General features: G+C 34.3%; 8 protein-coding genes and 2 pseudogenes across 10 annotated transcripts; 5 read left to right on the plus strand and 5 right to left on the minus strand.

The window, feature by feature from the left end:
• Positions 1-11,869: 11,869 nt before the first annotated feature.
• On the minus strand, positions 11,870-12,632 carry LOC112100407 (annotated as a pseudogene).
• Positions 12,633-21,285: 8,653 nt separating this feature from the next.
• LOC112100135 lies at positions 21,286-25,886 on the plus strand (annotated as a pseudogene).
• A 976-nt stretch (positions 25,887-26,862) lies between these two features.
• Positions 26,863-29,020, plus strand: LOC18033232 (endoglucanase 8). Of its 2 annotated transcripts, none has more exons than XM_024189199.1 (7): positions 26,863-27,066; positions 27,147-27,554; positions 27,651-27,743; positions 27,848-28,058; positions 28,131-28,241; positions 28,342-28,505; positions 28,691-29,020. In XM_024189199.1, the coding sequence occupies exons 1-7, from the start codon at positions 26,863-26,865 to the stop codon at positions 29,018-29,020; spliced, it is 1,521 nt and encodes a 506-aa protein (XP_024044967.1). The 2 variants fall into 2 exon arrangements, with proteins under 2 accessions (XP_024044967.1, XP_006421702.2); XM_006421639.2 differs by having other exon boundaries at positions 26,884-27,066; positions 27,848-28,045; positions 28,136-28,241.
• A 6,801-nt stretch (positions 29,021-35,821) lies between these two features.
• LOC18033174 lies at positions 35,822-39,511 on the plus strand. 2 transcript variants are annotated; one of them, XM_006421640.2, is made up of 7 exons: positions 35,822-36,401; positions 36,487-36,754; positions 36,832-36,887; positions 37,049-37,172; positions 37,259-37,365; positions 39,025-39,094; positions 39,195-39,511. In XM_006421640.2, exons 2-7 carry the CDS (start codon positions 36,670-36,672, stop codon positions 39,272-39,274), a joined length of 522 nt encoding a protein of 173 aa, XP_006421703.1. In that variant the 5' UTR covers positions 35,822-36,401; positions 36,487-36,669; the 3' UTR covers positions 39,275-39,511. The 2 variants fall into 2 exon arrangements, with proteins under 2 accessions (XP_006421703.1, XP_006421704.1); XM_006421641.2 differs by having other exon boundaries at positions 36,490-36,754.
• LOC112100136 (heat stress transcription factor B-2b-like) lies at positions 36,079-36,498 on the minus strand. The gene has a single exon (XM_024188498.1). The coding sequence runs from the start codon at positions 36,496-36,498 to the stop codon at positions 36,079-36,081; it is 420 nt and encodes a 139-aa protein (XP_024044266.1).
• A 688-nt stretch (positions 39,512-40,199) lies between the features above and the next one.
• Positions 40,200-41,102, minus strand: LOC18033175 (21 kDa protein). The gene has a single exon (XM_006421643.2). The coding sequence runs from the start codon at positions 41,031-41,033 to the stop codon at positions 40,431-40,433; it is 603 nt and encodes a 200-aa protein (XP_006421706.1). The 5' UTR covers positions 41,034-41,102; the 3' UTR covers positions 40,200-40,430.
• A 3,789-nt stretch (positions 41,103-44,891) lies between these two features.
• LOC18032723 (21 kDa protein) lies at positions 44,892-45,758 on the minus strand. Its single transcript, XM_006421644.2, has one exon. The coding sequence runs from the start codon at positions 45,674-45,676 to the stop codon at positions 45,086-45,088; it is 591 nt and encodes a 196-aa protein (XP_006421707.1). The 5' UTR covers positions 45,677-45,758; the 3' UTR covers positions 44,892-45,085.
• Positions 45,759-48,515: 2,757 nt separating this feature from the next.
• Positions 48,516-49,148, plus strand: LOC18031909 (21 kDa protein). Its single transcript, XM_006421645.2, has one exon. It carries the CDS (start codon positions 48,519-48,521, stop codon positions 49,146-49,148), a length of 630 nt encoding a protein of 209 aa, XP_006421708.1. The 5' UTR covers positions 48,516-48,518.
• Positions 49,149-52,236: 3,088 nt separating this feature from the next.
• LOC18032640 (pectinesterase inhibitor 4) lies at positions 52,237-53,035 on the plus strand. The gene has a single exon (XM_006421646.2). The coding sequence runs from the start codon at positions 52,330-52,332 to the stop codon at positions 52,954-52,956; it is 627 nt and encodes a 208-aa protein (XP_006421709.1). The 5' UTR covers positions 52,237-52,329; the 3' UTR covers positions 52,957-53,035.
• Positions 53,036-59,084: 6,049 nt separating this feature from the next.
• On the minus strand, positions 59,085-60,070 carry LOC18033020 (21 kDa protein). The gene has a single exon (XM_006421647.2). The coding sequence runs from the start codon at positions 59,845-59,847 to the stop codon at positions 59,266-59,268; it is 582 nt and encodes a 193-aa protein (XP_006421710.1). The 5' UTR covers positions 59,848-60,070; the 3' UTR covers positions 59,085-59,265.
• Positions 60,071-62,211: the final 2,141 nt, after the last annotated feature.

Consider the following 62,211-nt stretch of genomic DNA (forward strand, 5'->3'; position numbering starts at 1 on the left):
AAAAACATAATTAACATAATACCTCTAGAGCTTTCTATGTTCTTTGTAAATGTAGAATTCTGGATGGATTGAATTTAAGAAAAAAAGAAAAATCAGAAATGTAAAAGAAAATGAATTCAAGGCCAAAAAAAAAAAAAATTTCCTGAAAACAACTCTGTTTTCAACTTTAAATTACCTTAGGCACCAGGGTCCTCTCTTCCAACCGGCTTATCAGGGGCCAAGCACGGTAATCGTCGTTGATCTCTTGACAGGTATTCGCATATCTTGAGTCCATAAAATTCTCTTCGGGCATCAGAGATGGACATACTACTAGAAGATATAGCATATAATCCGACAGGCACTTGCTAATTTTACATATCGGATGAAGTTTATCAGCATCTCCATGGCAATGTTCGTCGAGATCATCATAGTAACACAGATCCGTTGCAATATGCCAAGCAAGGAGGCTATAGTCGTAACGTTCTGAAGCTATTAACCACGTCTCAGGATCAAGACCGTACCTTTTTTTAAGCACATAATCACCTTTCCCAGTCATTATACTTAGACCTTCTGGAGTCGAGCAAAATGGTTCAGGTTTTGTATAACTGGCAACTTTCTCTTTCAGCTCTCTGCAGATCAGTTCCTCCAACTCATCACTGACGTCTGCCCAAGTCACGTACCATTGATTCTCCAAATTAACTAAAGTTTTGATGGTCGCAAGTAACTTGCCAGATTTGGCCGTTATCGTCTCGTCTTTGACGCAATAGCTCATTAAGTTAAGCTGTCCCATCGATCTGCTCCACCTCTTGTGATTGCCCAAGAGTGGATGAGAATAAAAGGTAGCACCAAAAATATCAGTGAGATTATTTCTGTCAGAACTATCAGTGTATCGTCTCCTTTCCAGTGTGAACTTTGTCCAATCAGAGAAGAGATGGAGGATGAATCCGTACAGGTCCGTGAAAATAGCACCAATTAGCAGTAAGTGATGATGATGTCAACGAATGGGTATGCTGGAATATCAATGAAGATTGAGAAGAGCACTAATGCTGTAACAGAGGATAAGAAGCTAAAGCAGCGCGCCGAGATTCCGAATACAGAAAAAATAAATTTTGCCTTGGTGTAGAGCAAATCGTACATGAACCCCAACTCAAATGCTACTAAATTGACGCAATCTTTCTCTGACATTCTTTCGAAGATTTGGCGGCTTGCCCATTCTTCCTGATCGTCCAAAATTCGGCTGGAAAATAGACGTGCACAATTTTGAAGTACATAGCAAACAACATCAAGAGGATTTGGGAAACCAAGAGGATTTGGGGAGTTAAATTGTGCAGTAAAAATATTCAGGAGGGTTGTATGGTCCTTAATAGGAGGGAAAAGATCTTTCAGGGAGAATTTTTTGAAATTCGCTTTGCATGAGGAATAAGATCTTTCACGGAGAATTTTTGAAATTCAATATCCTCTTATAACTTTATGAAATGAGAGTTATCATTACATTTATAATTTTAAATTAGTATCACTTAGCGAGTAAATAATGATTTTTATCCCATTTTTAGTTACATTTTGCAATAAGTATCTATTTAAGCTTAACTTTAGTAATTTAATGTGTTTGAGACCATTTTATGCTCTGATTAAGTGTACTATTGTAGGTGATTCAAAAAACGCTTGCTTTGTTGATGGATGGTGGAGAAGAAGGACTGCATTACTAAAGCAACAGACCTGCAAAAAACAACAAAAGGCTTATCTACACATGAACAAAAACAAGTCTGAACGAGAGAGAATGCTGTAGCACTTGCTACAGCAATCCAAGACCAAGCACAGAAAAAATTGTCTAGGTTGTTTCATGTGCTATTTGATAGAAAAAATGTGTCTTCATGCCTTTTGGTTGCCCTAATTCTAAGATATAAAAGGGCACATTTTTAAGGAAATAAATAATCCATTGCCGTCACATGCTCAAAAGAAAAAAAAAGAAAATGAGATTTCAGAGTTGCAACAAAGGGTATCTCGTGGAGAAGGAGAGAAACTTAATGACTAAAGCGTGACACTTGGGTCCTTATGTATCTCGACTTTATTCTTGTATTTTGCTTGTTGTATTTGCTCTTTTATTATGTATTTCATGGCAAACACTTATTTACTGTGTTAAAGTTCATCATGAGCTAAACTTTAATGTAGTTGGGTTTTGAATGAGCTTAATGGTTATTTAACATTTATATATACGTTGCTTAGAATCTGCTGTAGTATTTAATCTTGATTTTACATATTGTAAATCTCTATTTCGGCTGACCACTCATTTAGTGGATATTAGCTAAGACAAAGCATTAAAAAGACTTGACTTAGTGGAACAAATTAATACAATACATGACTTTAGATTGGACTTCCTAAGTTGAGTTAATTTTAATTTGAATATGGCCATGCTTAATCTAAAATTAGTGAATAATTAGATATAAAGATTCAACTTGTAGTGCAAATAGTGTTTGAAGCATATAATGCTATGTTTAATGTTAGTTTAACAAGTGGTCACTGTTAGATTGCATATAGACATAAGATATTTAAATGTGATAGTTAAGGATGCATTAGAGATTCTGCTTAGCGTTGTAGTAAATACTGTAGCAACTATGCCTCAAGTGTAAGATGGCCAATAACCATTAAGTGGGTTTAGAACCCAACTACCCCTTCTACTCATCAAGATTCGTGAGTCTTATTGAGATTAAAGGCTTAATAGTCTTAACATCGTCTAATCATAATATTTTTTTCTAAAGGATGATAAAATCTATATCCTAAACTGTTATCCGCTGCCTAATAAATTTGCATTCATAAGTTTGATTTTCAAGCTTATTTCTTTAAGGTTTAGGTTTAAAGATATAAACTTCGAAGCCCCAAATCCTTAGGTTAGAAAAATCAGGTGTCCTACTAGTCCAATATTCATAAGAAACTAATTCTTTGGACTTTGTGGTGACTCTATTTAAAATATATGTTGCAATTTAGATTAGAACTCAATCCAATCTTGACCCCAAGAACAATGCTACACACTGATATCTTGATCAAGAATGATTAACTAGCTAATTTGAGAACAAAACAATCTAAAAACAGAGGTTAAACAATAAAATAACACAAAGAAGATTTATAGAGGTTTAGCCTTTAAGGCCTACATCCTCTTGAGAAACAGGGCCATGATTCTTTCCATTAATGCAAGAACAAGGTACAAGCTTTCCCAAGAGATTACAAAGAATTGAAAAATCACTAAATTACGATGATTAGAGCCTTTTATACAAGGATGGAAGCACCTAGAAACTCAACCCTGAAGCCAGCCTTGCTTCACACTATATGTTGCAATTTAGATTACAAAGAATTTTCTGGGTTTTGTTGCAACAAACCCAAAAAATTCCTGCTTATTTTAACTTATTATAATAGGTTTTCCACGTGCTGAACATGTGCTAACATTAAGTGGTTTAACCGACATGAGAAGCTTGCCATTTTGAAGCAGTAAGTTGTTAAGTGGTCACGTGCAAAACACGTTTTTCACTTAACAAACTTTATCTGACATGGGATTACTGTCATACATCCAATATGAGCTTCCATCCGCCATGTCGTCTCCAGCAAGTACTTGTAACCGACATTGTTGTTTTTATTTTGTATATTGAATTATGGTTCACTCTTAACAAAACACATTGATATACTAAGAGCCTCTCCCCAAAAATTAATAGTTAATAAGAATGAGACATTATAGAGTTTGTCTTTTACATTAATGTCCTATTTCTTCTTTTAATAATGTTATTTTGTTGAGGTGTATAAGACATTGTATTTAGATGTTTTATGCCATGTTCTTTATAAAAATTCAAAAAAGATTTAAAATATATGCCCTACCTTGATCACTATTTCAAGATTTAATCTTTTGCCCAAAAGAGTAATCATTAATGAAACTACGAAAGTAAAAAAAATTCCATTCCTCTATGTGTTTTTACTCTTAAAAATCCACAAATGTCTATGTGAATTACTTTTAATGATTCAGATGAATGCCAATGTTTAGAAATCATTTTCTGGACAACTTTACTTGTACGCAAGGTTGACATATTTTAAAGTTTATATCTTGCATGTTAGGTATTGTACATTTTTTATGCATTCTTTTTATTTTATCTTTATTAATATGTCATAGAGGCCAAATATAGAATCAATTTTACTAAGCTTGGACTAAAGCATTGAAAAATAATTAATTATTTTATTACCATCATAAATTGCAATACAATACATGCCATCTATTTTATCACCTCTTACATAAACTCGACGATTTCTTCCAACAATCAACTTTTCATACTTGAACCTAACCTCAAATCCTTTTTTATCCAACTCAGATACGGACATAAAATTATGCCTTTCACTTGGTGCATACAATACATCATTTATTACAATATTAGACTTATCATTACATATTTTGTAACTCCCAAAACCCAACACGTCACTGAATGTATTATTTCCCATAAATAATTGATGTGCTTCAGGTGCTAGCTCTTTAAATATGAGAAAGCCATTTTTTGATTTTTCCATGTGACAAGTCGCTCTAGAGTCTATCCACTGATGATTCAAACCAGGCTCCATTATGAAAGCTTTTGAGACAGTAAGATTAACCTCTTTCATTTCTTTCCCCAAGTTTTTCAATCCTTTTAATCTTTGGGCAATTTTTCTTGAAATGTCCAGCTTACTACAACAAAAATGTATATTACCGACCATTTATTTTCAAGGGACCTCAAAACCCCTAGGTGAATAGTCTGATTCCGAGGGACTTTAAGGTTTCGTAGGTAATTAGAGAAAAATGCACATATTATTGGGTTTTTTTATTTAAATATCCCTAATTTATCCTTAAATATCAAATTTATACTCTATTACATACATATACCTCAGGAAAATAGGAAAAGTAAAAAATAACCTTAAAAAAATCAAGAATCCACACCTTTCTTCCTCTCAGTGCAAGAAGAAGTCTAGTATGAAGTCGGGTAGGTCGAGAATTTAGTCGAGTAAGAATTGAAGATAAGTAAGTTGAGTATATGGTCTAGTAGGAAGTCGAGTAAGCATATTAAATGAGTCGAGTATTAAGTAAAAGTCAAGTTAAATTTATGTAATTTTTCAAGAGGCCGAGTATTAAGTCGAGTATTAATATTTTTAAAGAAGTGAAGTGTGGTAAGTTGAGCATTCAGTCGAGTAAGAAATGAAGGCAATTGAATAAGTCGAGTACGAAGTAGGGTACGAAGTCGGGTAAGTAGTCGGGTAAGTTGAGCATTCAGTCGAGTAAGAAGTGAAGACAATGAAATAAGTCGAGTATCTAGTTGAGTACGAAGTCGGGTATGAAGTCTGGTAAGTTGAGCATTTAGTCAAGTAAGAAGTGAAAACAATTGAATAAGTCGAGTACGAAGTCGGGTATGAAGTCTGGTACGTTGAGCATTCAGTCGAGTAAGAAGTGAAAGCAATTGAATAAGTCGAGTATCTAGTCGAGTATGAAGTCGGGTATGAAGTCTGGTACGTTGAGCACTCAGTCGAGTAAGAAGTGATACAAACCTCAGAACCGGGAACTGTAATGATATCTAGTCTCTACTGAAAGGGCCACTACATCAATAAACAACCTAACTAGAGAACCTACATCTTAAAACTCTTACTAGGAAGAGGAAGAATTGGGCATGGAGCTGACCCTTTTGAGAAGGCCTTTAATTTCACTCTCCAATTTGGCTTTCATCTCTAGAGAAAGTTTATCCCCGAAGTTCTTTAGCATTGATGTCATCATCTCAAGATTCTGCCTTATGAAGTCAAGGGGAGGTGCCTCGCCAGGTTGAGAAACTGAATCGGCAGGCTTTGCTAGAGTCCTAGATCCTTCCACAGGACGAAGAGTATAACTTACCAAGGTTGGACCAAAATAGTTATTTGTCTCTAAACTCTGAATAGCTTCTCCAGCATCTAAGTCGAGTATCTAGTCGAGTATGAAGTCTGGTAAGTTGAGCATTCAATCGAGTAAGAAGTGAAGACAATTAAATAAGTCGAGTAAGTAAATTGAATGAGTCGAGTATTAATTTTTTGTTAGCATTTTTTGAGGCTATTTTTATACTTTCCCTTATTTTTTTAAATATGTATGTGTAAAATTACAAATTTTAATTAACTGAGGTATATTTTAAGTATTACGAGGGAAACGAGGTATATCCCACGCAATTCCCTCCATATTATTACCAACGGTAATATTTCCCTCGGAAAAAAATATCAAAAATCTCTCGGTAAAGTGAATTTTTTTTTGGCGGGTATTATAGCGCCAAAATTTGGAGCGACGGCATCATTGAGCCCTAGGAAATAAGATTTTTTTTTTTTTGGTTTTAATATCGAGCGATGACACCCATATCATGCTTTAGCTCACCACTTTGTGAGTTTTTCCCCCACATCCATGAATAAACATTTTGCAATTTTTTAAGGAAATCGTCTCCAAATTGAGGTAAAGAAAGTGAATTATAGAAATGAAATTCCTGACCTCCATCAAAATCCCTTAATTTGCTCCGATGAGAATGATGAAAATATACCATCAATTTCGTAGATCGACGGTGGCGGAGTTCCGATGGTTTTGTTGCAAATCATGTCGTGCCTGAGCGATTTGAAGAACTGCCAGAAGTTGGGATTGCCGAATTAAAGGTAGTGCGTTTGATTTGAAGTCCTAGATGACATCAAGCTGCACCTAACGCTATGTAATAAAATCCCATGCCTTTTATTGTAACAATTAATTTTTTAATACTTTCGTAATGCATGTATAGCTTTGATTTAGATGAATTCTAATTGTGATTTGGACTATTTGTATTGTTAATTTTACTTCTTTCCCCCCTTTTTTCAAACCTGCTTGCATGAATTCGAGAGCTAATTCTTCTTCTTCTCCCGTTATTGTTGCTTTTGTTTCTGCCATCAAGAGAGCTGCCGTCTCTGTTCCTTATACGGCTGGATCATCACCTCTTGGTGACAGGTTAGTTTTTGAACAGCCAAATTTTATATTTTATATGAAGATTTTGTTTGTTTGTAGCTTGGATAATAAAAAGTAAATTTTTATTTTGAAAGAGTGCAGAAGTTCTAGGCTTAATTGAGAGGAAAAAACTTTATCTCGGTTATAAATAATGGGCCCATAGAAATCAAGCTCTTGATTTCTCTGATATTCTGGTTCAACATCCTTTGTGATTTATCTTGTTTTGATATTTTTTCTATTCAGATTATGACCATCATTAGTTTGATAGCTTCTAGTGTATAATAGGATATTTTAAAGTTGTAAAATCCTATTGTTACTAGGGATGGCGATTTGGGGGAGGGGAGGATCGACATTCTCATATCCATCCCCGATTCTACTTATGTCCCTATGCCCTCCTTGTCCCCGTCGTAATTACTTGAGAGGAGGGGATGTGGATTTCCAAGGATACCCAACGCCCGAAACTGATACTTACACTAGGAAAATATATGTTGCATTCGCGCCCATTTCGTTGAGATAATGCCATATGAATTGAATGAGCGCACGTGGTTTATTGAATATAAGCTGGTAGTTTGATTACTTATTGATTCATTATAATGGTTTATGACTGAAGTACATGTAATTTGGCTTTAAATACTATTTAAACTAGTTAGAACTGTTGACTAGCTTTTGAAGTTTATATTTAAAAACTCTGTTTTTGGACTAATTTTGCTGGCAATTCCCAGTAAACTTTAGCTAGATAAATCTGGGAAACAATTATTACAGTGGCCTATTGTTGAAATTGCGAAACTTTGCATTAACTAAGTAAAATGTCCAAGTAAATTGCTAAGGATTAATTCGTGATTGAAGTTTCAAATGTTACTTCTGTTCAGGTTGAGTTCATGTTTAATTCAAGTATATGACATTAAATTATTATGGCCTTGTCCCTTGTTACAGAGATAAAGTGAATTTCAAGAAGATGCTCAACTTCCTAATATTATTCACTGACGCAAGGGTGAGATGTCAATCTATATTGTTTTATTTCTTTCTTTTCTTTTTCAATTTTTTTTAAATTTAGTTCTTTTACGTTTTAAGCAAACGTAAATATAAGGAAGTTTTTGCAGGCTATAAGTTTTGCATACTTCTTCCTCCGTTTGGCCTAATTAATATATGTAAAATATATAGCCAAATGGGGTTTTGACATCTACATTTCTTGAACATGTTAAAAGCCGCATATGGTAATTTTAGTTTGTTTATTTTGCTCCATATTTGAGCCAAATGAAGATGTATGTACCTGAAATATCCTTAAACTTGACGCAGATAAATGACTTAAAAATTTTATTGATGGGTAAGCATGTAGATTTTTTTAAGGCAGATTGAGGACTTTACACTTGTATCAAGGAGCTCGTTTGTAGAAATTAAAGGTATGTATGCTGGGCAATTATTGTTACATATTCTGAGCATGTGTATTTAGTAGTTAAAAATCATATTTTGCATAGTTCATTTAACTATTTTATGATCTCATGCATCAAAATAGAATCCAGATTCATTCATGAATTAGTTTGACAGTGCTTGTATAGAGGATTTGACTTAAGTAAATTTGGAGTAATCGAAGAGGATTTGACTTAAGAAAATTTGGAGTAATCGAACATGATTGATATACATTTAGAATAGTTTATTACCGTTGCTAAGGAAAATTGTGAAATGCCCTATGCTTGCTTGATAATTGTTATACGCTAAAAGAGTACCAGCATACTATTAATATAGTTTTCAATTATGTTGATAACTAAATACTATCAACGTGGTTTTCCCCTTTCAAAAAAAAAAAAAAAAACGTGGTTTTCCAATAATGCAGGATCTTATTGTAGATTATGAATAAAGATGGCCAATGGGCCGGGCGGCACGGGTACGGCACGGCACGAGCACATTTCGATGAGGCACGAGGCACGGCATGGCACACATGTGGGCCGTGCCGGGTCTAGAATTTTAGGCACGCGGGCCTTAAAGCACGGCACGCGAAAAAGCACGTAATAAGCACGATTCATTAGTGGGCTAGCACACGGTCCGTGAGCCATTAATAGTACGTGGGCCAAAATATATTTAAGTAAATGTTTTTTAACAAAAAGTAAATATAAAATGTTATGAAATTAAAGTACAATATCTTGAAATTAAATGTTTTAATATATTTTTTAGCATAGACTTTTAAAAATTAATTTAAATCATTAAATCTTAGTTTAAATAAATATTCTAATCTTTTATGTTTATAATTTATTAAATGAATAAGTAAATATCTTGATTTTAATAAATAAAATTATAAATATCATAATTTTATTTATGATATTTATTTAATTATTTATTTGTGTTTATAATTTATTAAATGAATAAGTAAATAATTAAATATCATGATTTTAATAAATAAGGTTATAAATATCATAAATTTATAAATTATAAATAAAAAAATAATTTTTTTTACAAAATTAATAATAAAATATTTTTCATATGAAATATTTTTCAGATTAATATTAAATCATAACTTAGTTAATATTTAATAGAGATACATTTCATTTGTGAATGAAATATTTTCCATTTTATACACAAGAAAAATTATGATAAATTAAAAATTACATTTTCATTAAATGAAATTAAAGTACAATTATAATATTAGTAATTCAAATAAAATTAGGTGTAATTTGCATCACTATAGTTAACAGTACATCCCAACTAGGTTGGCACTTACTGAACCATCTATCATTTGCAAATTTACAACCTTCTCACTAATAAAAATTGTTTCAAAAAGTTACAGAAAAAGTTACAAGAAAAAAAAATCTCTAGTCTTTGGAAGTGACTTCAATGTTCAGTACTCTGCATAATCTGGATCCACTCCATCTTGATCAACATTTAAACTCTCAATTTGTTTAATTAAAGCATTTTGCCAATCTTGTTGCACTCGGCGTTTAGCATCTTCTCAATCTTTCAAACACAACAAAGAGTCTAATGTCTCTTATGAGAATCTTGACCGATGTTCATTTAGAAATTAATTATTATAATGATTATTCGAGGATTGTATTTTTAATTTTAATTAATTATTATTATGATCTATGGAATTAAATTTATGTATTGTTGTGTTATGAATTATGATTGATTATTGTGAAATAAAATATATAGTTGTGAAATTGTGATAAACTAATAATAAAATGTTAATTGCTCTCTTAATAAAAATTAATATGATTATGATTGTGAATATTATTATTATGTTGGTGAGCTTAAAAAAGCACGTCAGGCACGTGGGCTTGAATAAAGCATGCTAGGCACGTGGGCTTGAATAAAACACGCTAGGCACGTGGGCTTTTTTAGGCACGCTAAAAAAAAAAAAAGTTGGTGGGCTTTTTTTGGGCATGGAATGAGCACGGCACGAGAGGGCTCGTGCCGTGGGCCGTGCCGGGCTCAACTAAAAAAAATGTAGGCACAGCACGGCCCACCAAATTGGTGGGCCGACACTTGCCGGCGCGGCTCATTGGCCATAGTTAATTATGAAGATGAGGAACAAATTGCAAGTGATGAGCAGAATATTTGATGGAATATTTGAGAAGTAAGAATGTCTAATCCAACTTCTTGAAGTGTAAGACCAAATGAAGATGAAGAATCATTTTATGTATATGAAGTTGAACAATGAATGAATTGCATTTATCTTTGTTACATGTACTGGATTATAATTTTGATAATGAACTTATTAGATTTCTTTTAGTAATTGTTTTAATTTTGTTACACTTTGATTGTATAATTCATGTACAAATTGATTAACGTAATGGCAAAAAAATAATATATTTCCAAGGGACTATCCAATATTTCCGAGGGTTCAAAATATGGTTGGAGTCTCATTTTTCCAAGGGTTACAAATTTTTACCGACGGATATATTCCATTGGAAATATGTCATTACCGAGAAAATATGTCCTTAGGCAATAATTTTATTCATCGTTTGAATAAAAATTCCGACGGAAGTATTTGCTCTCTATCGAGGGATATTTCCCTTGGTAATAATCCATTTTTCTGAAGGACTGGGAATTATAGAATTAACTACAAGCGTTTTCACGACGGACTCCGACGGACATTTTCCCTCGGTAATATGTATTACCGAGAATTTTTTATATTTACCGAGGGATTGTGTCCCTCGCTAATACATGTTTTTGTTGTAGTTGGCTACGTTTGAAACATTCATTTTTCTTAATCTTTTTCATCTTAAGGATTTGGCCACTTATTCTTATTTTTCTTCTTTCCTTTTTCTTGGTTCTTGAACTGATTAGAAGGCTTCGGAGAATCCTCCATCATCGTCCAATTTGAGTGTTTTCCGTGATTCTTTCTTTCTTGTTTCAGCACTAAAATTGATGCTAAATTGTCCATAGTCAAAACTTGATTTGAACAATGATGTAACAACCAAATCCCATGATGGTGGTAAGCTATTAAGAACCATGGAAACTTGCATTTTATCAATAATTATATTACTTAAAAATGATAATTCCTTAGCTAGCAGTGTCATATTATTGACATGGTTAACCGCATCATTTCCCTCTTTCGTGTATATTCCAATAAATTTTTCAAGCAACAATTGTACATGAGTTTGATATTTAGCACTATATTTAGCTTGCAAGGCTTTCATCATTTCTTTTGCAATCTTATAATCTTCAAATAAAGGAATAAGTTCATCTTGCATATGGCTTAAAATTGTAGCTTTTACAATTGTATTATCTTCCTCCTATTTATATTCAACAACTAGTGAATTCAGCATTTGATCCACCATCATTTATATTATAGGAATATTACTAGTACAACATAATATCTTGAATTAAAATGTAGGATACTCTTTTTTTTTTGTAAATATTATGATTAGACCCATTTTATTTTTCTATTTTATTGGAATCACTATATGTATTAGTAAAGTTCATCACAATCTAGAAGTTTTTTTGGGGACATCAATGTTGAACATGATCAAAGGCCAGTCCTAAACGACAAACCAGTCGCCGACAACCATGAGTTTCCGGCAATGAAGTTTTCAACTGTGAACTTTAATGCTTTGGTTCCGCTGGTAATAACCTGGTAGCCGCGCCACTTCAGTCTCCGACTAGTTGATACAACCAGGCCAATGTTCTAAAACGCTAGGTAAAATAGAGTGTTGAGAGCAAAATTGTCACTCTATTCGAGCTAACTAGCAGGATCAACAAAAGAATCAAGGTAAGTTTGCACGTAAACTATACATGAGTATTCTTTTCATGGTCGTCCTTAGAATATTTTGAATTTGCTTAACATTGGCACAAGATTTGGTGCTTTCATGAGTCGAGAATTATAGATTAAAATTCTTGTATTAGATTAGTTGTTCTGCCTTGAGCTGTGATCACATTCTTTTGCTGATCCATTGGCCGTCTCGCACAAATCATAAAGTTCTGCAGAACAAGGCGGCATTTCTGAAAATGAACTCAACTGTGCCATAGATAGCGCATTCTTTGCAGAACTGTCTTTGTGAATGGATGTTGAGAGTATCTTGCTAACCTTCAAAGCCGCACTGTAGAATATCGAGAAATCGAAGCCTGATTGGAGGGCGACTGCTTACTGGTTTTGTGGCTGTGTTGCGGAATGTGATGCCACAAGCAATGAACGCTTCTCTTGTCAAAGCTGAATCCAACAAAAGAACATTAAACATCATTACCTAGAATAGATACAATTTATAAAATAGATAAATTATGAGCACCAACAATTGCACAGTTGAAAATTGTAAAGCCGCCATCAACACTTCTGCTGCCAGTAATAATAGTCTATTTCAATCCATCACCAACCGTCATAATGTTTTTCATTTTATTACTAATCTCAAGATTCCCCTTATTAACTTCTTTCTTAATATGTATCACAAATCTCCCATTGCTCGTTCTCTTCAGCGTGACATCAAGATTTGTGATGCATGTTGAGAGAGGAGTTTACAAGGAGAATTTTGAGATTGGTAAAAAAATGAAAAACATTATGCTGGCCAGTGACGGATTGACATCCACGATTATTACTGGTAGCAGAAGTGTTGGCGATGGCTTCACAACTTTCAACTCTGCGACTGTTGGTATATAAGCAAGCTCATAATTTATCCATTTTACAAATTTTATCTGTTCTAAGTAATGATGTTTAATTTTGGCGGTGCCCATGGCACCACATTCCGCAACATAACCGACCCAAATAACCAGTCGCCCTCCGATCAGGCTCTAATTTCTCTGTATTCTATCAGTGCATCTTTGAAGGTTACTAAGATACTCTCAGCGCCCATTCACAAATACAATTCTACAAAAAAAACCTACATCTATGGCAGTTGAGTTCGTTTTTGGAAATGACACCGTTGTTTGACAAAATTATATGATGTATGCAAGAAGGCCGATAGATAAGCAGAAGAACGTGGCCACTGCTCAAGGCAGAGCAGACCCAAATCAAAATACAGGAATTTTAATCCATAATTCTTGAGTCATGGTAACACTGGATCTTGTGCCAATACTAAGCAAATAGAAAACGTTCTTAGGACGACCACGGAAAGAATACTCATGCACAATTTGTGTAAAAACTTACGTTTGACCCGAGGAGGGTTCATTGCCCGTGGCATCACATTCCGCAACACAGGCGGCACCAATAATCGACGCCATAGGAGGCAACGCTTGAAAGAGAGCAAGAGCAAAGAGTGAAATTAAGGATATGAATAACACGAATAAGCTTAGCTTCATTGCCATTAATGGAAGCTCAAAGAATTGAATTAGTACCTGTTGTGGTTATGAAAATGTGAGGGCATGAATCTATATATATACACGAGATTGGTGGTAGGTTGTTGGTAGCGTGACGGACTAGCAAGTTTTGAACAAAGAGATAAAAACTGTGATCATTTTAAAATCCCAACTGCCGAAATCAGTCCTTACACCAAAGAATTTGATTAATTCGATGAGGCACCATAAGCATGAGCCATGAGGCACCATAAGCATGAGCATGGGCTCACAAGGGCCTTGGCTAATGCTTGGACTTGCTTTGTCATGCATTTTTCATTCGGAGATTCCAAATACAATTATTGCATATACACTCTTGTTGAAAATATGAATCCAATTGATTTTTTTTAAGAAAATGTCAAGATAAAACCCTTTTTGTATGGATAATTAAGGAGTAAATTACCTAAGAGTACATAAACATTGGAGCTTCTAAAGAATGTTGATCTCTCAAGCAAATTTTTTTTGGAAAAATTCCAATGTAAATTACATGCTGGATTAATCACTCTCCATGAATCTTTCAAGAAACAATTCAACTGGGCAAATTCCTTCAACAATTAGTCAATTAACTTTGTTTGAATTCACTTGACTTGTCACCGAAAATTCCCATCCTATAAAAGCAAGTTAGTAGCACACTCAAAAGAAAAAGAATGTATCCACATTTTATTCTTCAGTTCTTTTTCTAGGTATATAAATCATAACATGATTATACATATTCTAGTATAAAACGTTTGAATTAAATTTTAAATCGCACAAAATAAGTCGCTATTAACAGATAAATACATTGGATAATATATCACCGCAGTATTCATATGCCATACAATCACATACATACATACATACATTAATTTTTTTTTTTCATACAGACACTTTTAAGTTGTGTTGTTTAATAAAGTTAGTTTTTAAGCCTATTAACCACGTGAATGGCTTAACAATGTGTCTATATTTAAAAAAAAATAAAGAGGCATGCTTATATATATAAGTAATGATCAATTTACATGCATAAAATGAATGCCACGTTAGTAGCCGCTAGCCATGTGCGGCCAGCTATAAGGTTATCAACAATGAACCGCTAGTTATAACACAAAAGCCTCTCCACTTGACCCTTTTTCTAGTGGAAGAACCAGGCTCGTAATTCTTATACTCCCCATAAAACAAAGTGTCAAGTGCAAAATTGTTGCCCGGTGACCAATTTGACCAGCCAAGCGGGCTAAAAAAGCCATCGATATAAGTAGGTCTTAAAATTTCGAACCACTGGCTTTAGATCAGGGGCAGGCGATACTCCAGAGTTGTGAATTGAAATTGCTGTGTTTTGATAAGGGTCATTGCTAATGGATCATCCTCACTTATATTTTAAACAACAATATTAAAAAGACATTTTAATTTTGTCTTAACAAAGACAGGTAAATCAGTTGGTTTGATTTCTTGCAATGAAGTAAGAGATTGAGGATTTAAAATCTCTCACGCATATGAAAAAGTTCAATTTGAAGTTCAATGAAGTCTATTGTAATTAGAATAATAATATTAAAAAAATCAGCGAGAGACCTGTACATATCAGAAGAGGTAATAATGAAAGTAAAATTTCCTATCGTTTTGTAGTAGTAATTCAAAATAAGAGAGCCCAAGGACAAAGTAGTCTTTTCATGTTTTTAATAGTAAGGACTAAAGTTTTTAAACCTCTGAGAAATAGTTCAAGGTTGATGAACAGAGCTATATAAAAGGGCCAAAATCTTTATGAACAGAGCATCAATTTGCTTGCGTCTTATTTTGATCTACTAAAAATCTTGCATTACCATGAAAGATTAGTGAAAGAACAATGGCTGCAGCTTTTGCACCCATGGATGTAGGTGACATTGACCGAACCATGACGGTTTCATTGTTCTTCGTTTCTCTGATATTGATCTGTCAGTGACTCAATGGGTTTCTTTTGAGTTAGTGTGATTCTTGATACCAGTTCAATTTTTGTGGGGTTAAATTGAGTCGTCCTTAATCTACTAAAAAGTGTTCTCCAATTAATGATTATGTTGAATAAAAAGAGTAAAACAAAAAAATCCAAAGAAATTAAAAACACACTCTAAAAGAACTCACGAAACACTCTTAAAACAAACCAAGACCCAATGGCTAAATGTCTTATTTGTTTTTTATTTCTTCTCGGATGATTATACAAACAAGCAAAGGGGTATTTATAGTTTGGCAAATACATTGCAGTCCACACATTAAAAAAACAAAGAAAAAATTACAACCATGCGCAACATTGCCTTACACGTTTACATTCCATTACTCACATTAAAAAACTATATAACTTATTGTTTGTACTCCATTATTTCCACTCACATTAAAAAAGTATATAGCTTATTGCTTCACTCATTTGCACTCCATTATTATAATGTAGTTTATAACCACGTAATTTAGAACCTTCTCATGCTTGGGCTTGAACTTCAAATTATTTCTAACACCCTTGGATCTTGATATTGGGCTGGTGTTGTTTAATTTCAACAGATTATTTACTAGGAAGAATCCAATGGGAATGTCTTACATGGTGGGATATGGCCAAGAGTTCCCTCATAGAATACATCATCGAGGCTCTACTTTGCCTTCCATTGATAAATATCCAAAGCGCTTAAAATGACATGATGGCAATGAATTCTTCAAAACAAAATATCCTAATTTGAACGTGTTGACTGGGGCAATTGTTGGGGACCTGATATCAATGATAAGTTCAAGGATAATCGGTAATTGGAAACTGTAGTGTTTTAATCTGCTCTATAAAATGCAAGACAAATAAAACACTTCCCAGGACCTTTGATAAAGAACTATACAAGATGCACAGATGAAGGATGAATCCAGGCAAGTGAACACAATGTACCCAAGAACTAGAAAGAATAGAGAATCAAGAAACAACCAAGTAACAGACCACACAAGAATCAATTACGTGGTTCAGTTGCACCAATTTGGTACAACCTACATCCACGGGAAAAGTTTTCTGCAGAGCTTTATTAAATGCAACAATGGAGGATCTTTTCTTTGACAGAGAATGGTTTACAAGATTTCAGAGAACTCACAACACTTTCACTGAAATCTCTCTCTCTCTTAAAAGAATTCACAAGCTTAAACTAATTCGTTTCATCAGCTAGCCCTTATAGCTAACAGAGCAACTAACCAGCTAAACCCAGATCGAACAGATTGCTTACACGTAGCATAACCAACTTAACGAACTGAGGTGAGCCTTTCACGCATCTGTCACGTGCATCACTTATAAGCTTCCTTTAAACGACATGATAGAACTGCCGTTTCAAGCTTTTAATCCTAAGTGACAACACACGTGCTTTTCACGTGTCTTTTAATTGCTTCTACAATTGCCAAAACGTCATCGTTTGGTTTCTGATGAGTTTGATTCACCAGCAAACCTCACAATTCTCCACCTTGAATCAATACTCCTTTGCATACTCCTTCTCCAACACTAAGTATTATTTAGAAAATACCTAGTCCCACTAAGTCTAAGCTAAACTCAAACTTAGCTACAGGAACAGCCTTTGTAAGTATATTTGCAGGATTTACATCAGTATGGATTTTAACCATTTTGACATCACCCCTTGAAACTTCATGCCTTATGAAATGTAGCTTGATGTCTATATGTTTTGTTTTCTCATGATGTGCTGGATTTTTGCAGAGATGGATAGCACTGGAACTGTCACAGAATATAGAGACTGTTCTCTGCATTTTTCCCAACTCAGATATTAACCCTCTAAGCCACAAGGCTTCTTTAACAGCTTCTGTAGCAGCTGTATATTCAGCTTCTGTAGTAGAGAGTGCCACCACATGCTGTAATGCAGACTTCCAGTTAACAACACATCCATTAAGCATAAACACATATCCAGTCAGAGACCTTCTTCTGTCTAAATCTCCAGCATAATCTGAGTCCACATACCCCCATAAGCTATCTTCATTCTCCTTGGTTCTTCCATACACCAGACCTTTCTTTAAAGTTCCATTTAGGTATCTTAACACCCACTTCACAGCCTTCCAATGTTCCATTCCAGGTGAGGCCATATACCTGCTTATTACACTGACAGCATGAGCTATGTCAGGTCTAGTCAAGACCATGGCATACATCAGGCACCCTACTGCATTTGCATAGGGGACTGACATCATCTCTTGCTTTTCTTCATCAGTAGATGGACACTGAGAGCTGCTGAGTCTGAAATGGGAAGCAAGAGGTGTCTGGACAGGTTTTGAATCTGTCATTCCAAAAGTTGTCAGCACCTTCTTCAAGTAGCTTTCTTGTGATAGAATTAGCAGCCCATTTTTCCTGTTCCTTCTTATTTCTACTCCTAGAATTTTCTTAGCCTGCCCCAGATCCTTCATTTCAAATTCGGAGTTAAGCAACAACTTTAATTCTTCAATTACCTCTCTGTCCTTGCTTGCCAGTAGCATGTCATCTACATATAACAGTAGATACACATATACACTGGTATTTATCTTTTTAAAATAAACACAGCAATCATAGTTACACCTCATGAACCCATTAGACACCATGAATTCATCAAACCTGAGGTACCATTGCCTAGGAGATTGCTTGAGCCCATAGAGTGATTTCTTTAACAAGCAAACACAGTTCTTCTTCTTAGGGTCTTCATACCCCTCTGGTTGACTCATGAATATCTCTTCTTGTAGTCTCCCATGCAGGAATGCAGTCTTGACATCAAGTTGATCAAGCTCCATGTCTTCAACTGCTGTTAAGGCTAGAATCACCCTTATTGAGGCATGTCTCACTACTGGAGAGAACACCTCCTGAAAATCAACCCCTTCCTTTTGAGTATACCCCTTTGCTACAAGTCTAGCTTTAAACCTCCTTGGTTCTGTCTGAGTTAAACCTTCCTTGACTTTGTAGATCCATTTGCATCCAACCACTCTTCTGTTTGATGGCTTCACAACCAATTCCCATGTTTTATTTTTATACAGAGAAGCAATTTCATCATCCATAGCTGCCAACCATTCCCTTTTGTTTGAACTCTGAACTGCCTCCTTGAAGGTCTTTGGTTCTTCATCAGCTATATTATGTGCTGCAGCTAAAGCAAGGGCAGTTAGATCTGCATAACCAAACCTTCTTGGTGGTTTGATTTGCCTTCTCTTTCTATCTCTGGTTAGTTGATAGTCTCCTATCTGAGGATTTAATTCTGTCTCCACATGTTGATGAGGTGCTTGTGCTTCCCCTGAGTCATTTTCAACATCTTCAAAGTAAGTTGCTTCTTCTATGTTCCTCTGATCAGGCTGCTCCACCTCAAATTCCAACATCTCAGGAGGTTTTGAACCTGAGTTAATTTCTTCAGCTGGTTGAGTTTTTCTTATCAGCTCATCTTCATTGAAGATTACATCCCTGCTGATTATACACTTTGGGGGTCTTAGATCAGTGCACCAGATCTTGTAACCTTTCACTCCATCTGGGTAGCCCACAAAGACTCCTTTCAATGCCCTTGGTGCAAGCTTTCCCTGTTTGATGTGAGCATAGGCTGAACATCCAAATGCTCTCAGGCCTTCATAGCTTGCTGGTTTACCATGCCATATTTCAAAAGGTGTCTTGAAGTCCAGTGCTGATGAGGGACTGAGATTCACCAAATAACTAGCTGTCATTAGTACCTCTGCCCACAAGGACTTTGGAAGCCTGGACTGGATCAACATGCATCTTACTTTTTCCATAAGTGTCCTGTTCATCCTCTCAGCTAACCCATTTTGTTGGGGTGTATTCTTCATTGTTCTGTGCCTCATTATGCCCTCATTTGCACAATAACTCCCAAACTGTTGGTTGCAAAATTCCAACCCATTATCTGTCCTCAGCTTCTTAACTTTCTTACCTGTTTGATTTTCAACCAGGCTCTTCCATTCCTTAAATTTTTCAAACACCTGATCCTTATGCTTTAGAGCATAAGTCCAGACCTTTCTAGAAAAATCATCAATGAAAGATACAAAGTATCTATTCCCTCCTAGAGACAACTCCTGAGCTGGTCCCCAAAGATCTGAGTGTATATAGTCTAGGACATTTTCTGACTTCTGGTTTGATCTCTTAAAGCTTGCTCTTGAAGATTTCCCAAACACACAGTCTTCACAAAACTCTAGACTGCCTATTTTTTCTTTGCCTAATACACCCTGCTTCTCTAACTCCTTTAAACCCTTTTCACTGATATGACCCAGCCTAAGGTGCCACAGCCTGGTGTGATCAGTTTTGATACTTCCAGAGAAGCCTGATTCACCAGCTATGATTTCTCCATCTAGGACATACACTCCATTTTTTCTATTCCCTTTCAAGACTGTTTTAGAGCCATCCAATACCCTTAGATCACCAGATTCAAGCCTAATGCTATACCCTATTTGATCAAACATCCCCAAGGAGATAAGGTTCCTTTTAAGATCAGGCACATGTCTTACTTGCTTAATCATCAATAGGGTTCCATCATGTAGTCTAAGTTTAACAGTACCAATACCAATGACTCTACACATGGCATTATTTCCCATCATTACCCTACCTCCATCAAATATATGGTATTCAGTAAAGTAATCCTTAAAAGGGGTCATATGAAAAGTGCATCCAGAGTCCAAGATCCATTTACCTTTTTGGCTGCAATCAGTTGCTACACACACACCTGCTGACTCATATCCTTCCTCTTCCACTATGGCTGCATCTCCACTTCGATTCACTGAGTCTTTTGGCTTAAACTTCCTTTCAGGGCAATCCCTTTTAAGATTCCCCTCTTTGTGACACTGGAAGCATTTCCAGCCCTTTTGTTTCTTCTTCTGCTTCCCTTCTTTCTTTTTCTTTTCATCATGATTATCAAATCTACCCCTTGCTGTCAGACCTTCACCAACACCACTCTCCACAGCATTTTGTTTTCCTTGTAACTCTCTAGTGTTAAGGGCAGCCTTAACTTCATCAAGAGTCAAAGATTGCCTTCCATACATCAAGGCATCCACAAAATGCTCATATGATTTTGGTAAAGAGCTTATTAAAAGAAGTGCTTTACCTTCATCATTTAGGCCCTCATCTATAGATTCTAAAGTATCACAAACTTTATTAAATTCATCTATATGATGATCCAGAGATGAACCTTCCACCATTTTTAGAGTGAACATTCTCTTTTTGATGTAGAGACGATTTGCTAGTGACTTGGTCATATAGATTCCTTCTAGTTTAGCCCATAAGCCAGCAACTGTCTTTTCTTTAGCCACCTCTCTGATAACAGCATCTCCAAGACTGAGGATTATTATGCTTCTGGCCTTCTTATCCACTTCGGCTGCTTCCTCTGGAGTCTTGGAAGATGAGACTTCTTTTCCCTCCTTCTTGGAAATAGGTTCGATTGCATCTCCCAACCCTTGAGTGATCAGCAAGGCTTCCATTTTGATTTTCCACATGTTGAAGTCATTCTTGCCATTGAACTTTTCTAGATCTATCCTCGGCGTGCCCATTCTTGGTCTTGATCAAAGATACCAAGCTCTGATACCAATTGTAGTGTTTTAATCTGCTCTATAAAATGCAAGACAAATAAAACACTTCCCAGGACCTTTGATAAAGAACTATACAAGATGCACAGATGAAGGATGAATCCAGGCAAGTGAACACAATGTACCCAAGAACTAGAAAGAATAGAGAATCAAGAAACAACCAAGTAACAGACCACACAAGAATCAATTACGTGGTTCAGTTGCACCAATTTGGTACAACCTACATCCACGGGAAAAGTTTTCTGCAGAGCTTTATTAAATGCAACAATGGAGGATCTTTTCTTTGACAGAGAATGGTTTACAAGATTTCAGAGAACTCACAACACTTTCACTGAAATCTCTCTCTCTCTTAAAAGAATTCACAAGCTTAAACTAATTCGTTTCATCAGCTAGCCCTTATAGCTAACAGAGCAACTAACCAGCTAAACCCAGATCGAACAGATTGCTTACACGTAGCATAACCAACTTAACGAACTGAGGTGAGCCTTTCACGCATCTGTCACGTGCATCACTTATAAGCTTCCTTTAAACGACATGATAGAACTGCCGTTTCAAGCTTTTAATCCTAAGTGACAACACACGTGCTTTTCACGTGTCTTTTAATTGCTTCTACAATTGCCAAAACGTCATCGTTTGGTTTCTGATGAGTTTGATTCACCAGCAAACCTCACAGAAACTATCGATCGAGCAAACCACCTGCATAAATGCAACTTTTTTTTGGAGTCTTGACTTACTTCAAAGTGTATCCCACTAGTTAGAATTTGTATAATACTTGCCCAATTCTCTTCTGAATGGAGTCCTGGAGAGTTGTGTTTTGAAAGAATTGCAGTGCTAGTTATGGCTATTGATTGACATGTTAATTGATTTTTTAATTTTTTTATAACTAAATTATTGAAATGCATCCCAAAAAGAATAACTGAGTTGGTTGATCTAGATCTATTGGTTGGTGCAAGAGGTCAAGGGATCAAATAATTTCATTCGCACCAACATTAGATGAAGAATTTCTTTAACGGAGGCAAACAGCTATTACTTTTTATCATTTTTGGGTAAATTTTGAGACAACTAGCTAGCATTACTATATTACCTTTTAATGTAGGCAAACAATAATTGACTTTTATGGTTACCTAACGTAGGCATTACCCATAATTAATAAAATTTAATGGCTTCCTATTTTTATATTATAATATTACGTTTTAGATTTCAAGTAGAATCTACAAATTTCCAAGCTCCTTTTTGAAATGGTAGTTAATGTATGAAAATTTGCACAGCATAGACTTCACATGACTGAAGATTAAGTTTCTAGTTGTTAAGATAATTAAATTGATTAAACATTAATCACATGCTGATTAATGTTGTTAGTTAAACATCCATGCTGACGTGGCTGCCTATCTGGCAAGTTAGTTTTCGTTACTAGCTTAGCTAATCCAGCCTGTGTTAACAGAATGAAGAAGATTCCATATCATAGTATATAAACGTGTGTAACTAATCAAATTTACTCATGAATAAAATACAAGATTTTCTCTTTCTTGCTTCTCTGATTTTTCCTTCCATTTTCTTAGTAAACAAACAAATTCATCATTCTTAACTCTAGTAGAACACTTAAGGTAGTGGGTGGAGGGTACAAAAAAATGATAAGTGGAAAATATTGTTAGGGTTGGTGGGGATGATGGTAGTGGTAAGAGTGACAGCTTCACATGATTATGGGCATGCTTTGGCCAAACCGTATTTTGTTCTTTGAAGGCCAGAGGTCTGCGAAATTGCCTTCTACTCAAAGAATGATTTGGAGGAAGGATTGTGTTCTTCGGGATGGCTCCGATGTTGGTGTAAGTCTATCCATCTATCTATGAATTTATCTATCTTTCTTTAAACTTCTTTCGTTTTCGAGGACAGGGATGACTCCAGCAAATTTCAGGCCTAAGACCAAAACCTTTTAACTAGTCTCTTTTTTTTTTTTTAATAGTTATGTCAAAAAATTTCACTATTGAAAATAAATTACAAACAAGTAAATAATCACATCACGTAATGAATAAAAAACTTAAAAAAATAAGTATAATCTCATACTAGGAAGTGGTTAATTGTGGGTGCCTTCGAGCAAAAAATTGAATTGTAAAATTGGTCTTCACTCAACTTTCTAGTTAGTTGAATAATTTCAGTGGGAGGATTATGTTCAATTATATAGATACTAAAGGTATAATTTGATGAATTGTTTATTACATTTTTATTATTTATTCAATACTCATTAATTACGTAACAAATGTTTCAGCTAGATCTAGCTGGAGATTATTACGACGCTGCTGACAACGTAAAATTCAGTTTCCGATGGCTTTCTCAACAACAGTGCTGGCATGGAGCATGTTAGAATTTGGTCATCTTATGAGCTCAGAACACGAACATGCATTAATGGGGTACATGCTATTTCCTGAAGGCCACGAGTGTCCCTGGAAAAGTTGTTGCTTCAGTTGGTAACCCCAAAAGTGATCACAACTGTTGGGAGAGGCCTGAAGACATGGACACTCTCCGGACCTCGTATGTCGCTAATACAACAAAACCCGGTTCAGAAGTTTCAGCTGAGATCTCAGCAGCATTCGGAGCTTCATTCGTGGTCTTCAAGTCTGCTGATTCTTAGTACTCCAATCTTCTTCTCCGGAGAGCATCTTAGGTACTTGAGATTGTTTCTTTTTCATCTAAAATAAGTTTTGAATTTATAAGATCTTTAGTATTCTTTTTTTTTTTTTTTCCTGGAGTAGGTCTTTCAATTTGCAGATCAGTATCACGGCTCTTATAATCCAAGCGTTGGAGGTGGGTCTGCCCTTTCTATTGCGATTTTAGTGGCTACATGGTACAGACTACAAAATATTGGGCAGTCTGCTCGGCAAAAGTATCCAAAAATTAAATTTACAGGTTAAAAATGTTATAGATTTTGTGTTCCAGGATGAATTGATATGGGCTGCTGCCTGGTTATTCAAAGCCACCAACACACAGAGATATTGGAAATATGTTGTTGACAAAGCTGAGATTATCAGCGATATGTTTTAAGAATTCGGACGGGAGTGGAAGCATGCTGGCATAAGCATACTTCTTTCCGGATAATCCTATTATTGACATCTCTGTTTTCTAATTATAACTCATCATTGCATGTTCTCAATTTTATACAACACATCATTGCACCATCTTTTTTTTTTTTTTTTTCCCTTCCTGTCTTCACAATGGGTTATGAACGCCTCCAAATCTTATCCGTTTGTACGCTATGCCGATCAATTTATCTGTTCTGTATTGCATGAATCACCTACCAAATGGGCACATACTCTCGTGGTAGTATTTTCTGTAACTCAAACTTGCCTAAGAAACAAAATAATAGCTAGTTGATTTGAAAAGATATATGCATTTTGCCAAAAATAAAAAAGAAAAAAGAGTATTCACATATCAGGTGGTCTAATGTTCAAACCTGGAAGCTGCAACACGCAACATTTTACAGCTTTGCCCTTTATTCTTCTTGTTTATTCTTAGTAGTTGACAAGGTTCAATAGAAGTTTTCAGTGTGACAACATTGCTGTCACTCCATCTAGGCTTGTACAAGTGGCGAAAACACAGGTATGCCTTCTTGATCCCAACTATTAATTTCCAGTCGTGGGCTGTGCAGCTGTTATGTTCTAATAACAGCACATATTGCGGGAGACTTTCTTTGTCAAAAGTGATAAAAATTAAGAAGTAACCTAGTAAGACAATGTTTGGCATTGAGCTCAGCTGTTTTGGCTTCTAACCTGCATCCATGAAATATGGAATTGGCGGCAACCACTTATAAATGGGGTAATGATCTTCTTCTCAGATAAACTCTTTTGATCTAACAGCTGCTGCGCATTGTCCTTTACAAAGGACAATTGCGTTTCTCTTCGCTTCAACCTTAAGCTTACCTGCAATGGATCTAAGATATTCTTAAAGAATTGATGACTCACCTAACATGTCAGCAACATTTTCTTAGTCACCAACTGATCATGTAAATGATATCGCTGATGAGGCCTGGTGAAGAATTGTTCACTGAGACAATACGTCGAACAACTAGTTCATTTCATCAAACACCTCACTCTGTCTAACGATGAACGACAGGGTGAGAAGTAAATATTCTTTGTCCTATAAATGTTGGTGTTTATCAAATACCTTATAGCTACTGTACTTTCATAGCTAAACAGAAAACAGCAATTACAAACACACCCTAAAATTGATTGCTTACGCATCAGATGCAGTTGAATTCATATCTTATAAAAGATTCTTAACACATATCTTATAAAAGATTCTTAACAGCAAGAGTATTGTCTACTGATTTAATCAGCTATTGGTTACCTGAAAATAAAGTGTTAAAATGGATGCAGGTTGATTATTTACTAGGAAGCAATCCATTGAGAATGTCATACATGGTGGGATACGGCAAAAAGTTCCCACAAAGTATACATCATCGAGGCTCTACACTACCTTCCATTGCTAAATATCCAAAGCGTATAAAGTGTCACGATGGCGACAAATTCTTCAAAAGACAGGATCCTAATTTGAATGTGCTTACAGGAGCAATTGTTGGAGGACCTGATATCAATGGTAACTACAAGAAAATCGGCTTAATTGTTCACAATCCGAGCCAAATATAAATGCAACGTTTGTAGGAGTTTTGGCTTACTTCAAAGGAAATCCCAATCCTTAGAAACTTTTATTTATCTAAGTATCCTTAGCAGCTAGCAGAAATCAGAATCTTCTAGCTGAAACTTCAGTAAACGTGTCGATTTTACGAATCTTTTAGCTTTTTCTTGGCAATTGCTGCATTCTATAAAATGGTAAAAGATAATGGAACTTGGACCAAGGTCAGCGTCAATTCAAACAGAAGAAACTTTATTGATTGAAGTAGCTAGTTGGGATACTTAGACCAAAAAAGAGAAGAAAATTGGGGTTACCATAAGTTTGATTCTCTCCTGATTTGGATAGTATTATACAACATAAAGTTAGCAGGATGTATATGGGAATATTAAACCAACTGGAGAGAAATCATGGAAATAAATAAAAGAAAAAATGGAAAAGAAGGATGAATTTAGTTGGAAATCTTGAATCTCTTGATTTTTCTTCCATCAATTCTTGATTATCTTCTTTGACTTGCCTTCTATTTTCTTTCTATTTATCTTGATATCCATTTTACAGTTGTCTTTATTTTCTACAAGAACATTTTTTTGCCCTTTCTTTACCCCGTGCAAAGACAACCTATATGTTTGCCCTAGTCGTACGGAGAAAATTTTAAGCCTTTCTATTGTGTTTTATGAGCATTGCAATGTTGAATTCCCAAGGAAAGAAGAAAGTACCAATTATAGAGAATTAAATCAGGCACTATTTGCCACCATAATGCCTCTTAATATAATCAAGCCAAATAATTATGACTCTTACAGTGTGGACCTTGCATATATAGGAATTTACTCATGATTAAAAACAATTAATTGGTGCCTCTTTTTATAGTATAGTATTTGCCATTGAAATTTTATGCAAGAGCTTTATGTTCCTACCTATTCTGAAATGGTACAGGTGATAAATTTCTTGCATAGACTTCACATCATTGCTTAGAACTTAGAAGCTTAATTAAGTTTCATTTGTGAATGGTGGTGGGCTGACAGGAGTTAGAACTTGAAAGATAAAAAATGAATGGAAAATATAGAAGCATCCAAATGTTGTTAGGATTGGTGGGGATGATTTTGGTAGTGGGAGTGGCTTCACACGATTATGGCGACGCATTGTCGAAGTGTGTTTTGTTCTTTGAAGGCCAGAGGTCAGGGAAGCTACCATCTACTCAAAGGATGACTTGGAGGAAGGATTCTGCTCTTCGTGACGGCGCTGATGTTGGTGTAAGCCTCTCGCTGTTTAGATGAACATTCAATTCTCTGATAATAAAACACGTTTACAATATTTTGGTGAACAATTTCAGGTAGACTTGGTGGGCGGTTATTATGATGCTGGCGACAACATAAAATTCAGTTTTCCAATGGCTTTTACAACAACGATGCTGGCTTGGAGCATATTAGAATTCGGCAGTCATATGGGCCCAGAGCAGAAAAATGCACAAGAAGCTCTGAAGTGGGGAACAGACTATTTCCTGAAAGCCACCAGCGTTCCAGGAAAAGTTATTGCTCAAGTTGGTGAGCCCAATGCTGACCACAATTGCTGGGAGAGACCTGAAGACATGGACACTCCTCGAACCTCCTATGTTGTTAATACAACAAATCCCGGTTCGGAGGTTTCTGCTGAAATTGCAGCTGCATTAGCAGCTTCTTCCATTGTTTTCAAGTCCGTTAATTCACAATACTCTAAAATTCTTCTCCAGAGAGCATCTCAGGTACTTGAGCACCAAACCAGTTATCTAACATATGTTTTCAATTGACGAGTAATCATTATCGTTATTATTATTATTATTTTTTTAATCCTGGAATAGGTTTTTCAATTTGCGGATCAGTATCAGGGCTCTTATAACACCAGCGTCGGGAGTGGGGTCTGCCCTTATTATTGCGATTTTGATGGCTATATGGTATCGACTAAAGAGTAGCTAGAGAATTAAAATTTATTCATTTGTAACATTATTGCCCAAAACTTAATTCACAAGTACAGAATTTTATGGATTCTGCTTTCCAGGATGAATTAATATGGGCAGCAGCCTGGTTATTCAAAGCCACCAACAGACAAAGTTATATGAAATATGTTGTTGATAACATTCACTACCTGGAAAATTCGACCATGAGACAATCCAAAGAAGCCCTATTCGTAGGTGGTAGCTTTGCAGAATTCGGATGGGATGCCAAGCATGCTGGCATCAACGTGCTCATTTCCAGAGTAAACATACAACATTTTTTTCTCCCCTTATAATCAATTAGAACACATTAATCCAAAATCTAATATTTTTATTATATGATGTCTTCACAGTTGGTGATGAATACATCTAGATCCGATCCTTTTGTTCGGCACGCTGACAAATTTATTTGTTCTGTATTGCCCGAATCACCAACCAAGCTTGTCACATACTCTTCAGGTAACATTCTGTAGCTCAAACTGAGTTAGACGCGTAGAGATTTTAGATAATTTTTTTTTAAAAAATTGAAAGTTAATGAGTAATATATATAATTTATCAGGTGGTTTACTGTTCAAACCTGGAGGAAGTAACTCGCAACATGTTACAGCTATGTCCTTTCTTCTCCTTGTTTATTCGCGCTATTTGACAAGGTTCCATAGAAGCCTTGAGTGTGGCAATATAGCTGTCACTCCATCCAGGCTCATACAAGTATCAAAAACCCAGGTATGCTCCTACATTTCTCATCTAGCCTAAAATCTATGTTAAATTCAAGACGTATAGGCGTCTGCATTAGAAAATGACTCTATAATCTATTGTTGATTACTTGAAATTCAAGTAACACGCCAAAAGTCAGCACTGGAGAATGACTCTATATTCATTACATGAAATTGGTGTTAAATTGACTGCAGGCTGATTATTTACTAGGAAGCAATCCTTTGAGTATGTCATACATGGTGGGATATGGCAGAAAGTTTCCCAGAAGAATACATCATCGTGGCTCTTCCTTACCTTCCATTGATACACATCCAAAGCATGTAAAATGTCTAGAGGGCAGCATTTTTTTCAAAAGCAAATATCCCAATTTTAACTTGCTTACAGGAGCAATTGTTGGAGGACCTGATATCAATGATCAGTACAATGATACTAGGATTAATTGGTCACAATCAGAACCTACCACATACATAAATGCACCTTTTGTTGGAGTATTGTCTTACTTCAAAGCATATCCTCATCCTTAGAAGATATCTACATTTGAATTCCTGTTCTTCATGTATCGCAATTATAGCATATTTAAAGTGTAAGGAAACAACATAATTTGTTGAAACTAATGATGTCCTTATTCATTAATTTTATCAGTCGAATTAAACTTCAAAGCTAGTATTTGGGACTAATGTGACACTATTTGCATCCCTTTATATAAATTGAACCATAACTACAAGCTGGATTCATCTTTAAAGCTGAGAAGGTCTAAGGACGATGAAACTCGAAACTTGAAACAAGGTGATGGGAAAATCAACCAGAAGAAGGTTTATTAAATTAAACAACCTAGCAGAAATCATGAGGTTCCCCAACCCTCCCCCCCCCCCCCCGGACACCCCCAAATACTGTTTATTTGCTAAGTTACAGTTCAAGCAAAGCCCCCCATCTCTAAGATTAGAGCCGCTTTAATTACATTGTTTATGATTGGTTGATCAATTTTATACTAAAGAAAAGAGATTATTCTCATTTGTTGATGCAAATTTTTGCTCAATGTACAGTGATTTATTTGTGTTTTGGACTTTCTTCTAAATCGAGTTTTGTGGCTTATTTTTTTCCTTGAGGTAAGTGTCTCAAATCACATGTCTCCTTGTGGTTAATTATTTTGCAAAAAGAAACAATTATCAAAGGGTGCCGAGGTTGCCGGCAATAACCCTCCGACGCTCAAGTCAACCTTTCAAATTTGATTATAGAGAGAGAATCTAAAGAGAGAATGACAGCATTTCTTTACCATTTTTTCTCTCTTCCCTAAAAATAAGAAGTCTTGGCCTTTATATAAGCAACTTATAGTCAATTGGAGAGGTTATGTGGCATTTTTCTTGTGACAAGTGTCAGCCAAAACCCATGCATGGAGATACATATTCATATGTGTCAATACTTATTCATGACAAGTAATCTTTGGACATTTGTCATGTTTTTGGGCGCTTAACTTTTAATGAACTTTAGCTTAAATTCGGCACTTATATTGGTTCCTTACAAAAATAATTGATTTTTCAACATTTTGCTCATAAGCACATTCCGCAAAATGCTTGTTAACCTGTAGACATGTTTCGTAAAATGTCTATTGGCCCGTTGGTGTATTCCTTAGAATGCATATATTTGCCTGTAGGCGTATCTCGTAAAATATGTATTTACCTGTAGGCACATTCTATAGAATGTGTAATTATTCGAAAGTGCATTTCGTAGAATATGTAGTTGCACGGTATGGATTTGCCCGGAGGTTCATTCTGTAGAATGTGTATTTGTCCGTAAGCGCATTCTGTAGAATGTGTATTTGCCCGTTAGCACATTCCTTAGAATATATATTTGCCCATAGGCGCACTCCGTAGAATGCTTAATAGCTCATGTGCACTTATTTATAAATATTTTCTAAGTATTTAGGTCATTCTTTGTGAGGAATTGACCTAGGTCGTTCTTTGTAAATAATGAACCTAGGTCATTTTTTGTTGAATCATGCATTTAACCCTTTGTCGAAAACTTGCCTTTTAGGCGTTTATATCTATAAATATTCTCTAAATGCCTAAGTCCTTCTTTGTAAGGAATAGACCTAAGTCGTTCTTTGTGAATAATGGAACTAAGTGGTCATTTGTTAGGAATTGACTTAGGCCGTTCTTTGTAAAAAATAGACCTAGGTCTTTTTTTTTTGTAAAGAATGGACATAGATCGTTCTTTGTTAAATCTTGTCTTTGACATTTTATCGAATACTCGTCCTTTGGGTGGGCTACTTAGAAATATTTTCTAAACTCCTAAGTCATTTCTCATTTTTTTTTAAAGAATAGACATAGATCATTCTTTGTAAAAGGGTAGACCTAGGTCATTCTTTATAAAGGGTGGACTTAGGTCATTCTTTATAAAGAATGGATATTGGTCATTATTTGTAAAAAGTGGACCTGTAAAGAGTGGACTTAGGTCATCCTTTGTAAACAGTGGACCTAAGTTATTCTTTGTAAAGAGTGGATCTAGATCATTATTTGTAAAGAGTAGACCTATGTCATTCTTTATAAAGAGTGGATATTGGTTATTCTTTGTAAAGAGTGGATATTGGTCATTCTTTGTAAAGAGTGGACCTGTAAGAAGTGGACCTAAGTCATTCTTTGTAAAAAATAGATCTACGTCTTTTCTTGATGAATCACACTTTTGATGTTTTGTCATATCTTGCATTTAGATACTTTTGTTAGAATCATAAGTACCTTGAACATTTTTATAGAAAATAAGCCCATATTATTTTATGTACAATATTTTTATTGGGCCTATATTTTTCATGGGTTCTAGGTCTCTCATAATTTGGTTTAAAATTATTCCTCTATATAAAGAGAGCATTTGAAATTAAAATTCAAAGTTGCTTTTGAAATTAAAATTCAAAGTTGCTCTCTCTCTTTCCAGTTGAGCAAAGCATGATATTAGCACTCTTTGTCACCGTCCGGCCACCGACGGCACTTATTCTCTGCCGCCGCAGGCACCTCATCACTTCAGTTGGTTCTGTGTTGCACTCTCGCTATATTTTGAATCTCAGGAATAGCGCCAAGTTTCGCGCGCTCGCTTGCGCGAAACAGAGCAACTCTTGTGGTGGAAATCAGCTTCCGGCGGTGCGAACTAAGAAGATACTACTTGTTGTTACTTGCATTTCGGTTGCCGTCATTATGAAATTCGTTCCGAGAGCACGTGTGATCGTCTCTTGTCTCCTGGCCGCTCCCAGCCTAATTTCGAAACTAAAAGATTTTTGTGAAAAAACAAAGTGGATAGCCGAATTCATACAATTTTTCATCGTTGTGTTTGACTTCGTAGAGAAGAAGGTGAAGAACATGATGGAGGAAAAGACGAATGAGAATGAGAAGGTGAAGAACGCCGCTCAAGAATAAGAAAAGTGGTAAATGTGTAAATGCGCATGACATTGACTAGATTGCTCAAAGGTTGATGATGATTCATATTTTCAAATAAATAAAATAAAACAATATTAAGATGTTTTCAGATCTGAGTCATGTGATTTTTTATTGCTCAATGGTTCTGTGATTTTTTTTTAATATATATCTGTAAACAATATGTCATACATATGGAAAATGGTACTCACAAACAAGTGTGCACAAAAGCTTGCACAAAATGGTGCGTTTTGTAATACATAAATGATTAAGTAACATTTAATTAAATGGATGACAGCCCTTAAATGCAACGTATAAAAATATAAACACAAAGCTTAGATGTCTTGCGCAATTGGATTAATTAGCAATCACTTGAGCATGCAGGGGTTGGAAAGTCCTTCAAACTTGAATAATGCTTTTGAAATTCATTTAGTGATAATACCTCGTTTTCTCTCTAGGGGGCCCAGAACACATGCAATCCCAATAGATAGGCGTTAGAATCAAACCAAAAATGAAAATAAAAGATTTACAAGTCAAGATTGAGAAAAAAGATCGTTATTTACTTGTATCTCGCTATTAAAACCAATGTGCGAAATCTCATCTAAGTCGTTCTTTGTAAAGAATGAACCTAAGTGGTCCTTTGTTAGGAATGGATTTAGGTCGTTCTTTGTAAAGAATAGACCTAGGTCATTTTTTTTGTAATAAATGAACATAGATAGTTCTTTGTTAAATCTTGTCTTTGACATTTTATCGAATACTCGTCCTTTGGGTGGGCTACTTAGAAATATTTTCTAAAGAATCCCACTTTTGATATTTTGTCATATCTTGCATTTAGATACTTTTGTTAGAATCATAAGTACCTTGACCGTTTTTATAGAGAATAAGCTCATATTATTTTATGTACAATATTTTTATTGGGCTTATATTTTTCATGGGTTCTAGGTCTCTCATAATTTGGTTTAAAATTATTCATCATAAAAAAATGATTTCCATTTTAAGCAATTTTTACATAGAATCGAAAACTGATGCAGCTCAACAAATAAAAAAAAGATTTAAGAAAATAAGATTTTGTTGCGAGTCACTGAAATTATTAGAGCATCCTTAAAAATAAAGAGATGAGGTGCTCATTACTCAAACAATGAGCGGTTTATTAATTTTTATTAAGCATAAATAGGGAAAATGAAAAGTACCAGAGAAAAATGTAAATATTCGACTATTATTGTACGAAATGTCATTTTTATAATTTCAAAGTTGTGAATGCCATATTGTAAAGCTTTTACTTCGAAATGAAAGTCGTACTTTGTACGATTGTCGTTTTTCATTTCGTCACATAGATGACATGTTTTAAGCTTATAAATATGTATGAAATTTTGTTTGTAGTTTCAACATGGAGATGAAAATGTCTCGAAATTTTTATTCCGGAGTAAAAATCACATGACTTGTCGATTGTAATTAAATAGTATATATGACATGTCATTTAGAGTCAGATCTGAAAATGACAAACATGATAGGGTTGGAACATTATAAAAGAGAACTCTAGGAGGTTTTTAATTAAATACCCTTTAATAGTTATAAAATTATTTAAATACCTCTTCTCTTATTTATTTTCATAGATACCCTTACAAATGCGTGTAAAGTCTGAAACATCCTAATTCATCAAATTCACTTCACTTCACTATCTTCATAGTTCTTTCACTTCTTTCACTCAAATCTCTTCTTACCGAAATTCTCTCAAAATCTCCTAAAATCTCTCATAACTTCTTCCACAAATACAAGTATGTATTTACTTCTTTAACTCCCACTATTTTTTTAATTGAAAGGAGATGCATTGCTCATTAAACAACCTAATAAGGTATGTTAATATTGTTGAGTTTTAAGTTTTTTTTTTTTAGGAAAATTTATAAATTTTCTTCACATTATAATGTTTCATTTTCAATTGTTTTCACCATTTTTCCTTATATGTAGGTTGTTTAATTTTTTTTCAGCAATATAATTTATTTATGGCAAAAATGTTTTGTGTCACGCATTACTTTTGACATCGTGTACATCATGTACATCATGTAATTAGTCGTGTAGATTATGTAGTCATATAGGTCATATAAGTCTTGTAGGTCGTGTAACTAATATGGGCGTGTAGTTATTTGTATATAAAATTTGATATTATTTTTTTATTGTATCAATAGATATGGTTTTGGTATGTGTGTCTATTCTCTTCAATAGTGAATGGATTGAACAAAATGACAAGTATAAATTTAAAGGTTCTAAGGCTAAAGGGATAATGATACCACGATTAACAACATATGTTGAATTGGTGGAGAAGACAACTCAAGTTATTAATATAGATACTTTGGAATTTGAAATCACTATGAAGTTCAAGTTTAGGAGATCTGATCCTATGCCACCAGTTACAATTTAAATCAATGATGATGTAGAGTTTTTCTTAGAGAAAGTAACTAGTGGAATGAAGTTTAGAAACCCACTCTACGTTACTTTTGAATGTAGATCAATTTCGACTGTCTAGCAAAATTATATTAAAGGAAACATGTGCAATCATCAAAGAATAAATTGATCATGTACGAATAAATTAATAGATTGATTATTAATGGGTTAGTGTATGGTGTTGAGACTTGGATTTAACAAAAACTATATAAATATATGGTATTTTATTTTGGTAAGTATGTCATGTAGTAATATAACCTAATAAGAACCTTAGTTGTACTCACGGTTAATTAAAAATATGTGCATATACCAACCCATTAATTATACATGACTTATCATGCCTTATAATTTTCCAATCACCCCAGTTGTACATGAAATGAAATTTAAAATTTCAATAAGTCCGCTAAATTTGCATGTCTAACATTTCGAGAAATAACTAAAGTAATTAGTATAAACAAATAAAGTTTTCTCGAGATTTTTTAATATCTAGATAGGATACACTGATGAACATAGCAGTTAAAGAGATTACAATCATTTTATTCTTTTTTTATTTTGAAAGTGATTTCTTCCTCTACCCAAGCATATATGTATACATATGAGGACTGTCTGCATATGATAATTCCATGAAATTAATTAGGAAAAAAAACATATCAATGAAAAGAAATTGACTAGAATAATATATGAAGGTTGTGTAATACATAAGTGTTGTGTAATCATGCAGTACATATAAGTCCTGTAATACACAACTGAAGGTCGTGAAGGTCCTGTAATACATGATTGAAAGTCGTGTAATATTACAAAAAGTCATGTTATATACGACTGAGCATCGTGTATTACATGAACTCGTGTATTGCACAACTGTGAATCTTATGTTACATGACATTACACAACCAAATTGTGTGTTATATGAACAAATTATAATAGGCACAATCCATCAATTTTTCATAATTTGCATGCATCAAAACAACTAGAAATTTGTTTTTGAATATGTTATGAGAGACCCACAACTAATTAATCTATTTTTTCAATATAAAACCCTAAATTTTTTATTTTTCCCTAAATATCAATAAGAAAACTAATTACAAAGAATTACTTACCTTAAGTAGTTAGATTCTGACAATTTTGTAATAAAAAATCAGCTCTCCCCGCGATTGTGCAACAACGAACTAGGCTTCTCTTTCTCAGTTGTGGCAGCTTCCCCTTCTCATGCTCGATTTGCTCGTGTTGATGTTTGATTTAGCATGTATAGAATATGAGTGTTTGTTTGAGTAGAGTAGTTGTGTTTGAGTTGGAAGTGATTTAAAATGAGGACAATTTAATAATTTGATGTCAGTTTTTAAAGAGTGTCTATGAAAATTTTGGCAAATTCTATTTTTAGAGTATGGAAATAATTTTAAAAGTATGACGGTATATCTGCTACAATTCCGTCGAACTCTAGGGACTGCTCTGTAAACATGAAGATCTTAATAAAATTCCACAAATAAGCCCCCTCCACATTGTGCTGGAGCAACCTATAACTTGAATCAGTTGCTTTCTACCTTTTCGTCGTCGCCTCAGGAGTTTGCCTTCTCTCATTTTTCAGCCGCTTTGCTGCTCTCCGCACTCCTTTCACATTCCCACCTTCCTCGGATCAAAAAGCGCTTGCCTTTTAATAAGCAAACAATTTGACCGGATCCGCACATATCATCACGTGGCGCCCCATCACCACGTGCACCAACCATATTAATCCATATCGTCGTCAGTTCTCACGATTTACCCAGTTCTAGCCAAGGAGGTTCCTGATGATGATCATTATTCGCATCCAACGGCTCTGATTTAACATCCGACCCCGGCTCATTCTCACCTTGCTGTTGCTGCAGTTGATTCTGCTCTTCTTCCTCTTCTCTCCTCGCACGCTTCGCCCCAATCGACACACCAAACAACCTCGGAGTCAGATCCAACTCCTCCGCCTCCTCCACCTTCGCGCCGCCTTCATCGGCCTTCCTCGCCGGCAGTACCTCCACCGTCTTCCCCTCCGGCAGACTTACGTTGTCCAGCTGACCGGACGCGTAATTCGTCATTAAAGCGAGTATGTTATTACACAATCCTTTCAACTGACTCAACTCGTTATTCAGTTGCGCGTTTTCTTTTCTCAACTTTTCGTTCTCTTCTAGAAGCTCCGGCATCGTCGTACAACTCGTAGTTCTAATCACGGTCGTAGTCGGCACCGCCACCGGCGACGAATTAGCTGATATCACCTGTTCCTCGCCGGAGTTCGTCGGCGAAATCGACCGTGCAACCGCAGCGACCGTCACAGTCCCCGCCGTGGCAGCTGTGAACCAGAACAGGGAAACAAGATGCAGCAGAGAAAATCAACTGCGTCGGGGCGGCCATCTGGCACCGACGGATCTGATTTTTCGTATCGGATGGTCGTCGATTCCCGTAAGTTTTCATTTTTATGATAACAGGATCATAAATTCAGTATATGCATTTGATTTGTTGGTAAAATTTAACAACAGGATACACAAAGGTGGCTAGAGGGAAGTCTCGTCTCTCTAAACTCATTTTCGCTCAGGTACCTAATTTTTTGGTAATTTTACTTGTAACACTTTGTGGGTTTGTTGAGTTTGAACTGGGTCACTGAGCTTTAGTAGGTTCTTTGAACTTCTTATTTGATTTGATCAATTGGGTTTAATTCAATTTTGCTTTTGGATTTGTATATGTTTGTGATTGCAGGCTGCCATTCAATTGATAGGATTGTTGTTCACGTTTGTATTAAATTCGAAGGAAGAGGGTCCCAATCCACTTTCTCTTTCCTCTGCTTCTCTTGGATTGGTTTCTCTTATAATTGGAGAATTAGGTTGTTGTTTAACTTCATCATTTTCCTTTAATTTTTGTATGTGACTTGTTGGTTCACGTAATGTTGAATATCTTCATGTACTGTAGGTCAAAAGCGCAGCCGAGTCAGTCTCTTGAGAGTTTGCGTGGTTGCATCGTCTATTGCTGTGCTTCTCTCTGTATTTAGTGTCGTCAGGACTAATTCAATTTTAGAGGTCAGTTATTATTATTATTATTTCACTTTTCAATTTTTTCAAAATTGTGAGGGAAGTTTCATTGTTTACAAGTGTTAATTTATCTGTTTCGGTACATTGCTATTTGTCTTTTCAATTGCACTAGTTTCAAATGGAACTCCCATCTTGATAGAAAACTTAACATTGTTGTTCTTGATGGATGACTGCACTTAGTAGTCTAGCCAAAATAAGGGGCAGTGCGTTAGAATATGAAATGACTGGATGACAGACATGTTTCTAACATGTTGTGGCATTTAGATGAAGAAGACTTGTGCCACGCAAAATTAACTGATTTTGACTTCTAACAAGCAATTCTCATTCTTCCTGATAATATTTAGAATCTATTTCTACAAACCAATAAATATTAATTGACTATGACATATGGTGTTCGTTGAAGTATTGAAGTCCTTTTTTCTTTTTCCAATTCTGGACCAGAAGTTCGTAAAAATGCCCACTAGCTTGTGTTATCCTATTGGTATTTGGGAAGTATTCGCAATGTCAATCAAGTAGAGTGTGTTATTGCTTAATAGTAGTTGCCGCCTTAGAATAGGTAAAGTTGAGTTGGTTGAAGAGCCCTACTTATGTATTTTTTAAAATGTGAGAAATTTGTATCTTTTTTTGAAGTTGGATATGTTGGGTGTGCACTGGAGAGTAAGATTTATATGGAATACAGTAGATTTATATGGAATACAGTGCTCTGATGATCTGCTAGCATTATAGAGTGATCAAGGAGTTTTTGCAGAAGTGTGGATTTTTCTGTTGAGTCTTATTGGGAATATATGTGTGTTAGAGACCCTTTTTCTCAAGAAGTTCTTGTTGTTCCATTATAGAAGCTGACAATGTTCAAGATTAAAACAGTTCCATTTTTGGTTTCTACAAAGTGGCTTGAGGAAATATGGAAATGGATCTTATTGTTGATAAAGTTCATGGGGAAGTAATTTTAGTTAAGTGAGGATGGACTGTCTAGCATTGACTTAATTCAACGAATTTGAATTCGGTGGTGCTTATTTTTCTTAACCTTTTTTGTAAAACAGCAAGAGGACATGAGGGGCCCATGGGAAAAAAAATGAATACCTTAACCCTGGGACATCATTGCAAGTTGGTATCACATTTGTTTATTCATGCCTAATTTATGATGGCATTTCGAAGTGATGAATTTTGCACAGACAATCTTCCTGATTGGTTTATCTATCAACATACAATACTTATCCTGTCATGCTGGAATTCCTAAAATGGATAATCCAGTACTTATTTAATGCTAGTTGAGTTATTTTCTAATAAACAGAGTACATAAGTCTTTCAGGTCCTATAGAATTCTACCAAGAATCTGGATGTTATATCTCCTTCCACCACGGATTAATAATGTTGTAACTATTATAATTTCCAGAAATCATTGTGAAAGAAGGGAATAGGGTATAGATCTACTTTATATATTTATCAATGGTGAGTATGCTCCCCTTCAACTCATATGTTCAAAATGGTTACTGAGTTTGGAATTAGAAAATTGGATCATCAAGACTACAAATGCATGAATGCATGCTTAAAGAAAAATGATTTTCATTTCATCTCAAAAGTTATGTTGCAGAGGTTAAGTAGCGGTTCTCTCAAGCTCTCTGACTGTAATATGAATCTCTTGTTTAGGTTATAAACAACCCAAGCATCTGGGAAACAAAGAAGTTTGAACTTCTTGAAACTGCACGTGTTCTGATCGGTAAGTTCACTGTCTTTATGTTAACTAGTATATCTGTTGTCATGCTTGTGTCATAATATCTATATAACCTAAACACTGTTTTCTATGTATCCTTATACAGGATCATCGGTACAGATATTTCTTGTCAGCACTACAATTTCCCTCGTTCATAACATGTCTCCTCCCAAGAAATCTTCTTAGTAGTTTCCTATAACTTAAATATTTTTTTTTGGGCGGGATTGTATCTTCAAACTGAGCTCTGTTTTGGCTGGATTGTAACTGCAAAATCACTTAATATGTCAATGGTTAAAAGAGGAATTTACTTTTGTCTTTCCAGTGGTTTGCTTTACATCTTTTCTGTCTCAAGGAGCTTCTCGATGGGAATATATTTTTGTGCCTGTACTGTAGTTTTCATTATGATGAGACTTCTTTTTCTTCTCTTTGTCCTTTATAAGCATGATGCAGAACCATGCCTCTCTGACCCACATCTGTTTTAATCAATCTAAGTACGCTCATGAGCATGTCAGCTTTCATAAAAATCTTGCTCCACTCATTTGCAAATTCGAAACACAAACCACTTTAGAAAATTGTATGGTGAAAGCATTTACTGCTCTTATTTGGTCAGCCTCATTGCATTATAATCTGTAATTCGTGAACAAGGAGAGTGGTTGGGCTGGCTTAGAGTGTGCTCTCTGGTGCTTTATTGAGAATGAGAAGGAAACAAAGAGAGTTTGGGACCATGGGGCCATGCCAATGCGGCAATGCCCACAATTTCTTTGCTTAAGGAGTTAGCAATAATGTTTTAAAGTAAATAATAGTTGTATCAGTGCTTTGCAACTGGCACCATATGCTTTTGAGCAAATTGAAATGTAGATTGAAATTCACACACTAACCAAAATGATAGAATAAAGCCAAATATTCCTTAGATTTGTTACACTACCTACTAAATGATAAATTTTCTTGGCGATCACGAAAAATTTCCTAGTATTTGATTGCACAGCCCAACTAACTACAAGGTAAGAGCAGTTGTGGTTTGGTTGATAGTTTTTTGTTTGTCCAATTTTTCTCTGTTTACATGTGATCATAACCTAACCTCTAATCAAACAGACCATGCAACTAGCTAACAAGTTCAAATTTATATTTAATTACTATATAGTACAAATTTACATTTACAAAGCCATTTGCCAACGCTTCTTCGACATCCCTAACAGAAAAGGAAAATAGATAAATCCAACTTTTTTTTTCTGGATCAGTTATTTGCTTGCAGTAAAGATTACATTTTCATAAATCTGATCTCCACAGGCAGGATTAATACTGCATAAATCACTTACAATAATGGAGCTAATCATGAGAATATCTAACCGCGAAGAGAAGCATAACTATTGATCAAAGCCAAGGCATTGCTAGTCATATGAGCAATCTTCACAATCTGGGCCCTCACAACTTTCCCATTCACCGTATTCTTCTCAAATCCATCGCTGCAAGTAGTCTCATCAGTCAAAGCAGCACTAACCCAAGTCTGTATATCACTCATTGTAAGTTCAAAATTTGAAGCTTTGATCAGACCCATTTCGCCAATGGACTTTCTGAGCTCATCAACTGAATCACTCAGCTCCTCCAAGCAATCTTGCATGGCATCCACCTCTCTAGGCTTCATTCCAGGGCTTTTCGACATCTTTAACATGACGGCTGACGTTGATTTAGCCATTGCAAGGGTCACGTTGAGGGATGCATGGGCGAGGAGCTTAGGGCTTGTTTGGATTAAGCTTGCATGTCTAGCAAGGGATTTATAGCAAAGTGTTGGATAAGTTGTTGAACTGCAAGATGTTTTGATGAACCTTCTGTCAGCAGCAATTTTAGAGGGGCAATGTCTAGAGGCTGAGCTTGAATTTAAGTAGGAAAAAATGGCTAGTAAAATGAGAAAGTATTTAAGCATATGATTTGAGGATGAACCTTCCATGTCTCTCTCTCTGACCTTTGAAATTATGAGCAAATGAAGTGAGGATTGAGTTATGTGATGAAAACGGAAAGGAAAGGGTGTCCATTTTATAGGGCAAAAAGTGCTACAGTCAAGAATATCAATGGGACCCAAAGTTGACAACTGGTAGCCAACGTTCAAGAACAATGTACTAATCCTTCAAAGCTATTTTAGATTCTAATCGAGGCGAGTGGTGAATTTGAACAAAATTCATCTTGAAATTAACGGAGTAAGCTCCTCTCATAATCTCGGTTTCTCCATTTCAGTAGCAGGTGGTTAACTGGTTAAATTCATGACAGTCCTTTGCTCTCTTATGCTAGAACTTTTGCAAATAAACCCATTCCAGCTACAAAATTTCGGCAGCGAATGGTCAATCGACTATTCTGAAAATTGTAAAGAGTAAGTAGTTAAAAGGAGAAATATCAATCTCTGAATAAAGAAAATTAAAGAACCAAGCGATAATAAATTTGTTTTTGGCAGGAGATATTTGTATCTGATTTGATCTGTTTTGATCGATTATTGTTATTAATTAAATAGATTTATGTATCAAAATTTGATTTAACCGATCTAGTGCACTTCCGTGCTCACACTTTCTTTCTTTATTATTGGAACGTGTAACGCTCAACAGATTCTAGAGTTTATGTGCAACTGTTGGGTTATTACTACTCATTTTGCTTTTAGAATGTCGACAGCGGGCCCAAAAGGAAGGCGGGAAGCCAATTCCAAAAATATCTGAGCACAATCAATAATTGATCCCGTCCTTAACTCTCAAATTGTGCAGATGAAGTTAAGGCGAAATTAAATCCAATGCTTTTTGAAAGATAGGAACAACATATTGGTATTCAAAATTGAACCGCATGCTTGAATCCGGGAGCCCACAAAATGACCAAGTTGAGGGAAAGGTTTCAACTAGGGATGGCAAAACCCCGGGCCGGGTCCGGATATTGCAATGACCGGACCCTACCCGGATGCAACCGGTCCTGGTCTGGGTCCGGGCCGAGTTTTAATCCGGGTACCCGAATTTATATTTTTTAATATTATATGTGTATATTTTTTATTTTTTTGGTAATTTTATAAGTTTTAAATTTATTTCAATAAAATTTGACATAAAAATATAAACTTTAAGTGTTTAAAACTTTATATATGTATAATAAATTAGTCAAATAAATATAAATATTTAAAATAATATATATTTTATAATATTTTTTTAATAAAATCCGGGTTTCGGGTTTATCAAGTGATGCCCAAGATCGACCCAGCTTCATACCCGGCCAACAACGCCCGGGTACGGTCCAGGTCCGGACCGGGCAGGTATTTTTGCCACCTCTAGTTTCAACTTTGGCCTACGGGCTACTGCTACTGACCAAGGAAACTTAATTAAATTTGGAGATATATTCTAAGAAAAAATCTCTTAACAAGTTGTGTGAGTGTACCTACAAGAAATAATATAATTCGATTCTATCCTTAAACTCTCAAATTGCAAAACAAGTTGAGGAAATTGGCCTCACGTTTGCCCCAAAGAAAGGAATGGAAAGCTGAAGAAATGCAGTGCATTTTAATTTCAAAATTTAGCTGCTTTAGCCGCGTAGGGTCTGTCTTAGCCACATCTCGGAGCCCACTAGTTTCAATTTGCATGATAAAGATTAGGGTTGTCAATGGGACGGGATGAGATGGGATTTACCAATTCCAGTCTCATCCCGTATATGCAAATGGGATGAAAAAACGTCTCATTCTTGTCCCTATATTTTTTTTGAAACAAAAATATATCTTAATCTCGTCCCAAAAGAGATGGGATCCTGCGGTATCCCATCCCAATTGAAAAAATTTTCATTCTTAATCGGTAATGAGACGGGATGGGACGGAATTTGTCAATCTCACTCTCGTCCCGCATATGTAATTGGGATAAAAAAATATCTTACTCCCGTCCTTAAATTTTTTTATGGGACAAAAATATGTCACAATCCCGTCCCAAATGGGATGGGATCCCGCAGGATCCCATCTCATCAGAAAAAATTGCCATCCCTAATAAAGATTGCATGATGCTGGGCTTGGGACCAAAGTGCCACTATCTTAAGGAAAGGAATGGCGTGGGGGACACTCCCACAATTTTCGTATTTTAGATTTAAAAAATAACTATACAAAAATTCCCATTATTTTTAAATAATTGAAATAATGAAAATTTTTTGGATTTTTTTTTTGCATTGACTTAGATCTCTTTATAGACCAATCAGTTTGCTTTAATATAAGTTTAATTTGATTATTTTACTCCTATAACATAAATTTACTAAATTCTTACAAAAACATTTGTTATGTATTGTGCCGCAATAATTTAGATATTTAATTTTATAACTTATATAATCTAACACTTTTAGATGAAATCCAATAATTTTCAATACCCCTGTTTATATGATATAAATTTGACATCCAATAAATTCAATGCACAAATGAGCATACATTCTCTTTTTGCATGATAATGGCTATGGAAAACACCAATTTGCATGTGGGGAGGATGATAGTTTGGGAAAATACCCACATAATTTAAGATTAGTTATTGGGTTAAGAATATAAGCAAACATCTCTCAATTTTTAAGTATAAGTTAGGCTTATTGTCATCTATAACATGAACTTAAATGATTAACAATCAAACCCAAAACCATGAAAATGAGTCTGAATCAGTTAATCTACGCCAAGAAATAAAAAGGATAAGAAAAACGAGGCTTTCACTACTAGTCCGAAACACAAAAGTGTAAAAGCGAGTTTGATCAGTAAGTTAGCTAAAATCTAAATCTGCCCTCTACCTATATGAGCAAGAGTTTGAGAAGCAAATTTTTTTATTTCAACGCCTTAGGAAATTTAAACCGTTGAGCCAACTGACACCCTCTGTACTTATATCGGCGAGAATAACAATCTATTAATATGTAGACTTAAAACACTAAGCCGGTCGCAAAAGACAAATATTTTAAAATGACTTATCAACATAATAGTGATTAGTGACTTGATTTAAACAGTGGGACCGAAGGAAGAAAAGAGGCTCTGACCATGGGACCATAATAATGCCCATAATTTCATTGCTTAAGCAGTGTGCAAATAATCTTTTTTCTAAAATAAGAGTTTGCAACTATTGATTCGTTTGCCTGCTTAATTGTTCAGCATTCGAAATAGCCTCACTTAACAAAATAACGGAATAAAGCAAACATCCTTAGATTTGTTGGACGACATATACCCACTAATTATATAAATCTCACTTTGTTAGTGTACCACCATGAAATGATTCAGCCTCAGATCAGGTCAAATTTTTCATTCGGCCCAATCAATTTCAAGAATAAAAGAGAAACTCATAAGTTCTTGAGGAAATTCGTCATGAATTCAAGGTAATGTATAAAATTTTAGATTGATGTGACATTTTTTTAGGGCCTCCATATCATCGTCTGTCACTAATTTGGTGGAGCAATTTTCGCTTGGTTCATAGCTTCTTGTTTGTCCAATTTTTCCTCTGTGCCCACGTGATATTCTCTTGGATTCAACTGAAAGCTAATTATCATAATATGTTTGCATCTACCAAGTTAACATTTACAACTTTACTTAGGCCTTGTTTGTTACTGAAGTATTGGAGTTTTTAAGTGATAATTATTGTGGAAAAAAATTATAATTATAAAATAAAAGTTAAAAATATATTGTAAATATAATTTTTAAATAATAATTTTAAAAAAAATTAAAGATTTTATAAATTTTTCATTATGAAATTATGAGATCAAATCAATTTACTTTCTAAACCACAATAACTAATGTTTACCAAATAATTTAAGAAGTTACAATAGAGCGAGCTCAATACAAACAGCGCCTAACACATCTTCTACGTACCACCACTCATTTCAACCTATCTCTTTCCAGTTCTCAGTTTGTCTTACAGTAGGAATATATTAAAGATACATGACCAATATTAAATAGAATTTTATTTCCTGACAAAAGATTAACAATATACACATATGTGAGTTAACATTAATGCTGAAGCTCATCATCATCACAGTTTCTAATTAAGCATGAAGAGAAGCATAACTATTGATCAAAGCCAAGGCATTGCTAGTCATATGGGCAATCTTCACAATCTGGCCTCTTACAACTTTCCCATTAACCGTATTTTTTTCAAATCCATCGCTGCAAGTAGTATCATCAGTCAAAGCAGCACTAACCCAAGTCTGTATATCATTCATTGTGAGTTCAAAGTTAGAAGCTTTGATCAGACCCATTTCGCCAATAGACTTTCTGAGTTCATCAACTGAATCACTCAGCTCCTCCAAACAATCTTGCATGGCATCCGCCTCTCTAGGCTTCATTCCAGGGCTTTTCGACATCTTTAACATGACGGCTGACGTTGATTTAGCCATTGCAAGGGTCACGTTGAGGGATGCATGGGCGAGGAGCTTAGGGCTTGTTTGGATTAAGCTTGCATGTCTAGCAAGGGATTTATAGCAAAGTGTTGGATAAGTTGTTGAACTGCAAGATGTTTTGATGAACTCAGTGCTAGCTGTAATTTTAGAGGGGACATTTCTGGATGCTGAGCTTGAGTTTATGAGGTAAAAAATGGCTAGTAAAATGAGCAAATATTTTGATGATGAAGATTCCATTTTCTCTCTTGCTCTTTTTCTGAATTCTGAATATATGGGCTATATTGTGATGATCATGAGACGAAAATGGGGAGAAAATGTCTCCATTTTATAGGGCAACAAAGTGCGACAATGAATACATCAATGGGACCCTAATAAATTGAACCTGTGGCCCAGCGGCCAAGAAAAGTGTGCTAGTACTTGCTACATATATTGGTTTTAATATAGGCAAGTGGGTGAGTAGAAACAAAATTTAGCGGCAGTTCAATATGTCACGGATCCCATACAGATGCATAAAAGCCGAGACGATGATGTTCACTTGAATTATTATCTGTACAAGATATTTTGTGAATCAAATTAAGTGTTTCTTTAAAGCAATTTATTTAGTTATATATGTACAAATAAATATAATGCAACTCTCGTTAGGATGTTGAAAACAATTCAATTGATTCCAAAACCGACTGATTTGATGAACGATTGAATTAATAGGTTGCAGCGAAATTTCCTCCGCTCAAGTACATTTTTGATCGGTTTCAATGATTTTGATAAATATAACCAGTTCAGCGGGTAGATTGAGTTGCTAATTTTTTTTTTTCCTTGATAACTAAATTTGTTAAATGGGAAAAAAACCTCAATGGTTTTGCGCCGACAAAAGACCTTTATTATTGTTATTATTATTCATCGCCAAAAAGTTGTAATACATATGAAATTAAAGCCATTTGAACAGAAAACGACTAGACATATCAGAATGTAACATTGGACTGCTGAGTGCACACACTGATAAGTTTGAAGATGCTAAGAAAATGTGTGACCGTGAAACGATAGTCCATCCTATCCTTAAATCTCAAGTTGTGGTTCAAGTAGCAGATGCTTATAAAAGCAAAATGCAAGTAATTAAGCCGAGGAGAACGGCGGATTCCGATTTATAACTGAGCTGCTTTAATATCGGAGCCCACAAATACCAACTTAATGATATACGCCCAGTTCACACTGAATGGTCCTGGGACCGACGTTAATTTACTAGTTGATGAAGTTGATTGGTTGCCGCACAATCAACTGAGCTGCTTGTATTGTTGGTATTTGATTGCAATTATCAATGTATAGTATGTGTTTTAATAACTCTTTTCAAACTGCTGCCGCTGGTCTTGAAAATTCTAGCAATTCGTGGATTCAACCGAGAAAGTAAGCTTCGTTTATTTGTTATTAATTTGTGACTGCTCCCAAGTCGGTTCTTCAGGCCACACAAATTTGAAGGCTTAGCATTAGGGGATCTTGGATTCTTGGGTACCCGACCCTGAATAGCTTACTATTTTTGTTTCATTTATATCGAAAATTCATGACTTTGAAGCATGGAAGAGACCCTACAGCTGTTTTCATTGTGCATCAAATTACCATCACGAAAAACTTCGGTGCTATAGAGTAATTGTCAAACTTCTTTAATATTAAATTGAACCTTCATTATAAATCAGTGATAAATTGATAATTTCCCTAATCAGGTAGTGTGATCGCTACCCATAAGGTCCCCTCTACATTCAACGATCTTCATGCCCGCCTCTTAAATAATTACTGAACGAATGGAGAAGATATGGGGATACAGCAAAATTTCAGAAACGGCTACGGAAACGTGGATCCCCTCCCCATCCTGTCACAATGATTTATTTATTTTTTTTGTTGGGGGGGGGGGGGGGGGACCTCACAATTAGATAAACACGAAGTATTTGGTAAATAAAAACAAAACGAACTATTGGTTGAAAAACTACTGGAAATCAATTCTGGTATATCGTATATTGAAGGATGTGATTCAAGGAACCTGCCGACTGCCGAGTGATCAAAATAGCAATTTTTTATTTTTATTTTTTTTGCGATTATATATTTACATCATGTTTGTAGCCCATAACGTAATTAAATATCTCTGACTAAAGAATTATGAGTTATGGCTTATCTAGCTAAGAATAAAGTGTTTTGAAATATTTTTGAAAAAATCCGCATATAATGGAAACTCCATTTTCGAAAAAAGGACTTGATGCTAGAATTTATGAATCGATATTCTCTAATAAAGGATTTGGATTCAATGTTGAGCTAATTTGTACTCAATTCTTCATAATCTTTTTGTTGTTAAGAAAATGATAGGTCAATTTAGTATTGAATCCAAATATCCCTGTTATATGTTAATTTTTTTAATTTTTCTTAGCTTCGTTCATTCTTTACCTATAAATATCTACCTAATATTTATTTGATATAAACGCAAAATATGATGCAAAACCTGTTTAACCTTTATGTCTCCATAAGTTAGAAAAATACAAGATGGTGCACTCATTTTAATTGTTAGAGCATATATAAATGCTAGTATTGCTCTTGTATATATCTAGATATATCGTATGGACTCAACAAAAAGAAATAAATTTTCCACAGCCGGATGTCATATTAGTTCCCATGATACGTACCAAAGTTCTTACAATAATGACGCTATAATAGAATTCATGTATTTGTACTAACATTGCATTTACCGTACTTTTTTTTTTTGTTTTTTGCTTTTTTCCCTAGCTTTTATAACAAATTTTACCATCCAATAATTCAAACAATCTCACACGCTGAAAAAGATCATTTACATAAGTTGAAATAAGCCTCGATGTGGCTCTATAAAATTTTTTGTCTATACTGTCCTGTGGGTATGAAAAGATGATCGAGGACCACATGCAAAAAATGCCAACAATTTTGTTTCTCCCTACCCTATCTCTTATTCTTCTGCAATAATTGAAGAAATTATATGCCCCACAATTACCTTCAAATTTAGGGCACATTACCCTATATAAAGAAGGGCTCTTGCCCTTTTTCTCATCACACCTCAACTTCTATTATTATAATGGAATCTTTCACATGCTCAAAGTTTCCTTCTTGCTATAGCCTTGCCATTATTATCACTCTTCTATACTTTTGTACTACAACAACATGCTTGCCAACTAGATTATTAGTGCAACAATCACCAGTGAAATCCAATCCCAGTAGTACAGAGTTTATTAAAACTTCATGTAGGGTGACATTGTATCCCGATTTATGTTACAATACGCTTTCGTCTTATGCTAGCACCATACAAACAAACCCTACGGAATTGGCCAATGCAGCACTCTCAGTGAGCCTAAATGAAGCAAAATCTACTTCGGCATTGGTGTTGAAGCTATCAAAGGGGCTGGAATTGCGGCCGAGAGAAGCCGGTGCCGTGAAGGACTGTGTGGAGAACACGAGAGACTCGGTGGATGAATTGCAGCAATCGTTGCAAGCAATGAAAGATCTGAAAGGACCAGAATTTGAGTTCAAAATTAATGACCTACAAACTTGGGTGAGTGCTGCTTTGACAAATGAAGATACTTGCATGGACAATTTCGAAGGGAATGGCATGAATGGGAAAGTTAAGGACACTATTAGAGGACGTATTGTAAGGGCTTCTCAACTAATTAGCAACGCATTGGCTCTCATCAACCAACTCAATCAGTAATTGCATGTACTTTGTATCTTTTAATAAGTACTTGAAACCTTGTAATTAACTTGTAAAGTTCATTTAATCAATGTAGTGTTCATTTTCAGTACTTATGTACCCACTTGGACTTATAGTAATTTTGTTTCTTCATTTTATCCAATTCATTAATATGTATTATATAATTTTTTTAAAATAGGTGTCTAACGTGAAGTATGATACAATAATTTATTGATAAGATAAGATCGTCAAGGACCTATTATCTACATCTTAAATTATATGAACACAAATCATCACTACATGAATAGTGCAGGTATAGTATCATGAATTAGGAAGTAAGCGACTTGATTCAGTTGATTGTTCATTAGGACATTAATTATGTAGAAGTCTTTATCATGAGAACCTTTGAATTCAAGGGTCCTCTTTTATGTATAATCTCAAAAAAATCTTCTCACAGATTCAACCTTTCATGTTCTGAAGGATTGATCCTTTCTTTTAATGTCTGAATTTCTACTAAAAATTAAATTAATCGTATCATTAAAACATTAAATTAATCATATCATTAACTCACCTTTGATTGAAAGTAGAAGAATATATGTATTTTTTTAGCGCCTGTGACTGCCAATTACATTATAAAATTTGCTTAAAAAATACGCCATCAGATACATTAGATTCAAAACTAATCATATATTCGTTGTACGATATTTCTAATATCAAATGCATATCTACTAACATGTAATCTTAAAACACAGGTTATGGGTGTTCAATATCCAATTAAACCAATCAATCCAATACAAACCAGTTGAATTTTTGTCAGACTGGCCTTTTGATTGGATTGGATTACAAAATTAAAAATCCAATATTATTGGAGTTTATGGATTTATTTGTTCAAATTCAATATAAACCAATACAAGCCAACCAATTAATTTGTATTTTCTTTATTTACTTTTTAAAAAAAGCTACATGTCACTTTTTATATTTAACTTGTTAAAAAAAATAAAATCTAATTTCGTATGACTGAATATTCAATAATACTATAAAGCACAAGCTGCAAGCCGCAACCAATGGCTTCTTTCAATATTCAAATTTCAATTTCATTTAACCATATGACAATAAAATACATGAATTATGAAATATTAAAGGAGCTGACATTTTTTTTCAATTGTTAGTTTTTAGAACTCTGAAGTGTCAATTGATGACTTTTATTTGTAAATTTTTATTTTAATTGGATTGAACAAATTGATCGGATCCAATTAAAGTGGATTTGACTTTTTATTAATTTGAATTATACTAAATTTCAATCAATGATTGGATTGAATTGGATCCAAAATATAAAACCTAATATACGATACATTGAACTTAAATTTGACAAAATTCAATAAATTTAAACCATTGAACACCACCCTCAAACGCATTAACATAATTCATCATTTAATTGTTCCAAAATCAATTAGAATTATGGGCCGCCTACATTGCAAATATAAGTAACTTCCTCGTTACTCTTTTCAAATATTGCATAGCACTTATTACATTAACACGTAAATTGAAAATACGACATAAAAAATTGTTAAAGAATTATGCCAATCCAAAATAAAATCTCCACAAACAGCGGCTGCCGTTTAGCAGCGTTTCACGCAATGTTTAGACGACATGTGCAATGTCTTCTCGATGATAGACGATACCTTGACTTTCACTAACAAGCTCATGCCAAATTAATGTGACACGTGTCCCGTCCTTATGGGGTGGGGCACATGGGCCTTCCATAGGCCCCCCCCTTAGCCCTCACCTGTTGTGTTTATCCCTTCAACCGTTGGCTAAACGAACCGCCAATATCACGTGCCAGAATTTCCAAACAATAAAATATATTTTTCTTTAATTTGACTAATTCATCCAGACCTCCATTTTCTCTTTCTCGAATGAACCTAGACTCTAATTAAATACTTCATTTTTTTTGTTTATTTTTTAAGTTGTTATTTCACAACTTAAAGTTTTTACAACGCTATTGCTGAAAAAAAAAACTTTACAATATTATGAATTAATTTTTCAATAGTTCACGACATTGTAAAGTACTTAATATCACGTAAAATCCTAAATTTGTATTTTAAAAATAAGAACACGCACACTTGAAAATCATTATACACTCACTCTTTATAGCCCAATAACAAAGCTATACAGAGTATAGCTTTGAAAATTATGAATATACAAAAAGATATCTCCCTCTATAAAATTAGGACAAAATAATATGTTCCTTAAGCATAATTGAGTGGCATCTTTTGAACTGTAAGTTCAATTGCTAGCTAACAATGATATATATACGCTTGAATTTTGAGAAGGCATGAAAATATTTTTGTTAGATACGTAATTAAAGAAATCACTGGTATTATAAATGGATTTTTACTTAGCTAGTTACCCCTTTATGCATGTTTAAACATGCAATTTTGTATTGGATGAACCACATGTGAAGGGCTATGCTCTTGCACGAACAGCTTGCAAATGCAGCAAAATATGTATAAACAATTACAGGCTGACACATTAACAGTACACAAAAGAATCATGCAAATCGCTTCCTCATTGTTATTTGACATAATCTCCTTACGAGGCTTATTCTCTTATGCACGTGCAACATGGGAGAAAATGATCAAATTCCACATGATGTTTATTGAAATTAATCTACCTTTTTCTCTAATTTTTCGAAAGTCATCAAAATTTTCCTGCCACTGAAAAGATTCAGTTAATTTAATAATTTATTTTATTTTATTTTTTTGGTTGATCAACCATTTTGACAATAAAATTAATCACAAGTTTGGTTATGAGGGTAAAATAATAAAAGACAAAAAAAAAATTGAAATTTAACCGTCCGCTTTAATGGTATGAGAGTTTTGATGAGTTCGAAGCATAAAAGGAAAAATGATTAATTTACCGAAATAATAAGGGGTTTTCATTTTCCTCTGGAAGATCTATTCTACATATCATGTGCCATCTCATCTCCCACGCTTACATGTCATCTTTTTCAATGCCTTAGACTGCTAGGTTACTTGTCAATTATTATTATATTGCTGTACAAGACTTAAAAGAGTTCCAAATTATTCTGCATTCTAAACATGTCATCTGAGAGAGCATGAGAGGCTGCCTATAAAATGGGATCTTCTCTACACTCTTTTCAATGCAATTAAGAGGTTAATTCAAATTAAAAGATTGGAACATGGAAGCTAGAAGTTTTACAATCCCATCATGTTCACGTCTATTCTTTGCTCTCACCGTTCTTCTTCTGATTTCAAATATCAACCCAACATTAGCTGGAACGTCCACAACAGCCAAATCTAATTCCCTCAAAATCTACAAGAACTTTATCAAAACGTCTTGCAATTCAACATTATATCCAGCCCTTTGCTACAAGTATCTCTCATCGCACGCCTCCACCATAAAAACTGACTCCGTAAAGCTTTGCAACACAGCCTTGACCGTAAACCTAAAAGCCGCGAACAAAACCTCTGCCCTCGTAACAAGCATGGCCAAAAAGGGGGGATTAAGACCTGCGGAAAAAGCCGTCATTGAAGATTGCAATGAAGAAATAGATGACTGCGTCGATGAGCTCAGGAAAGCTTCCAATGTATTGGATAATTTAAGAGATGCTTTGAATAAGGAAGATCAAATGGCGGACATCAAAACATGGGTTAGTGCCGCAATGACGGATGAAGATACGTGCATGGATGAATTTGAGGAGAACAATGTAAGGGAATCTGTGAAGAACAAAATCAAGAAGAGTATTGTGGATCTTCGTAAAATAACAAGCAATAGTTTGGCACTCATCAACAGACTAAGTAATTAAATTAATCCTATATCTTAGTTCTTAACTTGTGCGCATTGCTATTTTTAGCTCTTGGCAACACAATTTATCTTTTGTTTGATAGGTTAAGTATGGTTTGTTGTAATTAATTAAGAGTGATTTTAAGTGATTAATCTCTTATCATTTTGGATTTGTGAGTAACGTATGGTAATCTAGCTGCTTTGATTCTATAATTGGTAATAAATATTTTTAGTTAACATAGTCGGCATAGCTTTCAATTACATGCAACCATCATATTAATTTACGGTTAATACTATATTACTCCTATATATACAACAATTAACGTTAGGTAATTAACAACTTTAGTTTTTTTTTTTAATTCAATCACTTAAGTCATTAAGTCTGTTTTTTTTTCAACTTTAAAAAAAAATTCATTCATTAAGTTATTAAGTTAATTCTTTTAACTTTTTGCTTAATCTAAAAAGTCTAAATGATATAATTAAAAAAATTCTCCAAAATATTTCATCTAATTAATTATTTTGCATCCTTACATAAATGAAATTTAATAATTAGCATTATTATCCATCTTTATAACTTGTGATAATATTGTGGTAGACTATTATTATTTTTATCTTTTTATTTTCTTTAAATTAGCATTATTTATCTTCATAATTTTTTATGAATATTTTTGTTATAAAAGCATCATGAACTACAATAAGATTGATTAACATATACTAATTTAGAATATTAAAGTGGTGTATTTAATTGAACATGATTTATGTTATGATAATATATAGTATTTTATTTGTGTTCTTTTAGATGTTTTTTTATTTGTTTAGTATTTATAATTTCTAAGGGTATAAATGTAAAAAAAATACTAGTTTTAGATTTTTTTTAAGTTAAAGAAACAAACAACTTCATATTTATTTTTAGCTATTTAGATAAAAAAAATAAACATATTGTTCATATTCAGACATTCAGTTTTGTTCATAATTTAGACTAATTCAAATATATTTAGATTTCAAACAAAAAAACAAGCGTTAGTTTATTTTAACGTTAACATAGGGTTTAACTTAGCTTGATTGTCTAATATTAATAACTTTGTCTACATATTGTTCAGATTCATACATTCAGCTTTGTTTAGAAGACTAATTCAAGTATATTTAGATTTCAGACAAAAAAAAACACCAATTTATTTTAATATTAATATAAGGTTTAACTTAGCTTAATTGTCTAATATTAATAACTTTGTCTATAGGCCTCTAATCATATTAGACAAAGATAAATTCATTTAAAATAGCTGCTTATCCCCAAAAAAAAAAATTAAAAAATGAGAAAGCTCACGAGAGTCAGTCAAGTTCAAAACATGCAACTCGATATGCAAGCTAAACAGACAAACTATATATTCAGACATTAAATACAGATGATTTTAAATCATGAACCTCATTATTAAAAATCAAATCGGCACGATTCGATCCATTCAAAAACTCTAATAATTTGCAGTTCTGAAAGCCAACTAAGAAGTTACGCTAAAGATATGGTAAATTTTTCAAAAAAAAAATTATTCTTAATTACGTACATTACATTAATAAAAAAAAAAACAACTAATATGTGCTCCCTTATTCATTAAATTCTTAAATTAAACTACTACATTTACTCTAACTTGATCAATTGAAAAATGCACGTGTCAATGATTCAACGGATGAAGAAATTACAAGGGAAGTCCCAAGACTTACTTAAAAAAGTTTTTATCTTTTTATATAATTCTTGAAGGAACGTGAAAAGCTTTATTAAGAATATCCAAGAGTATTGTAGAAATGAAAAATAAAATTTCTTCCTTATCTATATTAGTGGAGTTCAAATTTTATATGTATATATATATATATATATATATATATATTATCAAGTGCATTCCTATATAGACTTTTAGATTTGGGGTTAGCAATCTCATTTAGCCATTTTATTTGGCTTGACAGAGGACTGCCATGGGATATATTGAGTCACTCGGCTCATGTAATGTAAAAAAATGAGCCACCTGTGAGTTGTGAGTTTACAGAAGGGTAGCCATATGCTAGTGTTAGAAAAAAGACCAAGAGGATCATTTTTTCATGTTATTTTTTAATTTATTTTAATTTGATTTAATGCAGTTATGTGGATTATATTGATTTTGGCAAGGCCTTCTGTTTTGACTTACGACTCGCTAATGATAGGGGCAAATCTACATAGAGTCTATGTGGACAATTAACCTCACTCAATAAAAAATTCTCCTTATTTTTTTTATTAAGTTTTTAGAAAATTTTGTTTTTATTGAGGACAAATTTTTAAAGAAATTTTGATATTAGGATCAATTTTATAAATTATTAATTTTTATTATTATTTTACCTACTGAGATTGGTTATCTCCATTATCTATCCATTTAACTCTAATCTTTGAGACTTCTGATCTTTTAATAACACTTTCTATTTAAAAAAAAATAAAAATAAAAATTCATTTTCAAAATCGAATAAACCATAATTTTATTTTTATTTTTGACTTCTGTTTTTGAGTTGAAAGATACATAACACAAAATGCATTCCCATGTAGTCTTTTAGATTTGTGATTAAGAAAATTAACAATCTCATTTAACCATTTAATTTGGCTTGTCAGAGGAATGCCATTTCTCTTCAATTGCGATTATGATTTAGCATAAAAATAAAAAAAAATAAAAAACAATTGCATGGGATGGGATATATTGAGTCACCTGGCTCGTGTGTGTGTGTGTGTGTGAGCCTCTTGTGAGTTTTGAGTTTACTAATGGGTAGCCATGAGCCTACTGGCTGGGCCAGTACCGTACGGACTGGGGTCAATGGCTTTCAAGTGTTGTAATGGTAAAAATAAAAACCAGGAGACTCATTTTTCCATGCTATTTTTTTTTTTTCAATCAAAATTAATCATTTCTCCTGTATGTTTCAAAGTCCATCAAAATCCGTTTTATGGTTAAAAAAAAATCTTGAAATTTTTGTAATAAAAAAAGGTTAGTGTTTCAATATGGGTGGTTATTTTCTAAAATAAAAAGGTTATTAATGACGATTTTATCAAAACACAAAATGTCACTGTCCATTTTGTCAGAGTTTAAATAATATATGTACGCATTTTCTTTTAAAAAATAAATATATTATATAAAATAATTGCACATAAATTAAAGATTAAAAAAAGTATGAAATCGTAATATACTATAAAATAAAATAATAATTTCTTTATTATAAAATTACTCTTATTATATTATATACCATGTATTTAATTTATGTTTGCTAAAAGAATAGTATTCAAAACAAAACAAGCACCGATTGGACAGGACCATTATTGGGGGGACCAAACGGTTGCGTTAACAGTTATGCCACTTGCCAAAATATTCATAACAAAATAATGTGACCTGTTAAGCTCCAGCTCAGTCGCAGTGTCAGTGTGCGCAATCAATGCATGTGATCCCGTATTTCCTTCAAAGAATTAAATAAAATAGCCCTTTAAATAATTAATTGCTTTCGGCCATTTATGGAAAGTTGTCACGTTGTCTCAGTCACTGAAAGACCCCACGAAAAGTCCTCTTTGTCAGCTCTGCTCTTATCCTCCTTTAGCTTTCACACTCCCAATCAAAACTGTCCATAAAATATTTCTTTTTTTTTTCTTCTTAATTTGAGATATTCGATGTATGAGATATTTATTTATTATTGTTATTTTTTTCATTAAATTTTTAACGAAAATCGAATTTCAAATCCGCTTCGTTTTAAATAAAATTTATTTAAATAGAGATTTTATTAATATTATTTTTACAGACAAGATTTTCATTAAAAAATTAATTATTTAATTGTTCATGTGAGTTTTAATTAAAAATTATAAAATTATTTTAATAGACGAATTATTTAAAGTTATGTTATGAAAGAAATAAAGACAAATCATAAAATAAGTAAAATATATTTTAGACATATTAACATTTAAAAAAGTTTTTTATTCTCTATTCACAAAAGCCTAAGTTAGTAGAGGAAAAATAACTTATTTAATGCTTAAAAGCTCTACTCAAAGAAAAAAAACCAAATAATAACAAAAATTTTCAAAAGAGTTTATATAATTAAATTAGCACTTATAACTATTAAATAAGACATTTCAAATAAACATTTGGTGAAATATCTAGTAGACTATGAATATGGTGAATGTCAATGGTTGCTTTTGAAATAAATCAAGAGTTTTGAGTGATCAACTATGAATAACATTACTATTAAAAAAAAAACTATGAATAACATTAGACATTTTTAAATTTCATCTCTAACAAAATAATATTCATCGGAAAAATTGTGAAATTATTAATTTACTTTAGAAAATTATGATATACCTTATATCAATGAGACATAATTTCTAATACTTGGGATACCTATTATATTACTCATGCAGAAATAAGTGTACCTACGCATAAAATCTAAAAAAAAAAATGGAGAGGTGGGAATCATGAGAGCGTGATCCTTTCAAAAATTACAGTGTCTAAAATAAAATTCTCTAATGACTTATCTAACACAAATTTTTAAGTAAGTCGATTTTCTTTATAGATATGCCCATTTATTCTTTTTTCCGGCAATCACGGATATATGTATTGCTTAGGGTTGAATTTCATTTGGCATAATAGTGATAGTTATTTCATTTATCAAGAATGTTCATTAATATATTTTAAGGTTTATATTGTTTATTATGGGAAAAAAATAAGGAATAATGTTAGAAGTCTTAAAATTTATCTCAAATGATAAGATATATGATATATGATTGACTAAGTGATTAATAATTTTTGATAATTTTTACTTACCTCGTTGTTTAAATAATAAATTATATATCATTTAAAATAAAGTTTTATGATAAATTTTTTGAAATCGATGACATTACTTCACTAGGAGACATATGGGACGCCAAGCGCATCTATTATTTCCATCATAATCATTTATTTTTTGGGAAATTTACACTAATAACCATAAAAATTTTAGTTTTTTTCATCTTAACCCCTCAAACAAATTTCTATCAACATTAGCCATAAAAGAACCATTGAGACCAAATTACCCCTCTCTCTCATCTCCCTTTCCTCTTCCTCTTGCCTTCTTCTCTCCAGTTCTCTACTAATTTTAGCATCCACCTCTTTCTTCTTCTTCTCTCTCCTATAATCCTCGTAATCGTTCGGTCTAGCGAGGTCGTGCTCCTCGATTACGGTCGAAGTGACGTCGACCAATGCCGGTTGCGGCAGCGCTACCACGTCGTCGGGGGAAGGTGCGATTGCAGGTGAGGAATGGGGTCTAGTCGGGAGAGAATTTTGGATGGTTTTGGGTTTGGATTGGGGCTTGAGGATAGTTTGTGGTGACGCGAAAATTGACCAGACAGGTGGTCGTGTTGGTGGGTTTGTCCTCATCGGAGGGTGGAGGTAGGTCTCCGTACAGCCCGCCTAGCATTTCGCAATGTGGCTTTTGATGGAAAATCCCGGGGAATTTAAATTCCGAAATTGGATTTTGGAGAATTAAAAAGCTAATTTTGTTTTGTTGTTTGGGTTGTCGGATGAGATTCGATCTGAGGTAGAAGAAGATATTACATACGAATAAGAAGAGACGAACAAAGACGAAAGGACTGGCGAAAACAAACAAATACTGAGGTAGAAGAAGGCAATCTGTCGCACGAAGCTTGGTGCGACAGGTGCCTGTCGCACCAAAGCTTGGTGCGACAGGTGCCTGTCGCACCAAAACATGGTGCGACAGGTGCCTGTCGCACCAAAACATGGTGCGACAGGTGCCTGTCGCACCAAAACATGGTGCGACAGGGTGCCTGTCGCACCAAAGCTTGGTGCGACAGGTGCCTGTCGCACCAAAACATGGTGCGACAGAGTGCCTGTCGCACCAAGACTTGGGCCTGTCGCACCAAGCTTCTTTTCGTTTGTAAAGAAGGGTAATTTGGGGAGAAAAGCGTATGTTTGGCTAATGTTGATAGAAAAAAGTTGAGAGGGTTAATTGTGAAAATAGTAAAAATTTTATGGTTATTTTCGTAAATTTCCCTTATTTTTTTCTCGGCTTACATTAAACAATCCCTACAATCAAGGGATTTGGTTTGAAAGCATCATCATCAATCAAGAATCAACCGCTAACCCAGATTTCACTTTCAATCTTCAAATAAAACTTTTTCCATAAAAGACAAGAATCTTTGCTCATTCACATAAGCTCATTTTTATAGATATGCTCAAAATTAACACTCACTTATAACTGATGATTAATTTGTACATTAAAACTAAACCAAAGATAAAAAGAGACACAAACTCTCGCAAAACATTCACACAGCCATATGGTTAACTACGGCTCAGTGTTTCCCAGCAAACTTATTGATCAGTGAAAGGGCATTGCTAGTGACATGAGCAACATTAACAACCTGAGCCCTAACAGAGGACTTAACCTTACCCTCCAAGGCCTTGCCACCGAACCCATCAGTACAAGTGTTCTCATCAGTCAAAGCAGCACTAACCCATGTCTCAACGTTGCTCATGTGCCACAGAAAGTCCTGACCCTTGGCCTGACCCATGTGGTTCAGCTCCTGAACCGACTTGCTGAGCCGGTCCACAGTGTCACCCATCTCATCCAAGCAGTCGGCAATCGCCTCATACTCTCTGTGCTTCAGGTTCCTGAACTTCCTCAGCTTGGTCACGAATGACTTTGCGGATTGGGCCCTGGAGAGGCTCACGGACAAGGCTGTGACAGCCAGTTGCCGGGGGCTTTGTTGAATTGATGGGGCATAAGCTGAGAGAGACTGCACGCACAGCGCTGGATAAGTTGTGGATTTGCAAGAACTTCTGATAAATCTTGTGTCAGCAATCCCGGCAGCTGTGACCAAGCTTATAATGTAGAGGAGAGAGAGCAATAGCAAAAGACAGCCTGTTTTTGCCATGTTTTCAGAAACTAATTAAAAGCTTTCTGCTTGCTTGGTGGGATTCTGAGAGAAGAAACTGATATGGTTCAGGATTTATAGAGGGCTTGTGAGCACTCTTTAGGGGCAATTTTGGTCTTAAACTTCGAACAAGAGTGATGGACCAATAGGATAAGCACAGGAACGAGAACCGAGGGCGGTGGTATCTAATATCTATGTCAATCAATGTATGATAGATATTTTATGCACATGCCACACTGATCCATTTCAACAAAAAGGGTTTATTTCTTATATTAACTTTAATATTCGGTAGAATTGCTGGCCTTTCGCTACCGACATGAGGCCAGCCAATTTTGGACCCACCTCTAACATTTTTAATTACTTAAATTCCGGCGATGGGGAAGCAAAGGTGGGTGAAAAACAATCTCGGGTACTATTGAGATCTAGTGCTTTCGTTTAGTGGGGACAAATTTTGCAATTTTAATTAATCCAATCATGGCATATAAGTATTAACGTGATTGCGGGTTATGAGATTAATCAGTGAGAATAATTGCCCTGCTTCGTACTTAATGGATTTTGTGTGAAACTGATTTTATAAGGGAAAAATATGGTGTAACTGTAGTACTATACTATAACTGCATTAAAATATAGTATCCAATTCACAATTGTTATTATAATTGAATTTAATGACTGAAGGTACCACAGGTGTACCATAACTGGACTCGATTTTCCATTGGTATTCAAACTTGGCTGCAAAGGGGAGGAAAGTAAATGAAATCACAAGCTAACATATATAATTAAAGAACACAATGGATTCGTACATAGATTACCACACACTTGACGCAAGTTTAGTTACACTTGAGCAGAGCGACCTCGATTTCATATATTAAAAAAAGAAAAGAAAAGAAAAAACTGCAGAATTTCATTGGAGCAAAAAGCTGCCGTGGTCAAATTTTTTGTCCCAATTGGTAGTGTTCAATAACTAAGTTTGGCAAGACAGCAATGTTATTCATTGTGTGTGTACACACACACGCAAACACATAAAATATAATATAATTTTAATACAAGAGTGTGTGTGTGTATAAAACCAAGTAGGGCAAGATAGCTAATAATTTACGTAGTTAAATTAATAAACAAAACGCAGTAGGAAGGAAAAATTAAGGAAATGGTTACATGACCGTGTAAAAGAAATCAAAGAATAAAAGTAGGTCAAAAAGAAATGGGAAACCTTAGAAAAGATTATCAAAAGAGAAAAAAAAATAATGTGAATGGGTAGCGCCTAAACGTTCTCATTAGTTATTAAAAAAATATATGTGTCTCCCGTTTAGTGGTGCTTTAGCTCTTTTAGAGCCCATTATTGATAAAAAATATGTATATATATATATATATAGTGAAAGGAAAAAATTGACTCTGCTTTAGCTTCTAGTTTGGCAAGCGAACGTTTCCTTTAAATGAAATTATATACTTCGGTTAAAAACTACTCATTTGTCAAAATAAGTCAGCACGAATCCAAGTATCCATCAATACTTTGTCGTATCAACTGAACTGGAGATAAAGTTTTGTTGGTCGTTTTTTTTTTCTAGTTAATAAAATTATAATTAACATGTTACATGTGGATACTATGATTTCTGCTCTATTATTTATTTTAGAAAAAAAATTACACCTTCACATGAATTAAACATGTAACTTTATTTTTTTATTGTATGATTGAAAACATACTAATAAAATTTTAAAATAGGCATCCTTATTAATTCTTTCGCTCGAGAAATTTTTTTGTACCACTTCATCTATACAACAACAATTTAATAAAAATACGGCCCACGCTGAAAAAATATTTAAGTTTAAATAAAATTTTACCAATATATATACATATTTTATGTGTGGCCCTTGTAAATTTATATTTTTCCATTATGATTCTCATTGTTGGTCTATTTTATATTATAGTAGTATACATAAGTTTATGGTTTCTGCATTACAGTCATGAGAATCAATTACGTATCGTAACTAGTTAGGTGCTATATCAAGCGTACAACAATCTGATAATTATCTTGTCATAAGCGTACAACTTATATGTATATTATAAGTTGGTCACTTTAAAAATTACAATTGTCATTTATCAAGGGTTATTACCTCCAATGCATAGAAGATTGCTCACTATTATGAGGTAACTCATGTTGAAAATTAAAAATGTCAAACAAGTGAATAATTATCTTCACATTGAACAATTATTTCCACGGATTGGCTTTAGAACTTCCAACGAGTTTTTGTCAAAATTAGGCCCATAACAATTAAATTTTTGTCAAAATTTGCCTACAAATCGTAAATGGCTACCGAGCTATAGAAGTTGTTCTGGCGAATCAGTACATTTTTTAATCTTCAAACTTG

Source organism: Citrus clementina, unplaced genomic scaffold (genome assembly GCF_000493195.1).
Source record: "Citrus clementina cultivar Clemenules unplaced genomic scaffold, Citrus_clementina_v1.0 scaffold_9, whole genome shotgun sequence".
Lineage (NCBI taxonomy): Eukaryota > Viridiplantae > Streptophyta > Magnoliopsida > Sapindales > Rutaceae > Citrus > Citrus x clementina.

Bases quoted from the DNA above. Each gene is read 5' to 3' on its own strand.
- LOC18033232 (XM_024189199.1), top strand. From the start codon at position 26,863: ATGAATGGAAAATATAGAAGCATCCAAATGTTGTTAGGATTGGTGGGG. The intron at 27,067-27,146 runs GTAAGCCTCTCG...GAACAATTTCAG, and splicing joins GTGACGGCGCTGATGTTGGT to GTAGACTTGGTGGGCGGTTA. The intron at 27,555-27,650 runs GTACTTGAGCAC...ATCCTGGAATAG, and splicing joins TTCTCCAGAGAGCATCTCAG to GTTTTTCAATTTGCGGATCA.
- LOC112100136 (XM_024188498.1), bottom strand. From the start codon at position 36,498: ATGCCGGAGCTTCTAGAAGAGAACGAAAAGTTGAGAAAAGAAAACGCG.
- LOC18033174 (XM_006421640.2), top strand. From the start codon at position 36,670: ATGCAGCAGAGAAAATCAACTGCGTCGGGGCGGCCATCTGGCACCGAC. The intron at 37,366-39,024 runs GTCAGTTATTAT...TCTCTTGTTTAG, and splicing joins GGACTAATTCAATTTTAGAG to GTTATAAACAACCCAAGCAT. The intron at 39,095-39,194 runs GTAAGTTCACTG...ATCCTTATACAG, and splicing joins AACTGCACGTGTTCTGATCG to GATCATCGGTACAGATATTT.
- LOC18033175 (XM_006421643.2), bottom strand. From the start codon at position 41,033: ATGGAAGGTTCATCCTCAAATCATATGCTTAAATACTTTCTCATTTTA.
- LOC18032723 (XM_006421644.2), bottom strand. From the start codon at position 45,676: ATGGAATCTTCATCATCAAAATATTTGCTCATTTTACTAGCCATTTTT.
- LOC18031909 (XM_006421645.2), top strand. From the start codon at position 48,519: ATGGAATCTTTCACATGCTCAAAGTTTCCTTCTTGCTATAGCCTTGCC.
- LOC18032640 (XM_006421646.2), top strand. From the start codon at position 52,330: ATGGAAGCTAGAAGTTTTACAATCCCATCATGTTCACGTCTATTCTTT.
- LOC18033020 (XM_006421647.2), bottom strand. From the start codon at position 59,847: ATGGCAAAAACAGGCTGTCTTTTGCTATTGCTCTCTCTCCTCTACATT.